At 40.5% G+C, this 70104-nt stretch overlaps 1 protein-coding gene across 2 annotated transcripts; it reads left to right on the forward strand.

Annotated features, from left to right (window-relative positions):
• Nucleotides 1-3879: 3879 nt before the first annotated feature.
• On the forward strand, nt 3880-47022 carry TAB3 (TGF-beta activated kinase 1 (MAP3K7) binding protein 3). Of its 2 annotated transcripts, XM_030944578.1 has the most exons (8): nt 3880-4169; nt 5357-5417; nt 28768-28956; nt 31966-33415; nt 36351-36511; nt 38597-38690; nt 40244-40327; nt 42474-47022. In XM_030944578.1, exons 3-8 carry the CDS (start codon nt 28855-28857, stop codon nt 42620-42622), a joined length of 2040 nt encoding a protein of 679 aa, XP_030800438.1. In that variant the 5' UTR covers nt 3880-4169; nt 5357-5417; nt 28768-28854; the 3' UTR covers nt 42623-47022. The 2 variants fall into 2 exon arrangements, with proteins under 2 accessions (XP_030800438.1, XP_030800430.1); XM_030944570.1 differs by lacking the exon at nt 5357-5417.
• Nucleotides 47023-70104: the final 23082 nt, after the last annotated feature.

Here is a 70104-nt window from a genome sequence, read left to right on the forward strand (position 1 = left end):
GCAGTTATTTAGATCTCCACTTCATAAGGCTGCAAAGATTCCACCTAAAGATAAAGTAATAACATTTTTGACTGCTCTTGGGAATATTTTCCATTTTCTCAGAGGTTTATTTTGACTTCTCAGTTTCACTCTTGCAGTGTTTACTAGTAAGTTCCAAGATATCTTCTCTGAGCTCAACTTCTTGATCCATGAACCCTGTTAAAACAAACATTTTCTGCTGCTACCTCAGTGACACGGCTGACACCAACTTGAAATGAAAAAATAACCAGGGCATCTAGCAGAGTCAAAACAGCTTTAGAACAGCTTTGCAAACAGCTTTAGCAGAAATAAAAGTACAAAGGATTATGTGTAATTCCAAAAAGTTTTGATTAAATTTGGAATCTAGTACATGAATTGTGCTCTAGAAATTGTTTTCAGGGCATAGAATTCACCTTAAGTTGAGGAAAGGCCAAGGATACATCCTTTAAATGTAATGAAACACAGAGAAGTGAGGCACACTTACAAACCAATGGCACAGAACTTTTTAAAGAATAAGCAGGCAGAATTTAAATTATCATAGAAAGGATATCCTTGACTGTGAGCTCCAGTTCCATAGGCTTCCACCTAAATAATCCTGCTTAGACCCTGAGTTCTGCAATTTCTTGAATACAAACTACCACAGGGGTCAGCAGGACCTGGCACTAACCCAAAGTACTACCACAGACCTATATATGACTGTTAGACTTTACCCCAAGGTTATTTCCTTCCATAAGGAAAATAGTGAATAATAGAAAATGAAAACAATGGTACCTCCTTACTCTAGTCGCACATTCCTCTTTTTTTTTTTAAATATATAAATACTTAAATACTTTAGGACCAAAAAATATAACTTTTTTTTTTTTACTAAAACTCTGACAAATGGATGCACTCCATACCCACACAGTGGGACTGTATTCCCCTTTAGGCATCACCAAATAAAATTATTTGGTGCATTTCAGTGACAAAACACCAACCATGGTGTAAGAGGGGGATTCAAGACTCAGTTTACAGTGCTTACATGAAAATTGTGCTTTTGATTTGTAAATGGAGCTAAGTGAGTATAGGAACTATTCAGATAGAAAACCTATGGAAGGGCCACTTTACCAAGACATTTTTCTGACTGCAATTCCTAGGCAAAAACATGCATAAAATTGCTTTCTTCCAAAATAGGAAAATGGGTCTCTTGGACTGTTGCTCATAAAGAGAAAAGGGGAGCAGAAATAACTACATTTTTGTTCTGCTTAAAAATTAATGTAGCATGGAATTTAAATCCAAACCTTAGGCCTTTCAAAAATGGGCAGTACTAACTGCCATAAGCATTAAATTAAAAAAAAAATCACACAGAACCCTGGGGCATTTTCATCTAGAAGTTATTACAGAACTGGATTTAACAATGAATTCCATTTGACTTTGAGTTAACTGTCTGAGCTGCAAGTATTGAGAGCTTGCTTTCAAATTCTTCCTTGCATATATTGCATATTTTAAAATACAGGAAAAAAACGGTGATTTATTTCAGAGTCCTGATACTCTGGTTCCCACACAGCTGTCTAAGAACAGCCCTGATTACTCAGTGCCAGCTCTCCTTGTTTCCAGCTGCTAAATCCCATTAGAAGCAGCTAAAAATGCATTAAGCGCTTTCCTAACATTACTTTTCCGTATAATCAATTTTTGTAGTTGTCATATGGCTAAGAGACAGAAAAGCTGGATCAGCAATAAAATTAACTGCTTTCAGAGATGTGTTCAGCAAAGTTAGAACATACACAACCTTTGATTTCTGGGGTAATCAGGCACCTAATACCCATAAGGATCTTTTTCTTAAATTCTTGAGCACAGCCCTGGCTGTGCTACGATTAATTGTGAAGTTTCAAGACCGATTAATTTCCCAGTCTCACAATCCTGCTCTCAAGCCTACAAGTAGCTAAGGGTAGATGAAAAATTCTGAGTGTCTGCAATTTCTGTTGGAACACTCCTGCTTTGAAAGTGGGATAAAAGTCAGGCCATTGCTGGATTACAGTCCTCTGTCAGTCCATTACAGAGAATTGCAGAGGAAAAGCATCATTTCCAAACAAAAACAAAGCACTGGTTGCTTCTGGAGTGAAAAGGAGCCATGGAGCCCACTTGTAGGAAGCTACAGGACTCACTGGAGCTGTAGTACAAGGACTTTACAGAGGGGCAGTGACAAAGAGACTCAGATCAGATTGGAAAAATCTGGAACCAACAATGACAGGATGAATTAAGACAGTAGCTGGAAAACACACAAAAATGCTGGAGAAGCCAGGGCCAGCATGTGTAAGTCAGGCCACAGAGACTGTCATGTGCACAACACCAACAGCTGTAACAAGGGCTGTTTCTTACATTTTAAGTGAGACTACATATAGCTATGGGAGCTATTCATTGGCATCAACAGCACACTCTTATACTTGGAAATTATGGATTTTTGCTGAGGAATATGCACTTCAGAATCTTGGTAATAGTTCCAATCAGATGATAAGAATCAAACTCTTTTAGATAAAAGTATTGTTGCACTGAGATCCTGTTTACTTCCAGTTTTGCTTCTCCAGAAATGTTAGTCAGGCTTGGCGTGTTTCCGATGAGGGGATCAGAATACAGGAATTCCTTAATTAACTTCACACAACCTCTGACACAGGAGCCGAGGCCTCTGCACACAGATGACGTGGAGAGTCAGTAATGGCAATACAAGACACACGTCCCCCCTGCACTTCCAATCCTGTACCAGAGAGAGACAGGAGGTGGTTACAGGGCTCTGCATCCGCGCCCATTGGTATCAGTGCAATGGCATTTCTGCGGCTCTGAAACTGTAAAAAAGACAAAAAAGTAAAAAAGACCAAAAAAAAATCTACGCAAGACAGATGCTGTTTAAACAAAGAAAAATACCTAAACACACAAACCCTGAAGAACACAAATAGCAGTCTTTATGATTTGTGAATATATGCTTTAAACCAGTTTATGCTGGCGAACAAACCGAATGTAATCTCAAGGCTCAGTGTGGATGAAAAATCAGTGTACACCCACTAAACCATCTGCAAGGCTCTGCCTCAACAGGAAGATTTCAGCCTCCGGAGATGTCAATTCAAAGTTCACACTGGATCAATCCATATTAATCATAACAGCCTCGAGTCCATCCTGCAAGCAGAAGGACCAAAAATATTACTTGGACTGGCACAGGATCATGAGACATTTGGTAAGAGCACAGCCCAACAGCGTTTTTCTGCTCACAGCTATCCTGTGCCATGTAAGAACACGCACTGGAACAGATCGTCCATGGAGAGCATGGAGTCTCCCTCACTGGAGCCATTCCAGCACGGTCTGGACACAGCCCCGAGCCTGTGCTCTGGGACGGCCCTGCCTGAGCCGAGAGGCTGGGCCCGACGACCCACTGTGCTCCAACCTGACCCATTCTGTGACCCTGCGAACTGTGTAACCACTGTGGGCACGCACCTTATCGCTGCTGCCAATACTCAGAAAACAACACCTCAGCTCCTGTCACTGCCCAACCACGCTCAGGCTTCTCTAGAGGGGGAAGCCGGGGGCGAGGGTCTCCAATCACCTCTAGCACGCAGCACTGTGTCCTGCCTCGGAGAGGGGGAAGTTTCGCTTAAAGATGCTGCGAAACGCCCGGGCGCCGGGCTGAGGGACTGACAGGCGGGAGCCCGAGCGCGGAGCCCCCTCACCCGCCCTGGCCCCGCCCCTCAGTCCTGAGCCCGCCCCCGGCCCCGCCCTTGCCCCGCCTCCCCCGCTCGTTGCCGCGCGCCTTCGCGCCGCCGCTCCCCCCCCCTCCCGCCGCCTCGGCTGCCTCCAAGTCTCGCGAGAGCCGTGCGGTCCGGCGCGCGCGGGCCGCGCCATGTCGGACGCCGTTGGGCGCAGCCGGGGCCCCGCCCCGCCCGGCGGCCCCAGCGCCCCGCACTGAGCCCGGAAGCGCTTCCCGGCCGCGCTCTGCCCCGGGACCCGCTCCCCGCTCCAGCCGCCGCTTTCCGCACCCGCCCGCCCGCCGGGGCACGCGCTTCTCCCTCTCCCCTTCCTCAGGAGGAGCGGGGGGGCCCCCGCAGCGCGGCCCGGGGCAGAGCCGGGGGGCGGGAATGCAGCCGCCGGAGCCGCAGCCGCAGCCGGAGCCGAGCCCCCAGCGCAGCACGGTGAGGGGGGGCGGTGGTGAGGGAGGGCTGTGCGGGGTGAATTGGGGGGCGGGCAGGGCCGCCCCGCTGCCGGCGGTCGCTGAGGGAGACTCGGGTGACTCCCCCATCCCGGCGGGCTGTGGGTGTCCCCCCTGCCCGTGCGGGAGCGGGCTGCAGCCGTGCCGGGGGAACAGACGGGCTGCCCCGGGAGGCAGGGGCTCTCCTGCCCTGCGTGGGCCCGGGTGTGGTGACGGGAGGCGGCTCGTGTTGATCCTGGCTCCTGTTTTGCTGCCGCACTCCCACGCACCGAGCAGGGAAAACTTTGGTCTTTGTTTTTGGAGCCCTTTGCGGAGCGAGGCGGGCGGAGTGCCCGGGGATCCCGGGCAGGTGTCCCCTGAGCAGGGGCTGTGCTGCCTGCTGGGCCACTGATGCTGCTCTTGCTGCGTAAAAATAAATTAATTAATAAAAAGCAAATGGATTCACAGGTAAACGCTGCCAGTGCCCCTTGGACGTGACTGCAGCGCGATGCTGCTGCTGCTGCTGTGCCTTGGCTCTAGAAATAGAAGGCCCCCAAAGGTAGCAAGGCCTTCCTTGGCTGTGCTCTGTCCAGAGTCTTGGCTTCAGGTCGGGTTTGAGATCTTATCGGCTGCTTGTATTGGCTCCGAGGAAAATTAACTCGAGTTTCCTTTTAGTCGGTTTTTTAAATGTAAGTGGATATGGTGGATGGATGCAGCTCTTAATTATATTGTTCAGTGTTAGTGTAGGACTGTGCAGTCGCTGTGCTCTTCCCCTTGTTCAAACATGACTTGTAACATGATATTGGCCCTTGTTTCCCTGGCTTTGGCAAGGAGAAAACAAGGAGAGGAAAGACAATTGCTTAGGTGGTTTGGGAGTATCTGTGCTTCTGGTTTTGGTAGGGATTCCCTGTGTTCAAAAAAAATGGAATGGCTTAGATATGCCACACTTGGAAAGTAATGGAAAAACTTAAAGTAAGACCCTGTGTTCAGGTAAACATGCATAAAACTGTTATGGGAGGTCTCAGTGCTAACAGGTTTGAAGACACTATTCTTCAATTCTAAATAAATCTTGAGAGTGGTCAGGTCAACTTATCCAGCTGATGTGTCAATATGTGTTTGTTATTTTTAGTGCTGGTGTTTGCTGTGACAAAATTGAATAGCATTTCTTTTTGGGTTTATGTTCTCTGGCAGGTCCACCTGACAACTAAGATTTCCAGAAGACTTAGTATAACAGAACTCTTAAAACTTAGAGGTAAAGCTTGCATGGTCAAAGGCCAGTCACTGTTCTGGTAACTTTAATTTTGTTTTCTAGCTCTGCAAGAAAAGCAATTCTTTCTTCTACCCTTCCTTAAGTATATTTCCAGTTAACATATTTCATGTAAAAAGAAGAAATGTTAAATTCATTTCCTCTTTGTAGAGAGAGAGGAACAGGATTCTTAAAAATAAAGTATTTCACAACATTTGTTAAAGCTTGCACTTTGTCCTGCCTTATGAATGGTGTCTGTTGACAGCAGCAATCTGAAGAGTGCCTTAACAACCTGTATTAATGTATATAATAGACTGTCTCTGTCTGTCCATAAAATTACCAACATACCAAATTTTGCACACATTAGTAAAGAGTAATAAAATCAGCATTTAAGCCTGCTTTTAGTCTTGAATCTTTTGGTTTAAACACAGGTAGTCAGATGAATATGATGTATTCTTATTATGAAATTATATTCTTATTATGAAATTATACTTTTATTATGTATTTTTTTCGTCTTGTGTCATAACCTTTACGTATAATGATGTCAGGTAAATGTGAGTTGGGTGTTATGAGATCTGTATCCATTCTTGTTTCCTGAATCTCACTGAGGCTCCTTTTTCTTTCTGTGACTTTTCATCTTGAGGAAGACTAGAGAAGTTGAATAGGTATTGTGAAAAGACATCTGACTTTTAGGCAGCTTTGGTGATGTCTGTGCTGGTGTCTGTCTATTGAGTTGCAGAGTGAAAGGAAATCCTAATGGAAAATGACTCCTTTGAAGTCATCCAGGAGAGTACATTGATGTGATTCTTTGGGTTATCTGGCAAATTCTCCTCTGTCCCCTCTCAAGAATTATGTAGGGCTTAAATGAAGGTTTTGGTTTTTTGTGCTGGTCTGTAGAGGCTTTCTCCTGATTTCAAACCTGTGATGATTCATTTTGTTTGTATTTGTAAACAGCATAGGAATCCTCAAAGTGTGACCTGCAGAAGTATTGTTGATTAGGGTAAGAGTTACATGGGTATGTACTGCAGTTCATAATAAATAGGAAGCCTAAGATATTTTATTGAATTCTTTTTCAAAGTGCTTTGTCCTCAACTGGGATGATTTTCAAATCCCTACTTTCACAGCTTCAGTGTTTCAGCAAAATCACCAACACAAGCAAAAGCCTTTGATTTACTTTTTTGACACCAAAGGTGTTTTAGTGATGATTGAGTCGTTGAGTAAATAATCAAATCTAGTAAATTTTGGGTAACATCAAGTCTGAGTGTGTGCTTAGTCATCCAACTCAACTGTGCTATGACACATTCTGCTCTGGGAGATCTCTGATGCTGCTGTTCCTCTGCTGTGAGCTGAGGTAGGTGCAGTGCCTGTGTGCTCACACAAAAACACAAGGAAAGTGTAACTGAAGGTGTTTGCAGTGGGAGTTATTTTTGTTATGTGGTATGGTTAAAAGGCAGGTGAAAAACAGTGTGAAACTGAGAGGCTTCGTACAGAGCCTGAAACATTACCATGACCACCTTTTGGGCTACTCTGGACTGCAAGATATGTGGTAGATATCTGTGACTTGTGGTTTTGCAGTATCTTTTCCTGTCCCTGTCTTTAACAGAAAAATAAAGCTGAACTGAAAAATGTTGGTGCTACCTAGTGCAGTAAACTGATATTAGGGATTTACTTTCAAATCTCTGGCAAAGTTTCCTCTTATTGTCGCTTTTTTTTTCCAGGTTGGAGCTCTTGGTTTTTTCTATAGTACAAATTTTTTCTAGGCTTATTTCGGTACAGTCATAGTAGACTAAAATACTGTCCAAAAGGCAATATTGACTGTCTTGTTTTTGTGAGAGATTGAGAACTGCTTTGCAGAAGTTGCATGTGTGGTGATGTCATGGTGCCAGTTCTCACGTGTGAAACTCTCTCTGCAAATGGCAAGATGAGTTTTGAAATACTTGTTTAGACTCATGCAAATGTTGAAGGTGTTGGTTGAAAACACTGCTAGAATAGGTTCTTGTAGTCTGCCAAACCTTCAAGTGTCAGAGTTGTCCTTTGAAAGGCTTTCAGACTGGCAGTGTGCTTGTAATACTTGAACAAAATGCTCTCTCCAGCTCCAGGCAAGTGGTGATAGTGTAGGTGGTTCTGTGGTACTGGATATCCATGCTGGGTGTCTCCAGTTCTGTGTGGGGAGGTGGTTGGTCAGCAGCTTCTGTGCTGCATCAGTCAGTGTTTAAGTGGCACTGTGGTTTGGTATCCAGGAGACTCACATGCACAACTTTCAGAAAAAAACATCACTGGGGTGTTTTCATTGACTTGAGAAGCTGAAATGCATGTCACAAAATTCAGTATGTAATATGGTGAGACAATGCCACAGTATTGCTGATATAGTTCAAGTTGTGCAGTGAGTTCTTATTGTTTGGCATTTTTCTTGTTCTTTTCTTCTTTTCGAAGATCAGTAATACATTGTGATCTATCTGATCTTCTTTCGAAGGTCAGATAGATCACAATGTCTGTTTCAGCTTAATGTCGCTGTGGAAATAACATTTCAATATTCTTATACCCCATTGATTACTATGTTGAATGTTTCTCTCTTTTCAAGTATTGTTTTAAAATAGCCAGCGTAGCACTAGAGAGTAAAAATGAAAAATGCTTATCTCTGTTGAAGTTATATACAGTTTCGTGTTTTTAAGAAACATTAGTTCTTCAGTTTCTGGTGGGCTTTATTAAGGGTCTGAATTCAAAGTAGTGGTATTTTAAAAGCATTGAATTACCAGGTTTTGTCCTAATCTGGCTCTTTTGTAAGGAAAATTACTGCTCTTTTCAGAGAGCTGTTTAAAGCAGGGGGCTTTGTAAGCAAATAGCAAAGGGAGAGAAAGGAGGGAGGTCGTTCTGCTGTGGTAGTGCTGAGCAGCCTCACTGTCACAGCTCAAGTACAGATGTTTTCTACCTGCATGTGGGCTTGCTGGTGGATCATTAAGAGTGTTTTCTGGAAAACACCCTTCAGCAGATTCTGTTCAATCAGTCTTGTTCCACACTCAAAATGAAATACTTTCTTTCAAATGAAATTGCATGTCTGCTAAAGTGTACATTAATTTGAAAAGTGGATCAATTTATGTGAAATCATGGTTGATCTAGGGACAAATGGAGAGATTTTAGAAAAAGAAATCCTGTTACTATCAGTATTTGTCTTGGATGTTGTGGCAGGAAAAAAACTTGAACAATTTAATAAACTGCATTCAGTATTGGCTGTTTCTTACCAGATTTGGTAAAAAGAACCACAGCAGTGCTAGTATTTTAATCTTGCAGCTTTATGCTTAAGCATTTTTCTATTCCTTGGTTATATTCTGAGGTGATTTGCCCCCAGGTCATCTGTTTGAACAATTCTTCCTGGTTTACAGTGCCACAGCTGCATGAGAAATTGGCTGGCAAAAGGCTTTGCTTGTTCTAGGTATGTTATTTGTCACATTAGGATAAATCCTCAGGTGTAATTCTGTGTCTTCAGTCGGGAGGTTGTATACTTTGGCTTGACTCAAGATGTGGGCATTTTTTCCTAGCACTTGGAAGAGTTACAGATTTGTTCTGTTCTTCCTTGTTGGGCATTGGATCAATGATAGTTGATGAATAGGAGATGATTGGGTTTTGTTGCCTTTTTTTTTACCTAGATGTTGTGCAAGTTATGAAAGAAATCTAGAACTTGGCTTTCATGTGGATGTTCTTAAGATCAGCTTGCAGAAATAGTAAGCCAGGTACTAGGCTGTTGCAGAGCATTGCATTAAAGTGTATCTGCTTTTTTTCTTGGAATTCTTATGTTTATCTTGAAGGAATAGTAATTCTCGCTGTAATCCTGCTAATGCTGGATCGGAAATTACATGTCTAGATAAGACAGTGTTAATTTGATACAGTTTCTCTGTTGCTTCATATTTGCTCAAAAACGAATAGGTTAAATTTCTACTAGAAGGAATTCCATCAAATATGATCTTCTCACTGCTGATTTGAATGTGTTAAAAACTTTTGAGTTATTTGCTGGATACTCTGCTGAAAAGTCACCTTATGTTCTTTCCTGATAAAAATCAAGTTTTAGCTGCTGGGTGATCTGGACATTTGCAAATGGGACTTCAGTAATTACTGAGTAAGTGTTGTAGCTGAATTCAGAGCGCTTACACAAAATTATATTTTAAAACTTTTATCAGTGCTTTTGTACATTACCATGTATTTTTTTTTTTCATGTCATTAGTCAGTTTCAAATGGACAGCACAGGGGAACAGGTATTTTAGTCTTTTATCTATGCTTTGTTTCCTGCTGTTTGGGCAGCATCATGAAAGTGTGGTTGTAAAAATTCTCATGCTGTTCCAACTTCATAAGCATCAATGTTTAATACAGGTGTTTCACAACAAATCTCATTGTTGGGCTGAATGCTTCATGCATTGTGAGTAAGAACTTTTTGAATAATTGCTCAGGAATATGTTTGCAGTTTTGTACTTTCTCCTGCTCTTACACTGAAGCTGTTACTTTTCAATGTGTATTGGTTTCAGTAGCAAGCAGTGACAGTGAGAATTATCCCTGTTTCCATCTAGCTTCCTTCTGTGTTGGTTTGAGTTCATTGGCACTTTCTGGAACAAACATTTTTTAATTATCATTTTCTTGGAATATCCAGTTTAAAGGAAGGGAGGTCAGACAGGGAAGAGAGAGTTTGTACCACATCTATTGCAGCTGAATTAAGTTCATAAATGGCAGAATGTAGGTTCTCTTAAATGAAATCTGCTTCTTGGCTTTTGAAACCTCTAGATGCTGTGAATGCTTCTTTTGCTTTAAAGAAAGTTCCAAGTCAAGTAAATGTTCTACCTGCCAATCCCTGTCAAGATTTGGGAGATGAGGTAAATGAGGCTGAAGGTAGCCTTAGGCCTAAGAGAGACCTGAGTAAGATCAGCTATTTTGGTCTGTCTTTAGAAATCATGATCTACTGTATTAAAAAAAAAAAAGGAGAGAGAGAGTCAAAAATCACTGAAGTGTTGAAATAAAGTTCCTTGATCTAGGAGTAAGAGGTCTGTAAGAGGGAAGTGGCTTCTGTAGAGGACAACTTGAAGTTTTCCGAAGAGAAGAAAGAATCCTCTCAGGAGCTCTGTCCAGCAGGTCTTGATGGTTTTAGTTCCATCAGGTGAGTAACACCTTTCTGTAGCAATGTGGACACTAAGACATCTTCAGTGATCTCTGTTGTTGTTACTCATGGAGGCACTAGAACCAACAACACAGACGTTTCTGGTACTATGATAAACAGTACTTCTATTTCTGTAGGAACACTCAGTCACTTGAAAGCTGCTTTGCCTTAACTGAGACATTTTTTCTGTAAAAGTTGTAGCATAAATTTATGACACTTCTCCTAAGAGCATATGTTACCCAAGATGTGATCAAGGCATGGAGGCTTGTGCTGCTTGGTTCTTATCTGTACCATTCAGTTCTTGGGTTTTGGTTTCACAAATCCCAGTGCAGTTTGTTCTCATGTCTGTCTGTTATGGGGAGGTTGAAACACAGCCATGGTGGACTGCTGTCTCCAGTCTGATGGAGGATTCCTGTCCTGGAAACACAGAGGCGATGGAAGAAGAGGTCCTGCTTCTCTTACCTTTTAAGAAATCTATATTTTCTGAAAGAGGGGTTCTGCTCACTCTCCTGGTGGTTGGATGAGGTGGAGAAAACTTCTTGTTGCCGTTCCTGGGCTCAGTGAAGCCATGGTCCCTGTGGTTGTCAGTTCATGGACTTGATGGCTCAGAGAACTTGCAGAAGGGGGATTGGTGTTGGGGAGCTGACAGGAAAGGATCAAAAGAAGTCTGACTCCCTTCTGTGAATTGAATTTTAGAAAGATCCCCCAAACCAAGCAGTCCATAAGTGCTTCCCCCCCCACCACTGAATCCTGTTAAAATCTATAGCATAGATCATTGTTTTGTCCTGCTTCCTGTAAAGAAGTTTAAAGAATGAGATTCTAAAGTCTCTAAATGTCTCGTTTTTTGAAAGTTTTGAAAGGTAAGGCTTTTGTGAGCTCTAGAAGAAGAGGGAAAGAAAGAAATAAGTTTAAGTATTAGAATTTCCATGATTCAGGTGAGAGGAAAGTAGTTATGACATTGACATTTTGATATGCTTCTTCTTTTGTTTTGATTATGTGCTAGAACACAGATTCCAGAAAGAACAGATGTGTCTTATGTGAGGAGTTGTGTCCTTGTGACAGTAGCAAATTTCTGCTTTGGGATTACTCTGAATAACTTCTTATGAGCATAATCTTTGGATTACTCTATCCACTTGACAATTCATGGAATATTTGAGTTTAAGCTTTGCCAGTAGCCTTACTTAGTCAGCCTTGGGGTAAGGACTATAGGTATTTTGAATTAGTTCCTAAGTTTTACTTTCTGAACTTTTTTGCCACTGTTGGTTGTAGTGCCATGAGTAAAAATGGTTGACTGCCACAGGCTTATGTAAGCTGCACTAATTTTTTAAGTTAAACTATTTATGGCACAAGGTTGTTAGTCTGTTCAGAAGATGAACACTCTACATACTTAAGGGGAATGCATTTAGGCTTGCTTAGGGCTTTCTTTTGTCTGCTTTTCTGAGTTTGGCTTTGTTTTGTTTTTTTCACTGTAGTTGGTTTTATGGGGATTGAGGGTGGTGTTTGTTTTGTTTTCCCAGCAAGTGTATGATGTACTTAGACTTGTAGGGCAAGTTATTTCTGTGTATAGTAGAATTCGTGAATTATGTAAGCATGTTACATAATCATAAATAATCTTAATTTTCATTAAACTATAATAAAAGTCAAGCAAGGAGAAAAACTTGATGCTTGGGGTTATTTGTTCAGTACTACTAATGATCCCATATTCTGTACTACGAGCATCTTAGTTGTTTGGTTTCCTGATAGCCTGTACAGTGTGGCAGGATGCCACTAGAAGACTATCCAGTAGACAAATACTGTACCAAAAAAACTGTTTGGTTTTTTTTTATATTCAGAAAGTATTTTGGTGATTATTTGACTAATGCTTTCTTAAAAAGCAGTTTTAATGGCTGTATTGCATTTGTAGTAAGCAGTATTTAATTTGGGTTCCTTTAATGGCTAATGATTTTACTAGCTGTGAAAAAAAGACTGCTTAAACATGAAATGAGTTTGCTAAGGTGCAAACCTCAAGGTTCAATTAGAATAGGTTTTTATTATACATATATTCAAGTACATCCAATTTGTTTTAGTTTTATTAAATACTCAAAGATGAGTAACTTCTGAGTATATTACTGTGATTGTCTTTCTGCAGAATAACTATTCAGGAGGGATCTGTGAGGATTGCAAACTTGTCTGTAGATGTGTGTTTTAATTCTTATGTGATACTGGATCAAACTCATATCAGTTCTATGTATCTCAAAATTCTAGCATTTTTCAATCACAGTATTCGTATTTTGTATAGTTTGCCCTGGCTTTTGGATTATTTTCTCTGTTCTGTGCTTTGTATTTGCTAATCCCTGAGATTCATAACTAATCTGGTTTGATGGCTGCTTTGTTTTTCCTGTGGTCAAGGCTAAGAACTTTTCCCAGTTCTTCCAAATAAAAAAGAAAATGAAGATTCAGGAAGGCAGGTTTTCAGGAAGTTGAGAACAACCAGCACTTCTCCAAGGTTTAGGTTTCTGGCTTGCTTGAATATAGATCATCTGGATTTCAAGGGGACGCTGGTTTTTCTATCATTTAACATGGAAGATAAGAATTCTACAAATCTTACATGTTTTCAGTGTCTAAATCACTGGATAAAGTGTGACCAACCAGAACTGTTGGTTGCATAGTTCCTTGCAACTATGAGGTTCCTGTGAGTAACAGGAAAACTGCTAAATGGAATCTAAGAGTTATGCCTTGGACTGTGACTTGGACTGCTTTCTTAATGAGCAAGTCTAATTTCCAATAAGTTTTTGTGCCTTACCTGAAGGAAGAGTCTGCTCTGAGGTCTTTGTGGTCAGATCTCATCCTGACACTTTGGTCTAACACTTCTTTCTCTCTCACCCTGGCTGCCTGCTTCTGTCTCAGTTTTGTGTCTGTCTATGACACAAGATATTGAGGGGTTTTCAGGGGAGTCAGGGAGCTGATCCAGTTTGGGTGAGTATTTAGTGTTTGTAAATCAAAGTTTAGCTTTAGTGATGTCCATGTCACCATTTGGTCTCTAAATTTCTGGTGGTGTGTTGAGAGGAGCAAGCATTGAAAGGAAAGGAGAAGCAAATTCTTTCTTCAGATTTATTGTGTTTTTACTGGTTTAAAGTGATTATGAAACAGCCAGAGACTTCCTTTGTGACAATTTCTCTTGAGGAAGCACCCAGTATGTGCTATTGGAGAGCATTTTATGGTGATAAATATTTCCCTAGACAAAGATTCCTGCCCCTACCACCCCAGTTTATTTCCTGAAGTTAAAGGGTTTCTGTGCCTAATACTCACTTGTTTAAATTTTTTAATGTTTTTTCAGTGTTCAACAGCAATATCAAAACCACCTCTTTTTTGCTGGGGTTGTTGTTTTCTTGGTGTTTTGAGTTGTGACTCTGTATGCTGGACAAAAAAATTGATGAATTTGGATGTTCAGTATTGCTTTTCCCTTGTAACTGCATATTTCTGTGGCTCTGCATAGAAGGGAATTAGATTGCAGCCCCCATGTTCCCCAAGTTAGAGTTTGTAAGAAGCTTGGTATTTGAGTGTGGTATGTTTGTAATTTTTGGTGTGATTTTTTTCCTTCTGTTAATTATTTCGCACTTTTGATGTTTTAGTTGTTTGTTTTTTGTGTTTTTTTTTTTTCCTGGAAGTAACATTCAATAACATCTTAGTAGTTCTAATATTCCAGAATTCACAGCTAAGTTATCTTTCTATTGACTTCCAGTCCAGTCTAGGATATGTTTGTTACATAGTCTTCGTTAGAGATAAGTTTGTCTTATGCTATTAATTTAAAAACTGCTTTTAAAATGCAAAATACATTTGGCAATTCTGTTTTATTTAGGTAAAAGCAGTTGCATGAAAAAATTTGTAAAGTAGGAACACGTACTTTTGGTTTCTAGTAATGAGATTTCCTTCAAATATTTGGTTCTTATTTGCAAGTAATAATTTGAATTTTAGAAGTTGTTTTTTGTAATAAATAATGCAGATTGAGAATTTTTAATAGAATTTCATCATGCTTATATGATTTTTTTCATGATGTCATTGAAAGTGTCTATAAAATGAATAATAGGTAGAAAGTCAATACTATAGTGTTTGAACCTGTGGCTTAATCATGAGCGTGTTTGGTGTTTTTTATGTGTTTGTATTTATTCTGGACTTGAATTGAGCATGTATAACTACAGAAGGAATGTATTTACTCTTACAGGTACTTGGAAATATGTTATTATAAAGGCAGTTTCTCATTAAGCTTTTTTGTCTGTGGACTGTGTGCAGTTCATTAACGTCTCAAATACATAGAAAGTTGCTCTTATCAAACTGAGTGGTTGGGTGTGGAAATCTGACAAATAATCAAAGTAACAGAGATTGTGTACTTGAGGAAGTATATACAGAGCTGAATGTGCATTGTCTTCTGCAAATGTTTAAATTTGTGTGAAATTTACTTCTAATCCATTTGAAAATTAGGCAAAATAATAAGATACTTGAATTAAGAGTGACTCCATAGGCTAAACTGTGCAGAAAGTAATGGGGAATTAGTGGGTGTTGAGTATCCAAAGTTTTGTGTATTCCCTGACTGGAGACCAATAGCCCTTCTTGGAAGGTGGCTAAAACAGAGAATCAGTAAAGTTGAATGAGATAGTGTTATAATGTAAATCTGGTAACTGGAGGTTCTTTTGATTGTGGTTCTCAAGTAAATATTGTTTTTTAAAAAAAGATTTCATCATTTTTCAACCAATAAAACCCCCAGACTTTAAATAGTACTGAGTTTGGTTCACTATAATGGAAAACTGGTGGTATGCAATGTTGTGAAAATGAGCACCAATTATTATTGTATTGTCTGGGATTTTTTAAAGTATGAATTACCTTTGTTTTTTTAAAGCTAATGCTGAATCAAAGAACATGCTTCTCTAAGGTACCTAATTACTTAATTTGCATATTTCTCCAGCAGTTAGAAGGAACAGAAAATCTGCATATGATTTATAGTCAGACTTAACAGGTCTGTTGTGGTATTGCTCAGCTCATCTGACCATTCACATACTGAACATGTAGCATTGCTTTCCATCCTGTGGGGGAGGAATGACTCAGAACAAAATCAAATAAGGCTTGTGCTTAAACAGCACTAAAAATGTCAAAGGTTTTCATCTCCTTACTTCTCCTCCCTCTCCTCTCAAAGCAGAGAGAACCCAAAGCTTACACTTGAGTCTGGGTTGTGTAAATGCTTAGATCCGAGTTTGTTTGCAGTAATGTTGTGAGAATTCTGAAGCAGTCCTTGGGCTGTTTGGTGAAGCAGAGGGTGTGACTACTTGTGCTGGGATTTTGGAATCAAGGCATCAGATTACAATGTTATTTTAATATAAAGTGGTTAGGGTTTTTGGTTTTTTTTTATTTAGAAATGTACAAATCTCACTTTGTGCTCCTTTGTCCAGGGCTGGCATTTTGTGTCACTTACTGGCTCAGGGGAATGCTCTGGTGGCAATTGTGCTTGGCTGGCTGGGGGGGACAGCAAGTTTTTTTAAACTTTAGGTTTTTCTACTGTCTAACCTCCTGTTGTATATAAGACTGCATTGTATTTGTGGGAAGATATGACCTTGATTTTTTTCTTATTTTTGCCCTCTGTTTTCTGTACATTATGCCCCTCTAAGACTGAAGGGAGTTAAACGAGAAGAGTGGTTTGAAAAGGTTGAAATTCTTAGTTACTAATTGAAGAGGTGGGCATGCTCCACATTGTTGCTTTCTACAAACCATATGGACACTCCCACTTCTTAACAGTAAAGAAGCTGGGAGATTGGTTAATACCACATCCCTTCCTTTGCGGCAGTATCCATGCAAAGGAAACCACTGTGACATACCAGGTGAAAGAAAGGTTTTTGTGTTCTTGTAGTGCGTCTGAGACACTCAAATTGTTGGGTGGATGTCAGTTCCAATCTTCTGTTCTGATGGAGGTGAAGAGCCCTGAGCACAGCACAAATACCAGATCAAGTTCAGTGTAGTGAAGAGAATGTTTCAACAGTCCTTTAGCTATTGCTTTGCTGAGTTACCCTCAAAACTCCATAAATCCTGAAAGAAGAGCAAGGGCTATTAAAACAACAAAGGACATGGATTTTGGCGGCTGTACCTACCTTGAGCTGCTGGACAGCATCTTTTTGGTTTTGAGTGAAATAATCCAAACCTCTTCAAAAGAATGAGTTAGTAACTATTTTAGGTTGAAGCTGCCTTTGAGCCCTAGTAGTTTTTTCTTCTTCTTCTAAAGCAGGATTATGAGGATAGCTTCCTAAAAGGGAAATGAAATCAGTGCAGTTTATCCTACCAACCGTAATGGCTACAGTAAGGCAGATCAGTGTGGAAATGATTTGGCTTTAGAGAGATGCTGATTGCTTAAAGTGTTTAACTTGCATGTGTAACTTATATTAGGAAGGATATTTGTCATGTAGAATAAAAATAAGGTATTGTAAAAATACCTTGAAATGATACCCTTGAAATTGTGAATAGGGACTTTTGGGTGAAATGCTTTGAAGAGTCAAGTATTATTCCTGAAAGTTCCAGAACATGGGCCTCATTCATTTTGTCTCATATTCAGATTTATACCTTTTTTCTTCAGTATCTCTACCTGTGACATTTACTTGTAACTTCACCATCAGCCAGCTGTGCAGTGTCAGCTGTGGAAAGACTGCCTAGTAGTCAAGGACCTCTTTCCCTCTACTTTGTATCCTACAAGGCTGATTCTATAAAGCCAAAGGGTTGTTCAACATGTTCTTGCTATAGGTTGCAGTCACAGGCTCTGTGAAAGAGCATCCAGCTCCATCATCACAAAATTGGTCTTTTGTGCTTAGCTGTATGTAAAAAGTTACGCATGCTCCAGCCAGGAATTGTGTTAATCTCATCACTTGAATTTGAAATTTTCTGGCCTGGTGTCAGACCAACAAAAATAAACAAATGTTATGACAGATGACCTGAATAATGCCAACCTGCCTTTGCAGGCAGTGTCATTGAGTTGAGTAATAACTAAGGTGTCCAGACTGCAAACACAGCTTTGGTTAACCTACCAAAGTCATGGCTTGGCCTTGGAGAGAGAGCTAATGTGTGGGTTTTAGGAGGAGTTTGTGCTTCTGTGTAACTATAGCTGACCTATGAGTGATTATAATTCATTCATCTTCCAATTTAACTTTAGAAAAATAAGGAAATTAGGATAAATGTTGGGAAAAAGTCTGTTTAATATTGTACCCAGAGTGCACAGAAGAGCATGAAAGTTATTTGATAGTATGAAGACTGCTGCATTATTAGAATAGAATATTCTAGCCATAAGTATTGATTGTTTTTTCAAATATACGGGCTTTGGATACTACACTGGGTTGGCAACAGAAGAATTTACCAAGTAGCTATTAGATTTTTAATTTGACAGAAGCAATAAATACAAGAAAAATAAATAATAAATATATATTAACAAACATATATACATACACACACATGTATAAATACAGTGAAAAGGTGTCACTGCCCATGGCAGTGGGTTTGGATTTAGGTAATCTTTAAAATCCCTTCTGACCCAACCTATTCTGTGACTCTACCAGAAATTAATTTTGTTCATAAAAAGGTTTAATATAGGTAGCTGCAATTTTTCAGCTATCTGTAGTTTCTCAAGTGTTAAACCCACCAGGTTTGGAGCTCTCTGTAGGAAGAGGATACTCTAAAGCTTCCATTAAGTAAAGATACTGGATACTCTTCAAGGTCTGAAGCCCTACAAGAATTTTGGCAGGAATGCATTTTAGGATGAAAAACTGTTTTCATATTCTAGTCTTTCCATTTTCTCTTTTGGCTTATCCCATTTCTGGCCAAGATGATAGAACAAGTGAATCTGAAATAATATCGAGGCTTCCTTATAGACATTTGCTATTCAAGCAATTCCATAGGCAGGACAGCTACAGCTTTATCTGAGTGTTGATTAAACACTACCTTACATACCAGTGCTTCTTGTTGCAACAGATGTAACATATGGAAAGCTTATGGAAAGAGGGGAAACAGCTTTCCTGTTACCAGACTTCTCTTTTTTATTTTTTGTGTCCCATTAGTATTTTTTAATAGATAATGCTGAAGTTAATGTAGAAAGAAAGCGTTCCAAAATGTCTGCATCATGTAATATCTAAGGCATATCTCCCCAGAAAGTCCATCTCGGGCTGAGATGAGATAAAATAATTTTAATACAAGATGATTGTGGTCTGATGTTGCAGAACCTGTCTGTTGTAGAAACAACAATCTAATTTTAAGGCATTCTTCCCTCTCTGCCCCCAAAAGCAAAAAGGAGAAAAAAAAATACATAGAAAGCATAATCTAGGGTGTATATGACATCTGTATATATACATATAGAGCTCATACACATACATGTCTGTATGTATTTATGTTGTTGGCTGATTATTTTTTATTTTACAGCCCAAGGATATTTGGCACAGCAGTTCCTGACTGTGGCACATGGTTGAGCACCTCTACAAGTACAGGTGTGATCATGGACAACCTCAATGTGTCAGTATGTTATATTGCAGTAAACATAAGTAACATTAATATAATGTGGTGTGTAACCGCTTTATGTGACTGTCTTGCAACACTCCCATGAGCAGGTGTTTGTGCAAAGACTTGTCAGAAGATACCACAGAATCAGCAAGGTCCATGTAAGATTTCCTTATGCTAACAAGTTCTGGAATGATAGAAAAGACAGGCATGCTGTGCAACTGGTTAATCGTATTTTATAGCAGTTATTCATGTCAAAGAAATTTACAGTCAGGCCACCAAAGTTTAATTCTAAACTTTAGAAATGGAAGTTGATGTTTTCTGCTGTAATGAGTATGGTTTGTATTTTTCTGTCCCTCTGATTTGACTCCTGTCCATTGTTTTTTTTTCTCTGTCAACTTTCTCCCTTTTTGTTCCTGTTTGTATGTGCTTGTCTGCTTCCCTCCTCAGTTTCATGTGTGAAGAGTCATGTAGCCTTAGACTATCAGCGTGTTGCTTTTACTCTGAAAATGGAGCCTCTTTCAGGTTTATTGATAACAATTTGTTTGTTTAGAGCAGTTATTTTTAATAGGGAGAAGCCCAAGTCAAAGTGAAAAAGTAAAGAAAAGTGAGGGGCACATTTAGGCTAATTTTATGACTAGCCATTGAAACGTGTAACAGCTGATTTATCAGTGTAGATAACACCAAAATTTTACAAGCTCAGTGTGAGTAATACAGACTGTGTGGGTTGTTTCTTTGCGTATTTTTTAAATTATTTCTCTCTTGAGACTTTGTGCAGCTTCTGGCTTTAGTGAATTCTTACTGATCTTACTGAAGTCCTGCAAAAGTACTTGCAGTGATTAATTTTGTAGAAGTGCCTTGTGGAGAGACTTGTGTTTTGACTTGTAAAGATACCTTAGGAACAAAGCCTGTTCCGAATGTTTTACAGGTGAATTCAGTATGTAGCAATGAATTTGTCATGTAGGAGTAGGAGTTAATGCTGAGAATCACCTTGTGTAGGAGCTACTAAACATCTCAGCCTGGAACAATATTGAATTCCTGTTGTGCTCTGCAGACTGATGCTCTGCAGATAACTCAGTGTCCATAGCAATATTTGGAGATGTTGCTTCTTTGAGAAATGTTAATCTCAAACTTCTGAGAAGGAAGTTCACTTTCCCAAACAGACTCTGTGTGAAACAGTAGTCCAGTACTTTTGCACTTTGTTAGCTCAGTTCTCTCCTGTATAAACCTCAGCTTCTAGTAGTTGTTAAATTTGGAAATATGAATAGCAGACTGTACTTAAAACTGAAGAAAAAGTTGAAGTTTGTGATCCATGGATTTACTGTAGACCTTGTCCAACACTTTATAGTATATACTCAGTTTCACATTTTCTTGTATCCTTTCTGGCTCATTTTGATTCCCAGAACAGGATACCACTACCAAAAACTTTTTGCATCATCATAAAACTGCTTTTATCAGGGCCAACGCAGAAGGTGATGAATTAGGAAATCTGACAATGTACAGTTCCCTGCAGGATTTTTCCCTGCCACAGCTTCATTTCACAAATGTTCAGTGAGAAATCATAGATCATATGTGCTCCTAAGAAAGGCAGTTCATTGTTCTCACAGCTTTGGGTTCAGTCATGATACTTGTGCTAACCTCAGGATTGTCTGTGAGCTGTACAGACTCACTTGCATTTGCAACTTGTAGTTGTGCCTCATGTTCTGCAGAGCCCTTCTGGAAGCTGGTGTTTGTGGCATAGTAGCATCATTCCTGAGCTATCCCCCTGCCTTGGAAACTTTATTTTTTGTAACTTTGCTCTGTAATGAGAGCTGCTTCTACTTGCTCACTGGAGTGAGAGAGAACCATCAGTTCCTTCAGAGTGTTTACTACTGTGATGCAGCTTCTCAGTGTATGAGAGGCTTAGAGGAGCGATTAGGGGAGACTTCTTGCCAAGGTCTGCCATGGCAGGATGAGGGGCAATGGTTTTAAACAGGAATACAGTAGGTTTAGATTAGACATAAGGAAGAAATTTCTGATGAGGGTGGTGAGATCCTGGAACAGTCTGCTCAGACAGGTGATGCTCCGTTGTTAGCAGTGTTCTGGGTCATGCTGGACAGGCCTTTGAGTAACCTGGTCTAGTGCCCCCTCAGCAGGGCTTTGGAACTGGGGTGACCTTTGAGGGTCTCATCCCAACCAGGCTGTGCTGTGACTTACTTAGTAGAGGAATTATTGGCCAAGAACCTCTTACCTGCTTGCTAAAAGGAGTATCATTGTTCCAGTTAAGTAGTCTTCTCGTTATAATTCAGTTTTTACTATTTCCCAGTGTAATGTAGTTATTAAAAGTTATTAAAATTTATTAAAAGTAAATTCTACTTTGTGGAGGTTTGAATTGTATATGGGATAGGGATGAGTTTCACCTCTTTTGCTTCCAAAGCAATTAAATAAATAATGTCTCTATATAAATGTTTAGTTGGAAAATCCAAGTTTTGGATCCCTCACTGCAAGGACTTTGAGGTGCTGGAGCATGTCCAGAGAAGGGCAGTGGAGATGATGGAGGGTCTGGAACACAATTTTCCTCAGGAGCACCTATGGGAGCCAGGTTTAGCCTGGAGAGAAGGAGGCCTCAGGGGTGACCTTATTGCTTGTTTCACCTGCCTCTAAGGAGGCTGTAACCAGGTTGGGGTCTGTCTCTTCTCAAGTAGAGGTAGAACAAAGGGAACTGGCCTCAAGTTGTGCCAGGGGAGGTTCAGGTTGGATATCAGGAAAAATTTCTTCTCTGAAAGAGTGGTTAAACACGGGAACAGGCTGCCCAGGGAAGAGTGGAGTCACTATCCCTGGAAGTGTTCAGAAAATGAGTAGATGTGGCACTAGGTGATGTGGTTTAGTGGGCATGGTGGTATTCAGTCAGAGGTTACACTTGATGATCTTGAAAAGTCTTTTCCAACCTTAATAATTCTGTGATATTGTAGATGGAAGAGAGAAAACAGTAACTGTTTCTGTTTCCACCCCCTGCATCTCTGCTGACACGCTGGTTAAATGTTTCCAAAGGCCAGGATACTGCCCATATACTAAACACCAGTTCATTTCAGTGTTGTTGGCCCATAAGGGTGGCACAGTTTAATTAAAGGGGGAAAACCAAAGCAAATACTAAGGCACACAAAGCAACACAAAACACATGCTTAGGAGGGAACAGTAATTGATAATGATTTTTTGAATTTTTGTAACAACCTGTGTAATTAACATGCTTGTGCACAGGTTACAGATTAAACCTTTTTATGCTTCAGTCATGTTTCTAGGCAGTGTCACTGTTTGGCCAGAAATGGGTTCCCTCTGTCCAGGTTTCTGTTACCTCAGAGTTACATATTGTTTTTGTATGATACAGACACACTACACTGTATCACAATATTACTCATTTATAGAATCGGTGGGAAGATTTTCAAACATTGATAAAACTGGTCGCTGCTTAAGTTTAAGCTACTTAGAAAAAACCCCTAACAAGTGAAGGAGTGATTTGTTGCTCTACACTCCTTTTTTGTCCGAGATGATAGTATTCTGATCATGCTGACTTTAATGATTAACGTTCCATCTCAGTACTCAGCTGTTCTATGCCATCACATGACACATCTGGGTAACTGTTGTATGGATAAATGGGCAGGGATATGGAATTGTCAGGAGAGCTTGTATAACTTTACCATAAGAGATCAATTGGTCAACAGTGATAGCATGTCAGCTTTATTTTTAGTTTCATTCTGCTGTATACCTCTTTTTTGTGCTTTTTTGTGCTTCACATTGCCTTCCTACCATCCAGGGGTTTTATGGTCTTTTGCACAAGTGAATGACTGTTCATCAGAAGACGGCTTGCCAAACCATGAAGCTGTGGTTTTACTGACACAGCCAGTCATTCAGAACAGTGTCAGCAGCATGCTGAGCTCAACTTGAAACATTGACTGCTTGTATTTTGGTTTGTTGAACTTTGTAAGTCTGTGTGAACTGACAAAATGTCTTTAAGTTCTGTTGTGTCCTTCCTACTGTGTGAAGCAATACAGTCCCAAAGATGTGGGATGTATAACCTTGTAAATAAAGAAAACTTCTCTTAACAAATAGGCATTCTAATTTCTGAGGTGGAAAAGTTGTGCCTAGCTATATATAATCCTAAAAATTATTTTAGCTGGACAGTTGCAGGGAAAAAAATCTTTGGGGTTTCTCTTATGTTTATACAGTGAGTGTGTGACTGAAGGTGGTTGTGAGGAAAAATTGTTCTTGGCACTGTTAAAACACTTTAGTTCCTTTTATTTCTGAGATTTTAAGGTCTTCTAGCTAGCAAGTTTTGTTGAAGGTGTCTCATTACCATAAAATTATTTGCCTGCATTTGCTGCAAGAGCAGTCCAGTGTTTTAGCTGGATTGCTGTAAGTGTTGTGATATTTGTGGGATGAGTTAATTGTTTTTGCTTATTTGGATGGTTAAATAAATGCAAACTTAGTGTACCTTAGTGTACAAATCTGTTTTCTTCCTTTTCAGTATTGGAAATAATAGGTTGTGATGATTTTTAACAATTACAGCCAATGTAATTTTCTACTGCAGGCAGGCACCTTTGAATTTAAGGTAACAGTGGTTCTAGAGGCTGCTCAGGGATTAGAGGTGGGATTACATGATTGCATCTGCAGCCAGGTCAGATGCTGGGCATGTTTACAAGGCTATAATTGATGGCTGTTAAATAACAGGTATGTGTGGGATGGGATGGTAAAAACCACATTTTTGCATAGTTAATCCTTTGTGTGAAGCAACTCAGTTTGAATTTTTATCTTTTATTTTAAGTGTCATGGTTCTATACAAGCTGATTTACAAAAATGTTGCTCTTCAACAGCTTTTCTGCTTGCAGTCACTGTAGGAAGTACCACAATAATTATACACCTTAACATCTACTTGAGTACTGAAATGCAGAAGTGGAATTGGGATGTGATGATGCAGTAATGGCTGAAATCATATTTATTTGTTAAAACTACAGTAGTAGCTAAAACCCCAAAGATACTGATACTCAGTCTAATAAAGTGCTTTCTAAATATGTTGTCTGACCTAATTAGTCTCTTGTCTTCTCATGTGTTACTGCTGGCAAGCAGTGTATGGACAGTATCCTGGCCTTTGGAAACATTTAACCAGTGTCAGCAGAGATGTAGGGGCTGGAATCATATCACTCACCAGTGATAAAGAGCTGCTGCCTGTAATCAGTTGGTCTGCCACAGTGCTGCCATAGTGTTAGTATTGCTTGGATGGTGAGCAAGTGATGATGGGGAGTTGGAAGTGTGGTTTCAGTCCTGACCTGGTATCTGGTGGTAGCTTCGGGGCTCAGCTGACCGGCAGCTTTCTTGCAGTGCCACAGCACGGTCTGTGCTAACTCCAGTATTGACAGCACTTGGTAAAATCCCCATCCTGATTTACTGCTGTTCATACAAGAGCAGCTTTTGCTTTTGTTACAAATCTGCTTCAGGTGAAGGTGTCCTCTTGTCGTGGCTTTAACAGATCAGATGGCTGACGTGTGCTGAAAAGAGAGAGGTGGTGTGGTGTTCTTGGTCCTGTGTCCTTTTCCCCTTTTTACCTTTTCATTTACCTTTACACAATGGTGTGATGCTCAGTGGGTATGCATTGTGCAGAGAAAGCTTGTTAAACTAATAAAAAGTGTTTGGTTTGGGTTTTAAACTGTTTTAACAGGTCGAGTTAGTACAGTTGAGGGTGAGAAGAAAGGTGGACAAAGCTGTTCAGTTTTGTGTGAGTTGTAACTATCAGGGAGGCTGTGAGGGTGGTGAAGGGTCTGGAGGAGCAGCTCAGGGCACTGGGCTTGCTTAGCCTGGAAGAGTTTGAGGGAAGACCTCACTGCAGTTAAAACTTCCTCCTGAGGGGAAGAGGAGGGGCAGGCACTGATCTCTGCTCTGTGGTGACAGTGACAGGACCCGAGGGAATGGCCTGAAGCTGGGTCAGGGAGGTTTAGGTTGGGTATCAGGAAAAGGTTCTTCCCCCAGAGGTGATTGGCCACTGGAACGGGGAAGTGGTCGCAGCACCAAGCCTGACAGAATTCAAGAAGTGTTTGGACAGTGCTCTCAGGCACAGTATGATTCTTGGGGCTGTCCTATGCAGGGCAAGGAGCTGGACTTTGATATTCCTTGTGGGTAGCTTCTGACCCCAGTATATTCATGATTCTGTAAGCTGATTTTTTATTTTTGAAAAAAATTGGTTTTTTTCTTCTTACACTTCAATGCCTAACTATTGTGATAAAACTCTTAACAATTAAATTTAAATTATTAAGGCCTAAGAAACTGTCTTCCAGGTAGCCTGTTTTCTGGAAATTCACTCAGTAATTACTTAATTGTTCCATACATAGTAATTGTATGAGTGCACATCAGTACATAAGTTATACATTTTCAGGTATTATTGATTGACATAATTAGTATTTATTGACATAATTTAGTTTCAATTGGATCTTATTCCTGGTGATTTAAGTGTCTTTATTTAAATTGATTTAGTGCTTCAGAAATGACAATAGCAGAATAGATTTCCTTCTCTACATATTTGAACAGATCTTGGGGAGGATCAAGACTGTAGTAGTTCTGCTTTTTTATTTACTCTTTCAGAAAAGAGGCATCGGTTGACTGATGGAACTGCTGTTTTTTAAATCATAATATACACAAATGGCTTAAGGGAAAGATTAAATGTACATATCATTTGGGCATGTAAAAGGTGTGAAAAGGCAAATTATTCTATTTCTTTAGAACTTGAGTCATGGTTTGCTTAATCCCTGAGATTCACTGAGTGGATCCTGAGATCAGCTCTGCTTGTTAATACAGCAGGACCAATTCTGTGACAAGATGCTGTGGTTTTGCTATTAGAACTGCCATGTATCTAGCACTGTTAATTTATTCCATCTTCATGAGATACTTTTCATCTGGAGTTTGGGTACTCTCAACTCCTTCCTGAAAGCTACAGATGAAACATCTTGCTTTCATTTTGACTTTATATTCGTTTTTGATGCATTGAACTTTCAGTAATTACGAGGCTGGTCATGTAAGGCACCTCAGTGTGTCCCTTAGCCTGTGAATGCTGTGGAAGAAAGTCTTTGAAGGATTGCTTTCCTAGCGTGTTGTGGCTCAGCAGGAGTTCTTGTCTAAGCATCTCAGCTGTGTAGCCTTTGCTGTAAGCCCTTGGCTCTCTGAATAACTTGGTTCTCTGCCTGCTGTGTGCTGTGGAGCAACATGGGAAGTGGGTATTGTATTCCAGCCAGTTCGTGCCTGCTTAGAGTGGAAAATGTGCAGCCAGTTGTAGTCAAGTCAAGTAGAATAAGCTGAACAAAATGCTGGACAATAGGTAGGACAAAAGGCTGGGCTTATACATAATGACAATTGTAAATTTTGTAGTATTGGCTAGAGAAAAGAAAAAAAACAGTCTTCACAGTAGCTTAGCAATGTAATCCAAGGACTTCAGAATTATTGTGTGTTTGTTCATGTTCCCCAATAGTTATTTTGAGTCTCTTGTAGGCTTTTTAAGGCTATCTGTGTAAGTGTAAAGGCTGGAAGCTTCAACTCCTCAAAATAAAAATGGAACTTTGTTACCCGTTGTGTCTGGAAGTTTGATAAAATTCGTAGTTGGCCAGTAACTGCCAGTTACTTTGTGTTTTACCTCTACTCACCATGCGTATTTGGGAAATGTTAGAAAACAAAAAGTTAACTTCTGTTATTTTAAAACTGTAGTAGAAAAACATTGAATATATTGGTGATGGATCTTCAGTCCACATGTTACATTTACAGTCACCCATGTTATGTTTAAACTTTTATTTTAAGAGAGAAATGATGCAAAGGCTCTTGCCCGTGCAAATGAAATTTTTATAATTATTAACTTCTGTTTCAGATGCCATCATTTGTTATTCCACAGAAGTTTTAACTGCAATTTATTCTGTTGGGGTACTCCTTCATTACTGCATTTCAGCCTTGGCCTCCTGGGATAAGGAGAGTTGTCTAGAAACACATAGAGCTTGATTGCTGTCAAGTTTTCTTTGAGTATTCTTGTGATGCTCTGCCTTTCAGAGTATGTTTGTTTGTCATTTACAAAAAAAAATCAGGTTTATAAAAGATCCCCTATTGTGAGTGTAGACAGGAATTTTCTGCTGGAAGCTGCATTTCATTTTACAAAGAGCATTCCTGCAGTGAACAGAAATGAGTTGCGGTGTACAACATAAGTTGATTGTGATATTTCCTAAGTCACAGGAAGATAATTCCCGTATCTCACTGTTCTTTAGACTTGTCTCATTTATCTTGAAAAAGTGTGTGACGTGGCAGATGTGATAGTGGGTGCTGGAATAATGAGGGGCCAGAGATGGACCCTTTCTGTGAGCACAGGTGGTGTTCAGTGAATGCTGATGGCAGCTGGAGCTGTCCACATGGAGAGCCACACATCATGGACTGGACTTGACTCCTGCTCTTCTTACCCCTAAAACTTTAACAAAGTTTTGGTTGTTTTTTTACCCTAAACCTGGCACTTTACTTTTCTTTGAAGATACATACTCTGTTTTCTTGCCTATGAAAATAAAGAAACTTTCAGAGGAAACTGTTGGAATTTTAGTGCCTAGAGGTATGTGTGCATTTGCTGGTCTGTTGTGCTGCTGGAGACTGCTGGAAGTTGAACTAACAAGTGAAAAGCTGCCTGAATAACCTGTGCCATGGTTGCAGTGAGGTCAAGATAAGTATGATTTAAACTTGGGACTTTGGGTAGCTAATATATTATTAAACACCAGCTCTGCTGGTATCTGATTTTCATTTTCTTTTTGAACACAGCAGTGCATTCTCTGCAGCTAAGAATTCCACTGAGCAGTAATGTTGGAAAGGTTTTTGAAGCTTAGCAGTGATAGATGTGTAACAGAGGCTGTGTCATGCAGCGCCTCACACAAAGTTTTTGTCAATCTTTGCTTAGACATCAGCTGCCTTTTGGTTACTGCTGTGATCATGAGCCACAAGTGCAAAAAGTGTTGACTCAGACTGTATTTGCCTTCCAGTAGTCCTTGGGTATTGAAGTTCAGGTAGAAAGAATATTTTTGCTGCTGAATACAAGAATTTTGAAATGGAAGGAGGTTTAGGGGATTTTGTTTGGTTTGGTTTCTGTCACTCGTTATGTTAGTATGAATGTAACAGGTACTTCACAAAAATCTTAGGTAGATTCTCTAATCCTGCAAAGGGCTCTTTAAATTCTGTTTAATTCTTGTTCAGTTTTCCAAAAATTACCTCTGACTTCTTGGATCTGTAGTGATGTAAAGACAAAAGACTTTGAACCCTGTTAATAGAGTAGCTGCTTTGTTTTCCAGTCTATTATTTCTATCATATTGTCAATAAGACATCTGTAATTGCTAATAACTTCATTCTTTTCTGCAGACTGTTCAGAATTTCACTGGGAGTAAATATATAACAGTTCCATTTTATGCAAGTCACAATAATTAAAGTTACACGTGGTGCCGCGGTGGGACTGAGTAAAGACCTGAACTAGCACATTCTGGTGCAGTGCCATATAGACATACCTGTGGTATGTTAAGTGTTTTAATATTACTATTTGAGATTATTCATTTATTATTTATGATTATTCCCACTCTTATGTTTAAGCTGTTGTCTCTCTTGGTAGTTAAAAAGCATTACGGTAGTTTTTCTACACAAGCAGTTTGGGAAGGACAAAGAGTTGTGATGGCTTAAAAGATGGTGTTTTCTTTCTTACAGAAAATGCCAGAAGCCTCAGAAGACCACAATCACTGGAAGGCCTGTTGACTTCCGTTCTCTGGTGATCTGGAACATCCTCCATCTGGCATGGCGCAGGGCAGCCAGCAGCTCGACGTGCAGGTACTCCACGATCTCCGGCAGCGCTTCCCTGAGATACCTGAAGGAGTGGTGTCTCAGTGCATGCTTCAGGTATGGTGAACAGTTTGTGTGCTTTATTGTGGCACAAACTATGAGTTCAGTATGAAAACCCTTTTTAGTAGTACATGTGGAGCATAGGTTTTCATTCCCCTGGTTTTATTTTAAAAGGTTGGAAGACTCCACTACTTGCATTTCTGTCTCATCTTTTAGGTACAAAAATTCTGCCATTCTTCACTAGGTTTGTGGAGGTTATTTTGCACTGATGTTTTTTCATTGTCTGTGTGACCCGTGACTGTCTGCATATGGATAACAAAGAAAGTGGCTAATGGGATGTTAATTGATGATGGCTACATAAATAACATGCATATACTGGAGTAGGTTTCAGTAAACAGTCATTCATCCTTCCAGGATAATGAGCTGGACTTAGCTAGCAATCTGACAGTTTTCCCCCTTCATGGTATCTTTTTCTCATGGCTCTCCAGAGGTTTAGTTATACTTCTCTCTTTCTAGGTCAGGTGATGGTTCTTCTCTCTGCACTCCTTTTCCTTTCCATTTCATCCTTCCACCTTCATCTCAAATCAGAAATTGGAAGTGATTATAAGTTACACATGTAATCTGTAGTGGTCATCTGGGAATACCTTCATTTAAGGGGAGGAATCAGGAATGGAACAGAAACATGCAAGGTCTGGTTTGGCCTTGTGTGGCCATGGCTGAGGTTGGAAAGCTGTACTTGTGTCCTGCCTGTCCCTGGCAGATGAGTAGGTTTACTCAGAATAGGGGTTGTAATTTTTGCATTTTGTCTTCTAAACCATACAAATAAAAATTAATTGCTTTCAGACAAATGCAAAGCAGGGGAAATCTTTCAATTTAAAGCTTTACTTCTCCTGACAGGCACATCTTCTGTACTATTAAGTACACAAGCCTTTTGATGAACTGTGTTTGTCATAGGCATTTTTAAACTGATAAAATTAAAGAACCCATAATGCTGCAGAAGCATATGGTGCTCTGTCTCTATTATATGGCATTCTGGATAGCTAGTTAACTTTGCACAGCAAATACTTGTTATGTTTTAAAGTATAGATTTTGTTTCCAAACCCACTTTATATTTTAAAGATGTGTGATCTGATTTCCAATAACCATTTGCAATAAATGCTCTAGATTTAAATCAGTTTGGAGTTTTAGACTTGTCAAAAATTGAGAGTCCTTTAAAATGACAAATACATTCCATAGCCTGATAAAATCAGATCAGAGCCTGTCCTGTGTATGTTCTCTTTACCTGCACCCTGACCAAGTGACCTAAGGAAACTGAAGGCTCTGTTCATGAAGTTCTGTTTAGATGGCAGGTGGCTGATGGTAGTGGTTCTCTTTTTTGAGACTGCTGCCTTGGCATTGTGGTGCTGGTTGTTACTACAAGGTCTGGTTCCCACATATTCTGGTCTTAAATTTTTAGTGCTGTGTCTGGATATTCCCAGTGATCAATGATGTCTAGAAGGAGAGCTCAGCATGAAGGGAGGTTGTCAGGACGAAGTGTCTATAGAGTGAGAGCTGTTCCTGTTTAAGTGCTGCACCTTCTGTTGTGTTTAGTAGTAACTCTTCATATGAGAAGATGTAGAGTATGCAAGCTCATCTGATAGTGAAATCATATGAAATTTTGGGAAAATCATCTTCACTCTGGTATTAAGACTGACTGGGTATAGTCCATGAGAAAAGAAATGTTATATGACTTCTCAGCCAGTGGTTATTGAAAATTGTATTGCAAGGCAATATGTGTATATATGTAATATATGCATACAAATTTATACAGTGATAGTGATTAAAATAGAAGTGCAGTCATTATTAATGTCCATTCCTTAGAATGGTAATTTTAGCCCACTGAGGAAGGCAGGGGTGTATGTGCATATATAAATATGTACACACTTGCTGTGGAAGGAGGTGCTCTCTGTCACAGAAGGTACCAGTTTTGGGTCATGTTTAGCAAAGTTAGGGTACCAGTCTTGGGTCGCGTTTAACAAAGTTAGGGTGCTAAGGGCCAAAGTTTTTGAACTTAAAGTCAAATTTGTTTTCTTTAACTACTATTTAAATTAAAATCTGAACCGCAGCTGATGAACGCTGTTACATGATAAAGTGGGGAGAAAAATAAATCCACCATCTGGAACACTTTCTAGTGATTTTACTCATTTGGAAAAGCTATCATTTATGTTGTTCTTTTTACAGACTACATTAAGCTAAAATTAGTGGAGAGGGCAAGAAGGGAAACGGAATTCCCCATTATATTTCTCATTTGATTCATAATTTATTATCTGTGTAGTTTCAACTGCCAGCACCACAGAACAAATCAAACATTTAAAAGGGTTATTTGGTTTCTCACTGATGTATGAATAAACCTTTTTTAGCCTTAAGCTTGAAGTTCTTAAAGGCAGTTTAAATTTGGTTGGGATTGTAATGGTCTTTATGGAATCCCTGGGACTTCTTCAAGCAGTACTTTGACTTCATTGTTAAGGTATTAAATACTGTTCTACCAATAAAAGCTGGTTTAAAATGTTGGGTTTTTAAACTTCTGGGTGAAGAGAAATAGGTAAACAGTAAACTGAAAGTGAAAGCAGTAAACACTCAGATAAACATTGAAATGTTATCTGCATTTTTATTTTGCCTTTTCAGAGTTTGCAATTTTGATCTAGTTTATTTTGATTTGTGTTGTTACTAGAAGTAGTTAATAGTACAGACTTGTTCCTTGAAGAACATGCAGAGAGTTGTAACCATTGCTTTCCCAAAACTGCACTTGGTTTTTTTTTTTGATGTGTCATAGTGTAACTAGTGTTACTGGAGCATTTTGCCAGCTGCAATGTGAGCTATGTTTTACTCTCATAAAGTATCATCTGTATTTCGCAATAGCTATGTATGAAACGTTTCCCCTAACTGTGTCCAGGCAGGGCCTGGTTGTGGCCTCAGCTGAATGTTGAACACAGAGTGCTGACTCTTTCTGTGCTCTGTGACAGTAATAGGTGTCTGTGACAGTAATAGGTGTCTGTGACAGTAATAGGTGTCTGTTCTTGCTCCTAGAACAACAACAACCTCGATGCCTGTTGTCGAGCCCTCGCACAGGAGAGCAGCAAGTATTTGTATATGGAGTACCACAGCCCTGATGACACCAGAATGAATAGAAATAGCCTTTTGCACATTAATCTGGGTATTCATCCTCATACCAGCTATCATGCGGGGGATGGAGCTCAACTTAATGGTGGTCGTACACTGGTACACAGCTCAAGCGATGGACACATTGACCCGCAGCGCACGGCAGGTAAACAGCTCATTTGCTTAGTCCAGGAACCACATTCTGCTCCCGCCGTTGTGGCAGCTTCTCCTAGTTACAATCCATTTTTCGTGAATGACCAGAATAGAAATGCAGCTACTCCTCCTCCACAGCCACCTCCACAGCCATCTTCCATACAACCAGGAATGAACACGTCTGCTATGCAAGGCCCTCCCACGTATATGCACATACCTCGGTACAGTACAAATCCCATTACTGTTACAGTATCACAAAACCTCCCCTCTGGACAGAGTGTACCCAGAGCTCTACAAATTCTTCCACAGATTCCAAGCAATCTTTATGGGACTCCTGGCTCTATTTATATTAGACAAACATCTCAGAGTTCTTCAGGACGACAGACTCCTCAGAATACACAGTGGCATTCATCGCCACAGGGCCCAGTTCCACATTATACTCCTCGTCCTCTACCTGTATATCCACATCAACAGAACTACCAACCTTCTCAGTATTCTCCAAAACAACCCCAGATCCCTCAGTCGGCTTTTCGATCTCCACCCGCATCCCAGTGTCCCTCTCCTTTCGGCTCTCCTCAACACCAAGTTCAACCTCCTCAGTTGAGTCACCAGAGTTCACATGTTTTCATGCCTCCTAGTCCTTCCACTGTCCCACCCCATCCGTATCAGCAAGCATCCCAGACTTTTCAAAAGCAAGGTGGTCACTCTGTATCGTACCTTCCTCCTTTTGCTGGACCTAGTTTATCCAAAGGTTCCATGAATAAAATAGAAATTACAGTTGAGCCACCGCAAAGGCCCGGGACTGCAATGAACAGAAGCCCTTCACCTATAAGTAATCAACCATCTCAACGAAACCAGCACCCGCTGTATGCAGCCACTACTCCTCCTTCAAGCTCTCCGTCCAGAGGTATGTCAGGACAACCCAAACCTCCATTTAGTGTTAATCCAGTATATATTACCTACACTCAACCAGCTGGACCTGCAGGTGCACCAACACAGTCTCCTCGGGTAATGGTATCTCAGCCAAACCCAACCATTTTTAAAATCACAGTAGGTCGAGCACCGACTGAGAATCTTTTAAATTTAGTGGACCAAGAAGAGCGTTCTGCAGCACCAGAACCTATTCAGCCTATTTCTGTAATCCCAGGATCTGGAGGAGAAAAAGGAAGCCATAAGTATCAGAGAAGTTCTAGTTCTGGATCAGACGACTATGCTTACACTCAAGGTAAATGTTTCACCCTGCAAATTGTGGTTGTTGTGAAATGCATTTTCAGTTTGATTTTGCTGCTTAGTGAGAATTTTTGAACCTCTACAAAAAAATAGAAACTGTGTCAAAAATCAGACAGTTTTTTCTGATTTCTTTTTAAGTACTGCCAAATTTCACTCTAATACATAAAGAATTTCTAAGGATCCTAACGTTGCTGTTCTTCTCATGTTAGGCAACTTTCTTAAAACACTGCAGTTAACTATGATAAGTAGTATGTCAGTTTTGTCAATTCTACATTGAAGAACTGGGTCATAAATTTACATGTGGATTTTTATAATGCTTTGTATTTGTTCCATATTCAGTATTTTAGAACACCTGGCTTCTGCGTTTGGTTTAGATTGAAGAATACTAAGTTAAAGAGGAGAGATAAGAATGCAGCTGAAAAACCTTTGTCAATACAAATATTTTTTTAGAGGGAATAAAATAATTATTTTGAAGAACTTAAATCAAAAGTTCACTTCTTCCTCTTAGAGTTTTCAAAGAGGAAGAAGAGTTTGGCAGATAAATTTTAGAATGTATGTTCTGCTGCACAGGGATAAAACATAGTTTTAATATATAAATGAAGAATTTGGTAATTGAGTAAAGAAAAAGAATTTGAAATGTACTGTAAGCTGAAAACTACTTTTCTTGAAGTCATCTGCTGTGTAGATTTGAAGCATTTAAAACTGAGCAAGTGAATCAATCTGCAAGCATTCAAACCATTGATTTGGGTAATGACAGAATAATAACCTGCAGTAGGTATTTTCTGGATTTGTGTTTGGAAAGAAGAGTCTATTCCATTGTTGTTCCTTCTAGCCTTTGTTTTACTTCAGAGAGCTGAAGTGAGAGCTTATAGTGCTGCTCTGCAGGTCTTGATTTCTTTTTTCAACTACTGCCTTTTGAGCTCTTCTAACTCATCAACAAAGCTGTTTTGTACCTCGTAGACCCAATTAGAAATTCTGTAGACCCAATTCCTCAGTAAAAATGAATGCCAGTAGGTCTGTAACTGAGGCCTTGTGCTTTGGTAATGTTGCTATTACAGCTTTAGTAGAGGTTGTCATTTATGTGAGAAAAATGCAAGTAGCTTCACATAGCTGGGAAAAACATGTTCTGAAATGTAAGACCTGGTTTTGCCTTTGTGCCTTCCACTAGATTTGTGTCTCTGAAAAGCAAACCAAATAAAACTAATTAGTATGTGCTTTTTGGGATGTTTGCATTTGTGGCAATACCTACCAGAGCTTTTTTTTTATTGATGCACTCTGAACTCTTGATAGAAATAAATTACAGAAGAATAAATATTTTAAAGTTTCTTTAATTTTCGCTGGAATGTGAGCCATTGTAAAAAGTGTAACCAGAAATTCATTCTAGTTTCTGTACTTTGCTTCTTTGTAATATGAGTCATATTTGATGAGTTGTACTAGAGTACAATGTGAAGCTCTGAAATGTAGTCACACCATGTTAAGTTGAAGGAATCACACAGAGACGGGGTTTGGTAACAATAGTGGAAAATCATTCAGTCTGAGATCTGTACTTCTTAATTCTGCTTGCATGACTTATGTTACTTGAAAAAGTAGAGAACAGTTCTGTTCAATAATTCTGGTGCCTGTAGTGTAAAAACACCTGGTGTTATTCTTGGCTAGGCTCTTTGGTGTTTATTCATTGGCCATGAATTGGTGAATCCATACAAAATCCAAATTACAGTGCTACTTTTTTGTGTGGAATGCTGATATCTGCTTCTAACAGGTTGGGATGTTCTTCTTTTGCAGTAAGTTGTCATGTTGTTACTTATTTTTCTAATTCTTTTTAGCTCATATATTAATATTCTTGAATATTATGTGCTTTTCCTTTGCCTTTGTTGGATGGGATGAGGAAAAGGGCAAGTTCTGGCTGTGACTTTTCATTAAGTATCATTTTGCAGGTTCTACAGGTCCTTGCTTTGAACATTGTTATGTGAGCAGCATGTTTGTCTGAAATACACACATCAAATGTCTTATTTTTCTCTGTCCTAGCAGACTTCAATCAGGTAAAACCAGCCTGATCAGAAAGGATTAAGCATCACACTGACTTGGCCAGCTTTGCACCATGATGAAATACTGAGAAATACTCTTCTTTATGAAACTGAATATTATCTTCTAGCTAGTCAGAATTCTTTTCTTTGATTCTCTGGGAGCCCAACAGCAGTTTGTGACTGAGAGTCGTAAATTTCAATACCTTGATGAAAATGATGGAGTGACTCAACAGCAGAGAGGTTGTAGAAATCAGTCTGTCATAAAATTAGGATCTGAAGCACCTGAGCTGACTCAACTCTTTATTTTCTGGATTGTTGAAGATCCATAGTTTTGCCTCTGAACCCATAGGAACTTAGAGTGTTGAGGATTATAATATTTCCTGAAAAGCTAAAACTACTTAGAAGTTGTACCACAGTTTATAATAGCAATGAAAAAAGCAAATTTGGGATGACATTTGGCTAATGTCTCAGGGCTGGTGTGTCAGCTGCTGTTGAGCTGCAGGCATGAAGTGTGTGTTACCTCCTGATCTTACCTCTGGTATGTTTTTTTTGTCAGTAGAGTATTAGTATAACTAGGTTGCTGTTTCATCCTGAGAAGCTGTCTCCTTGTACAGGTGCTTTTGTATTTTTGAGACGAGAAAGATCAAATGCAAAAAAGAAGCTTTGACCAAAATGGTAATAACAACTTCAAGTTACTGTATAAAATGTGGTTTTACTCTGGAAGAACTTTGTTCTAAATTGTAGTTCATTTGGCATGAAAGCATCTTCACACTGATATTTGGCTGCATGTCTGTGATCGCCTTTTTTTTTTACAGAAGGGTCACTCATGAATCTTATGCATACATTAAGAATTCAGTGTTCAGGTTTTTATGTACTAGTAACTATTTCTTCTGTGTAAAACATTAGCCTTGCTGTTACATCAACGGGCAAGGATGGAGAGATTAGCAAAGGAGCTGAAGCTTGAGAAAGAAGAGCTTGAACGCCTGAAGACTGAAGTCAATGGCATGGAGCATGATCTGATGCAGAGGCGGCTTCGGAGAGTCAGCTGTACAACTGCAATTCCCACAGTAAGCAAGTTGTTAGTATTTTAATTCAACATACACATTTATTTTTTGTGTTTTAATGAAACTAAGGTACTGTTCAGTAATACTTCTGAGTATAAAATCTTCAGTCCTTGGGGATGCTTCAAGTACTTGACTTGTCATTAACTAATTATTGTAGTTGATGAAATGGATATGTGTGCAGTTTTCTTAGTGTTCCCAAGAAAACTTCAGAAGGTTGTATGCATGCACTTTTATACTTGGTTCCTTACCAACCAATAAAAGTATGTCCAAGTCTGTTCAATAAGCCTTAGCCATATAGAGCTTGGTGTCCATGCAGGAAGATTTACCTTTTTTTTTTTTAAAGCTATTTTATTGTTTGAGTAGCTGCTTCTCATAGATAGTATTTCTCCTTTGGTATGTGCAGGATGTGCCAAATAACTTTTCAGTGGCAGTGTTGCCTGAAATAGTTGGAACTCTCCTTTTTTCCTTGTTGATTCTTCTTATCTGTGTGACTACAACCTGCAAGTGACTCTAGCCCGAACGTGTGTATGGCTCTGATAAGGGAATTCATCTGGCTGAAAAATAGCTTCCACTGTGTGTAGTTGTTAAGCAAATCAACTCAGACTTACTGGCTGTATTGACACAAACAATGCACACAGGTGTAGGCTGGAAAGCACAGAAGGGCTATTGGCTGCTTTGCTGTGGCTGTTCTATGTCTCACCTGTTTCAGGGCAGCATTTGGCACAGATGAACCTGGGAGAAGTTCAGAGGTGCTGAGTGTGCCAGCATGAGGTTAGGAAAGCCAGAGACCAACTGGAGGTGAATCTGGGACAGGATTTCAAATACCAAAAGAAAGGCTTCTGTTACTACCTATGTGACAGCAGGAAGAGCAGTGAAAATGTGGGCTCAGCAAGTTGGGGGGCATGGTTATGTAGGACATAGAAAAGGCTTGAGATACTGAATGAGCTTCTTAGTTCAGTCTTTACAGTCTGTCAGGAATCCCAGGTCCCAGAGACCTGGGCAAAGTGTGAAGCAAAGAAGGTACACCCTTAATGGAAGAGAATCAGGTCAGGGAATGCTTAGGCAAAACAGTCATACACGAGGTCATAATCCTGGATGAGATACCTGTGAGTGCTGAGGGAGCTGGCAGGTGTCATGGCAAGGCCACTCCAGGTAATCTCTGGTTCATTAATGGTGTTTGGGAAAGTTCCCAAAGGCTGGAGGAGAGCAAATATCACTGATGTCTGCAAGAAGGGGAGGACCCAGGGAACTAAGGTTGGTCAGCCTCACTTTGATCCTTGGCAAAGTGATTGAGCAGCCAATGCTGCTGACCCGTTCCAGGCACATGAAGGACAAGAAAGTGGTCAGCAGCAGTCACATAGATTCACCAAGGGGAAGCCAAGCTTGGCCAAAGTCCTAGATGATCTCCAGAGGTTCCTTTGCAACCTTGAATATTCTATGATTTTGTGACTGTGATGCTGGAATGTATCCTAGAATAAAATATGTTAGTGGTTGATGCTGCTGGTATTAAGAAAGCTTTCCATTCCAGTAACTTAGGGTTTCTTAATGATATGCAAATATATGCACTTAAATAACTGATTATGCTGTTAAAAATAATTGCAGTCCTTCATCATTGAATGATTTAAATATACTGAGCTAAAAGTTTAGTTTGGCTTCTTGGAGCTCCTTGGGTTGATGCAAATGAACAAACTTTTGACCTCATTCAGTTATAAGCAAGTAATGGTTAATGTGGGCTGCAGTTTGTATTCTGTTTTTGATTATCTTGATGCAGACTCAGGTAGCAAGTCATCCATTTATACAGAGTTAAGTAATGTGTGTGGTTTTATAAACTTGAGCTCAGCTATGTCATCTTACTAATGAATTTTAATATTAAGTAACTTGTCTGTTTTCCTCCTCACATACCAATAGGAGAATGTTTTTTGAGGGCAAGTGAGTTAGGAATAGTAGGCCAGACACTTGGACTTCTTTCAGTGCCTTATCTATACTCAGTTTTTAGTAAAGCTGTTAACAAAGATCTAGCAATGTTATTTCTATTTCAATAAGATGCTGACTTTCCCACAATTACTATTTTGGGATGTTTCTTTCTAGCCTGAGGAAATGACCAGATTGAGAAGCCTCAACAGACAACTCCAGATAAACGTTGACTGTACACTGAAAGAAGTTGATCTCCTTCAATCTAGAGGTATTGAATTGATACTTTTTTAGAAACGTCATTTGGATATGGTCACAAACATGAGTCTGCTGGAGGTTAGGAAAGCTCTGCAGGGGGTCTGGACAGGTTGGACCAGTGGGGTGAGGTCAATTTTATGGGGTTCAAAAAGTGTCATAACAACCCCAGGCAGAGCTGTAGGATAGGGGAAGAATGGCTGGAAAGGTGCCTGGAGGAAAAGGAGCTGGGAGTGCTGGTCAGCAGCAGCTGAACATGATCCAGGTGTGCCCAGGGGGGCCAGGAAGGCCAATGGCACCTGGCCTGGATCAGCAATAGTGTGGCAGCAGGACCAGGGCAGGGATTGTCCCCCTGTGCTCAGCACTGGTGAGGCCACACCTCAAATCCTGTGTCCAGTGTTGGGCTTCTCACTACAGGAAAGGCATTGAGGGGCTGGAGTGAGTGCAGAGAAGGGCAGCAGAGCTGGGGAAGGGTTTGGAGCACTCATCTGATGAGGAGCAGCTGAGGCAGCTGTGAGTGTTTAGCCTGGAGAAAAGGAGGCTCAGAGGGACCTCATTGCTCTTTACAATAATGTGAAAGGAGGCTGTGGTGAGGTGGAGTCTCTTCTCCCAGGTAACAAGTGACAGATGAGAGGAAACAGCCTCAAGTTGCACCAGAGCAGGTTTAGATTGGATATTAGGGAAAATGTCTCCAGGGCAAGAGTTGCTAATCATTGGAAGAGGCTGCCTAGGGAAGTGGTGGAGTTGCCATCCCTGGAGGTGTTTAAAAAACCTTTAGATGCAGCTCCTGGGGACATGGGTTGGTGATTGACTTGGCAATGCTGGGGTAGCAGTTGGACTAAATGATCTTTGAGGTCTTCTTCAACCTAAATGATCCCGTGGTTCTATTATGGCATATGCTTAAATGTGAATATTTGGAGTTTTTAGAGTTCAATTTATATTAGCAGTGACAACTTATCTCTAAAAGGTGAGTGTTTTTTCAGTTGCAACCTAATAAACTTGGCTTGCTAATACTTCTGTTGGCCAAGTTAAATTCCATTAGTAAGAAAGTGGTGACATAAAATGACTTTGCCAAGAGCATATTAAAAAAAATTACTCCTTTGTGAAGATCCTTCACTTAAAATTTTGACTTCTTGCTTACAAAGGCTGTGGCCAAGTAATGCAGAACTGAACAATGAGTTGCAAGCAAGAGGCTCACAAACAGAAATTTACTAGGGTTTTTAAAAGTCTTTTTTGTAACAGAAACTTGTCTTAAATAGAATCAAACAGATTAGGATATGCACAGTCCTTTTTTATCAAGGAAGTATCCTATAGGAAGATGTACAGTTCACATGTTTTCCCAGCAATGCAAAATGTTGATCTGGAGTTGATTTTTCAATATGGGATTGCACTGCTAAATATTACTGTGATTGACAGAAAACTAAAATTATGTGACAAAACTTGTGAAAAAGCTAAGATATAATGTCATAATAAGAAAATTTATAAAATAAGAAGCCTTTGGATGCTCATGTCACTGGCATAGACATTTAAATAACCTTCACCTTACACTTTCTTTTTCTTTTCTAACAGGAAACTTTGATCCGAAAGCCACATGTAACTTCTATGACAACATAGAGCCTGGTCCTGTTGTGCCACCAAAGCCATATAAAAAAGGTAGGTCAACAAACAGGCGTTATCACTGAATCTGCATTGAGTGAGGTTTTTCTTTTTAAACAATCCCTGTGGTGACAGGAAGCAGCTCTAGTTATTTAACTTTTCTGTCTATAATTCACACCAGAACAGTGCAGTAATCCTGGTTACAACTTGTTTTCCTCAGACAGACTGTTGTGAATAAATGTTCTGTTAATACCTCCTTGATTATAAATAGTTATTCCCTATTAGAAAAAAGAGCTGAAATACCAGTGTCGGATCCTATGCTCTGATACAGAAAAAACAGCTATCTTTTCCCTGAAAATGTTTTGTGTGATAAGATTTATAGCATTGTGTCTGCTCTTGCTGTAACTAGCATGCACTGCACTTGTTAGTGGAAAGGAAGCAGCTCTTCTGAATCAGTAATCCTACGGTCTCCCTGACACTCCAAAGTTTGTAAATGAGTTCTGGCTGCTGATAACACCCCACGAAGGTTTCTGTAGGTGAATTTTGAATTCATATTAGGAAATTTTCCCCCTCTTTTGAAGCAAGTGTTTTACTCCTCAATGTAAGAAAATTAATTCTGAGTGGAAATTTAAAAGAAGGAGAAGGCTTAGAACTGCTGCTTTTGGCTGAAAGAAAAGATAATACTGGGAGGAGTTCACTGCATTAGGTGGTAGTGTCCAGGAAACCAGTAGCACCAGGTGAGCCATGGTGTGCCTGGCTGGAGTCACCTTAAATTGCAGTGATCATGTGGTTGATTAAGGAGTTGTTAACTTTGTGGTGCTTGAAGACATTCTCTTAATTACACTACCATATTTAATGTATTATTTCAAAGCAAAATAATGTGCAAAACTCACGTGAAATGAGTTATTTAATTGGGCAGTTAGGAGGATAGTGCCTTGTAAGGATTTGTACAACAAGCTTCCAGATTTTGTCTGCGCTTATCAGAGATCAGTTGTAGAGCTACTGTACTGTATTCAGAGCTTGGATTGTTACATGAAGGCATCAATTTTTTTTTTTTTTTTGTTGTTAAATAATAAATATTGTTTAATATTGAGCTGTTGAAAGTGTGGGCAGCCAGACGGGTGTGGGCAGACAAGGGTGTGCTCTGTGCTGCCATCTGGCCAGTCAGTGGAACGCAGTGAGTGCCCACACTGCCTGCCTTACCAGGAATTTGTTGAGGTCAAGCACTGCTGATGTGACTCTGCAGCTTCTGGCCTGGAGGCTGCATCTAAGCAAAGAGATAACTTTTATTTCCTTTGTTAGTCTCTGAAGACTTCAGTACTGTCTGCACTAAGGCTGTAATCAGGGTCTGCTGCATTTCTTAGCAGGTGTGGCAGCAACTGCAAATTGATTTGTGTGCACTTACAAATTGCAGGCCTTTGTTAGACATGAGTTCACTGATGTTTAGCAGCTGGGTATCCTAGCCATACCTTCTTGGTATGTGTTAATGTTAATAAATATTAACATTTTCCAACATGTTTCCACATCCTGGGAGTATTCCTTACTTATAGTAGATAACCTGAGGTGTTGAGGTGGAAAAGTGAGTGATTCTGTGAGTTAAGGCCTATTGTGTGATTTGCATACGTACTGATTTCATGAGTGAAAACAGACTTAAATGCTAATTCATGTACATATATCCCTGCTTCAAAGGCATGAGGAAGAATTGTCTTGTTTTGAAATAGGCCTGTCATTTTATTTTTTGATTGTATTCTTTTTCAGCCTGAATTAACACTAGAAATAATATGTCTTTTGTCAGACTGCTTGAAGCAACTAAGTTAGAAGTAGTTTTTCCCTTCAGGTGAAGCAGGTTTATTGTAGTTCAATATTTGGAAATAGACCACTGTGTGTGAACCTTAACAGGATGGTGCTGCAGTGCCAGTAACAAACTTGTATGCTTTAAGCTATTAAACCTTCAGCAGCATCAGTGACCTAACAGGGATGAGTTCTCTTGTTGGTTATAAGGTATTACAGTTTAGTGGCTCTTCACAGAAGTGGAATACTTCAAATATTCAGATTTCACAAACTGAATTAGAAGTGCTTTAGGAAGAGGTTTCCATGTTCATTTTAAGATAGACTGTTTAATTAAGTGGCCTTTCAGTAGTGTGATCTTGACTATTAATCTTTCTCTTCTGAAATAAAATGTTTTCTTTTGGCTTTTCTCTAGAGCATCAAAACAGCTCCAAACAGACTCCACGGACTCAGCCAAGAGATGAAGACTTTGAAGGGGCCCCATGGAATTGTGGTAGCTGCACCTTTCTAAATCACCCAGCACTAAATCGCTGTGAACAGTGTGAAATGCCACGATACACCTGAAATTCAGGAAAGGGCTGCACTGGGTTGAACACAGGCTCTCAAGCCAACAGCTGTAAGAGAAGGAAACATGGGGAACCTTTCAGTCCACCTGCCCGGCCTTTGCCAGTCAACAATCTTCATACTGCAAGGGGTGGGGGTAATGTGCTAGGATGTTTCTGCTTCTGCTGCACTAGAAAATAAATTAATTAAGGGTTAAATTCCTTCCCATTGTAGTGAGCAAAGCAGAAAACGAAGCCTGAAAATGTAAAAGGATTAATTTTCAGAAGAATGTATGCAGGAAAGCAAATAACTACTGGTGTTTATTCCTGTGGTTATAGTTACTGCTTAGTGGCTCTAAAAACAACCAACCCAAAACTACTGGTTTTTTAAAGAAAATTATAGGACTCTTAGTAATGGTGTGAAGTGTTACACTTAACCAGAAAAACTGAAGAGCCAGAGCTGACTTAACCTGGCCACAGCTAGTTGGAAAACAAAGGCTCCCTGTGCTTCTAGATTGTAAGCTACTGAAAAAGAAGACAGGTAAATGCAATGATAAATTTTGCGATGTATAAAAAAAACAAGGAGAAGGGTATTTGTAATTGCTGCTTTTTTTCAGGGTAACTTATGTCTACAAAAAATTGCTGTTTGAAATAGTGACCTGAGGTGACTAAGTGAGGAACCGTGTGAGTGTTTCAGGGAGTGTAATCAGAGGTAATTTTTTACAATCCCGTTTGCTTGTACAGTGCCCACCTGGCTGTGTCAACACTGGTAATAAACCGAGAATGAATTCTACCACGTTGCAGATGAAAATCCTGCTGCATGCTTTCATTGGGCCGTCGTGTTTCCAAGCTCAAAGGATGCTTTTCTACACAACCTTCTGAGCCTGTGCTGTGCAGCAGCACAGTGAGATATGCCAAACACAGGCTATTCCAAATTCCATTTGGAAGTCTTGGGCTCAGCCATGGTTGTGTTTGAGAAGAGTTTGTACCCAGTTGCTTAGGCCTTTTCAGCTTCCAATTTGTGAAGAATTCATGGTGTTTACAGCACAGAAGGTACTTTGTGCCCCAGATCAAAGTTAGCTGAAAAACGATTAATCAGCTCTTCAGTAAAGGTTTATTTGCACATTATTAATAAACCAGCCTGTACAAAATAGCAGATGCCAGATCCTGAAGAATTACACACTGAATTCTTTCTATTTTGGTCAGGAAATATTTGTCATAGGTTAAAGAACACAAGACTTGCAATTGAAAATCCTACTGGTACTTATCTGCCTATGATACACTGTATTCCAAAGGTGATGTTCAATCTGTGTGGATGCTTCAGGCTGCTGGAATAAAGCACTCGATACTTTGAGATCAACCTTGGGTTTGGGCAGCTGAATGATTCTGTGACACAACTGTGTGCCTGAGTAGGGTGTTCTGTGTACTGGTCAGAGGCTGGTACAGTGCATTTGAGTTTTTATGGTATAACTTCATCACAATTCAGAGATGCAGCCAAGCACTTCAGCTGAATTATGGTAATTGACTTGGTAAAGCAAAATTTGCTATTAACTTTACCATGAAAGTTTGAAACTACTTCATTTTAAGCTGTTCTTAGCTCATGGCAGCCACATCCATATTGTCAATTACCACAGTTCACTCGATGTGTGATAACATGCTAAGCTGTGGTAGAACAATCATATGTCTGAATCCTTATTTAAAATAAAGCAGCATTTGCAAGGGGTGGGTGGAGAAAAACTCATCTTGACTGCATTGCTCAATCTGGTGTCTTCTTTCCCCACAGTTTATAAAGACAACAGTAAGAACCAAACTGTTGGTCTTAGATGAGGAACCGATGTTTTATCTGGCATTTTTCAATATGTTCTTGCACTAAATCTTCAGGATAAATTAAAATAAGCTAAGAGATCTCCAGCAATCAGTGTGCACCACTAATGAGCAAAACTAAGTCAAAGGCATCAGAGATAGTTTTCCTTCCTTCCCAGTGATTTACACTGCTGTGAGGGGAGCTCATCACACGTGGAAGGGGGTAAGGAAGTTACTCTCAGTTACTGTCAGCTGAAATTAAAAGCCAGGTATTAATTTTGTGCATGTCAGTGGACAGTTTGACAAAACTGAGAATTAGAAAACAGATGAGCAGAAGCATTGCTGTTATCAGCTGTATAACGAATGACTCCAAACAATACCAGTAACTTCATGGCTTTTCTATCCTGATGCCTTTGCCACTGTATTATTTCAATTTTCTGTTCCTTTGTACTTCTGGTGAAGTTCTAGAAGCATTTGTTTTTGCTGGAATTACAAAAAAGGTAGCAACTGAAGTGACAGTCAGCAAATGAGAGTAGGGGTGTCATGCAAAAACACAGTTGTGCCATTTTCAGACAGAATAGATGCTACTTTCAAAAGAGGAGGTGCAAATATGCATTCAGTCCAAATATGCCCTGAACTGCAATAACCTTACATGGAGACCTTCAAATCTTAGTCCCAGCTTCACCAGAGGAAGAGAAGGAGGGCTGCCACCACAGCAAGATACTCATTGGAAGAGTGAGTGAGCGCCATTAAATTGAAAAATGAATCCTTTGTACCAATGACTTTACTTGGTTTTTTCAATTACTCTCATTTGTTGCTTGTACAAACAAAGAAAACCACCACACCCTTCTGTTGTATTCTTTTATTGTAAATGCCCATACTCAAACTTTAATAGTAAAGACTTGACATGGTGCTTGAATATTTCTAGTTTGTTAGAATGTAATTGTATTTTGAATATTGGAAGATCCATTTTCCTTCTGAAAGCAGGTGATGCCATTCAAACCCCAACTGAATTGTAGATTATACCAAAAAGATTGGTTTATGGAATATTTATTGAATGCACATAAAACCCTAATGTCAGCTGGCAACAAAATGCACTGTATTGTATAAAACTTGTGTGTGTATGAGTGAGAGAGAGAATGTTGGGATGCTGATGCTGTTGATTTAATGCACTACTTGTATTTTCTTTTTTCCTTAATGACTGAGCTTTCCCTCAACCATGCTACTAGATTGGTAGAGTTTGTAACTGACTTGGACATTCAGTTATTCAAAATGATCTCACTGTTCATTGAAATTTTATAAAGCTTATTTTATATTTACTGTGCTATTAAGATGAATTCCCTTTAATTATAGGATACTACTGTAGTTCTTTGTGGAAAATTATTCAGAACATAGTAAACCAAAAGAAATCCTGAACTTTGGATCTACTTTTAATTTGGTGTAATTATTAGTCATGTTTGGGTGAAGAGGAAGGGGGTGGGAAAGGAAAAGGAAAGGAAGTACTTTGTAAAATGTAGTCTTAGATCAGATTGAATTGTGTATCTGTGTGTCTGTTGTATGTGTGTGTTTCCCTTGAAAAATGGGAGGTGTGGTGAACAGGTGTAATAATTCTTAAAAGAGCTGGTCTCAATACTTTCTGATTATGATATGCTACTGAATCACGTTTGTTTTTATTTTTAAACCCAGCTTTTCTCTCAATTACTTTTATCTCTCCCAGCTATACATCTCTCACTTCAATTTCTAAATACTTTTTCAATTTCTAAATACTTCTACATTTAATATTGATTGTAAAATCCCTTGAAACTGAAATAGAAATACTTGAGTTGAAATGGGGACAAAATAAAAACAATAAAGAATGTTTTAAAAAAGAATGTGAGAATATTAAATATGTTAAAAACAAGCTTGTCATCAGGATGATCGTTCTTTTAAAATCCAGTGGTGTACCCTAGAATGTGAACGTGACTATCCTGATGAGAAGTGGATGGTTGGACATAAAGAATTCAACAGCCAATTTGGTACCACAGAATTGATGTACTCTGTACTGCAGTGACTCCAAATCCCACAAGGAAGGAAGACATGCACAGATATCACATCTCACAGTCAGTACTGTCTCTGTGTGCAGCTGCATTTGTTTTCATTTCAAAAAGTCAATCTTACATGAACCCAGACATGACTGAGTTTTGCCACATTTCTTCAGTTGGGGCTTTCATTGCTGTATATGTCCATAAATGCAAATATTTTTATTGGAATAATCAGAAATCAATGGAGTTAATGCAATATTATAATCCTGGATTTCCAGTATCTTTGAAACCAATTTTAAAAAACTGTGTTCTTGAAACTTATTTATTTATGGTGGCACCAGTGTATCTAATCCATACTTCCTGCTGTGTGAAACCCTGTTAAATTTTTTCATTAAAAAAAAGAAGACACGATCTTGTTTAATCCTGTATATATGGTGTCTACATTCTAGATTTGTGTATGCTGTGAATGAACATATTACTAAGAGATGAAATTGTATAAAAGCATTCAGAGGCTATGCATGCATGGTACCTCCAGAAAGTGCATACTCCAAGTTGCAGATTCCTGCAAAAATAAATTAATAAAACTAAGCAAACATCACATCCTGCATTTGTTCTCGTGTGTAGTAGGAAACATTTTTAAAGTACAGCCCTCTTTGGCCTTCATAGCCTGATTGTTTCTGGTCTCCCACTTGGACCTGTAGCTGTAGCAAGTTTGTTTCAGGGCTTTTGGGGTTTTGTTTTGGTGATCATAAGGTATAACAAGGTATTTGCTGAATATTGAACTGGGGTCTAAGTCCTGTTCCCATGCATGTGAATGAGCAGGAATCCCATTTAGATGATGGATATTGTGTGCAGCTTCTGGTGTATGTTCAGAGTGTGAGGTTGGCCTCAGCACTTCTCCCTTGCCTTGGTTGTTACCAGAGCAGCTTTGCAGCCCCTCGGGGCTGGGGCCTGGGTGATAGCTGCAGTGCCCAGTGCCTGCAGCACAGGAGTCCCTCTGCTGCCTTAACCCTTGGAAAGGCGCTGCTCTGGGAGAGGGGGGAGAGGTGGAAGTGCACAAATGTGAGTGCAGGCACTCCTAGGGCCGTGTTCTCCGCGGCATCAGCTGCCCACAGCTCAGGAGCTCTGGAGCTGTGCCCCTGCTGCGTTCTGGTCACACGCTCTGAAGGTCCTTCAGCGCCTTCCCACTCACAATCCTGCTGAATTTCAGTCAGGAAACACAGGTAAGAATTTCATTCTGACTCCTTTTGCTAAGTTGGCTTTATCAGAGTTTCAGGAGACATTTGTATTTTAATTAAGCGTTTGATCTTTTTTTCACTTTAGAAATCATTACAGTTGAAACAGATTAATAAAAAAAAAAAGTTGAGGTGCCTGTAAAGTGTATTGTGCTAATGGAGACCGCGCAGAGCCGAAAGACACCAGTCTAACAAGTGGTCACCATTTTTGGTTGTTTCCCTGAAGTTCTGAGGAGGCAGATCTGCCTGAATTGCATAAAACCGGTTGATTAATTCCTCAGGATAACTTGGTTTTGGCAGCAGTGAACTGTGTCTTAAACCTGTGGCTCTTTGAGAGATGGTTTGTCCTGTGGTCTGGTAAATATTCCTGGAATGTAGCACTGCTGCTTCTAGTGAGGACAGTCCATGTTGTGACGGGCAGGTGCTGTGCATTCCCTATTGCACCATCTCTGGTTGTAAATGCACTTTTTGAAGGAGTGCATTTACACCCTGGTTTTGTCTGAATGGCTGGACTCAAAGTGTTACATACTCAGTGGGCTGCCTAAATTTTTATGGAAACCTCTTGAAGTTGTTAAAGAAGGGGCTTTGTTAATTTTTAGCTGGAGGGTCTGTGATTATGACATGTTCTAGTTTGACAGTAAAGTGAGGTCAGACCTGTAAAAGCCTTTTTCAGGGGCACCAGTCTGCTTCAGAAAATACTCTGTTTCTCTAGAAAACAGAAATATATGGAGTTAAACAAAACAAAAAAAAAAAAAAACAAACAAACAAAAAAAAAACCCTGCAGGTAATTTTCCAGATAGGCAAAGCTTAGAAAACTTAGAACCTTGCACGTATTTGCTGCTTTTGCAAGCTTCACTTTGAAAATACAGATTCATTGTCCCTTCTTCCTTCATGAAGTTAACAAAATCTCTCTTGCCTGGTTTACTTAAAAATGAAGTCAATATGGTCCCATTACTGCTTTAGAAACTAAGCCACAGAGCCTGGGAATTAAAGATGTGCAATGCAGGTGCTGCTTTGGTTTTGACTAAAGGCTTCTTATTTTTTTGGAAGAATTTTAGGAAAAGAAGTTTAGGGAAAAATATGGAATACTTCAGGATAAAAAGCTGCTAGGTGAGGAAAGTTTTCATGGGTTTGAATGTGATATTTTGATTCCTAGCTGGTGTTGGTTGCAGTGATGGAACAGTCACAGCTCAAATATTCATCCCAAGCTCTCATTGGCTCTCTGCTGGATTGTTCTAAGGTATCCCAAACCACTCTTGCACATTTCAGGCTTGGGGGATTATGTTTTATTTCACCTGAAATTATTACTCTCTATTTTTGAGCCATTCAGTTAATCCAATGATTTTGCAAGACAGAAGTTGCTTTTGGCAGTACCTGTGTGCTGGGGAGTGCCTGGTGTGACTGCCCCCAGTCAGATCCACGTGGAGGAGCCTCCTGAGCCCCAGGGATGGGGAGAGTGACAAACACACTTTGCAGGTGGGTGATGGGAGTAAGCAGGGTCTGAGAAAACTTTGTAGAGAAGAACTTGTACTTTATGAGACCTGGTGAATCCTTCCCTCTAATTAAGTTTCTGTTTGTGCCTTGCTTCGCTTCATGGTGAGATCTGTGGTGCTGGAGAGCCTTTCATCACCACAGATCCTGAAGCCTCGTGACTTGGTTGCCATTCCAGGTAACTGTTTTTACATTTCCCCCAACCTCCATTTGTCTCAAAACTGATTGTTCATAAACCAAACAAACATCCTTTTATCTTTTTTATGCCAGGACATCCTCACTGGCTGTGTTTGTGTGCTCCTACCTGGGCAGGATCCACTGTGAGGACCATCCATGGCAGCACAGCAATAGCAGGGAGTTACACTAAATATGGTATTGTATTTGCAGGGTGCCCCATGGCAGGAAGGAATGATGAATCTGACTCCATGTTCTCAGAAGGCTAATTTATTATTTTATTATACTATCTTATATTAAAGAATGCTATAGTAAACAATACTAAAGAATACAGAAAGGATACTTATAGAAGGCTGAAAAGATAATAATGAAAACTCATTACTCTTTCCAGAGCCCCAACACAGCTTGACCCTGATTGGCCAATGAGTCAAAACAATTCACAGCAGAATCCAATGAAATAACCACCTATTGGTAAACAATCTCCACATGCCAGAGGAGAAAAACACAGGAGAAGCAAATCAGATAATTATTGTTTTCCTTTTCCTCTGAGGCTTCTCAGCTTCCCAGGAGAAAAATCCTGAGTGAAGGGATTTTTCCAGAAAATATGAATGCCACGATATGGCTATGCTATTTCAGTATTCTGGGTGAGACTCAAATCATCTGTGCACCAAGGAGGGAAATGCAGATGTTTTCATGAGCTATAAAAACCACCAAGTGTGTGGAATTCCCACGTGATGGTGCTTGGCTTTAAAAATGAAAGTGAGTTTATTGCAGCAATGAATGCAGAGTGTGTAAATGTTTCCCAGTCGTTTTCAAAGCTGTTCCTTAAAACTGGAAGTGAAAGATAAACCACCTTGCTCTTTTGTCCAGCTCACAAATTCTACTGGCATCAAATTTGTTCTAGAAAGGAAACTGTTTTGAAAGAAATTCTCTGCCCTGACAAATGAGAGGCCTCTTCTATATCCAGAGGAATAACCTACTGTCTCCCAGATAGTAATTTTGTCTTGTCTGGGTTTTTCTAGCTTCTGCAGAACTTCAGATTGTTGTAAGCTCCTGTTCTTTTTCAGCTATCACAATTTTCCACCTGCCTTTGCCAGTTGCAGGCAAAGGCCCCTCCAGGCTCCTGTGGGTCACTGCCCTGTGACAGACACACACACACACGTGTGTGACCTAGGTGTGTGTGATATACCTGTCATGCCACTTTCTTATGGGAAGAGGTCAACACCTGTGCTGTGCTATTAGGATTCAGAAATCCCAGCACCCTCAAACATGGGCTCCTCTCATGGTCCTGGTCAATTCTCAGAGCATCTGCTTCTCTGTCTCTGATTTTGGGACAGCCAATCTGAACTACTCCTTTTGAAAACTGTGAAGATTTAAGAGTTTAGTGACAGAATTTGTGAAGAACTACAGCCAGTTGCTATTTTTTTGACAATATTCAGTATTCAGGTGTGAGAAGAGTAAGGTGATAGTGAGGAACATCTAGAGAAAAGTGTGTTGGTACCTTGGTGTAATTATTTACATTAAATACTGTGTTCAGGACAGTGGGATTAACTTCTGCTGTAGTGGTTATCTTTCCAGGTGGGTTTTATGAAAGCAGAGTAGAGGGAGACAATCAGTTCCCTGGACCTGCTGGCCACTCCTCTTTGATGCAGCCCAGGACACCATTTGTTTTCAGGGCTACAAGTGCCCATGGCTGGCTCAGGGCCAGCCTCTGGTCCAGCAGCTCTCCCAGGTCCTTTTCTGCAGCACAGCTCTCAGTGAGCTCTTCCCCTAGCCTGTGCTGCTGCCTGGGATTGCCCAGGCCAGGTGCAGCACCAGCCCTTGGTCCTGTTAAACTGCATGAGAATCCCATGGTCCCACTTCTCAAGCTTGTCCAGGTCCCTCGGGATGCTCTCCTGTCCTTCAGGTTTGTCACCTGCATCCTCAGCTTGGTGTCATCTGCAAGCATGCTGGGGGGGGCACTTGATCACCAAGTTTGCCATTATTGTCACTGTGCCCTTGTTGCCCTCTTCTCAAAAGCCATGAAAAAGAGTCAGATAAAATATAAATGATACTTTCAATATTATTTTGTAATAAATAAATAGCAATTAAACAGCCTAATTATCTCTCTGATTTCCTCTTTCCTACTCAAGGGGGTGCACAGCACAATGCAACTCATTAGCTCAGGGATGATTCTCAGGAATGCACCAGCATAAACATTCCACCAAGTAGTATATTCAGTTTGCCACCATTTCAAATATCAGGAATGAGAAGTCTGCTGCAGATGAAGCCCCTTCATGTGCTGTGGGGAGAGATATAATCTGGATTAAGGCCCTAAATGTCATACCTTCACTAAAAACCCTATTGCTTTTTTTCTTTTTCCTTATTTTTTGATTCATTTTTTTAAGATAAGGCTGCCAGATGTGCTGCACTAGTTCTGAAAGGTGCACTAGTAGATTACGTCTATAGGATTTGGGCTTGCTCATCAGCTCTGACAGGAGAAGATGCTGGTAAAATCTAAAACTCCTTCAAGACAAACTTCTTGCTCTTCAGGCCACATTTATTCCCACACTGCAGTAGTTTAGGATTTCTGACAGGTTAATCCCAAAACCCTTTTCTAAAATTTCAGATATTCCCTACAAAGAACAGTATTACTTGAGCACTGAAACAGTGCCCTGTTCCTCCCAGGAGGAGAAATAGGAGGAGTAGGAGGCAAAATCTCCAGCTCTGTGGCCATGGGAGCAGTTAAAACCTGCTCTGCATCCATCAGCTTTATCATCCCTGACAGATTTTGAAAGCAAAACCAATATGAATTAGTCTCAATTTACATTGGTTCCATGCATGGGCCTCTCCAAGGTAATTTGTTATTTTGTTTCTCTCTTTCCAATATATGGAGTTTTGCATTGTTCCACTGCTGTTGAATTACTGAATTTAAACAAAGGAAAAAGTTCCTCACAAAGGCAGTATCCATGACATGAACCACAAGATGGATACTCGTATCTCTTTTGGTTTTCTTTACATCTGATAAAAAGATATTGATAGTTATACCTAATCTTTACCTTCCCTGCTAGCAGGGTGTTTGGGAGGGTAGATGTGTGTGTACACAAACATAAAATAGCTTGGAGCTATTGTACAGCTTTAAACATAAAATAGCTTGGAGCTGGTCCCAAAGGGGCTGATCACTTGCACACACTGAATTGACCACCTCAGAGCTGAGCAGGTTAAAGCACATTGTTTTGGGCATTGTCCAAAGCCTGTGAAACACTGACAGCCCTGGGGCATCCACCACCTCTAAACAAAGCCTGGTGCAGGTTTTGACCACCCTTTCAGTAAAGAAACGCCTCCTAACACCCAGTCTAAATCTCTCCTGGTGCAGTTTTGAACCACTTCCACTGACATGTCAGTATCCACAGTGAGCTGCAGGACCTAAAGACTATCAGTAAAAGATGTCTTGAATTGCAAGGGTCCAGAGATTTACCTGGACAAATTTAAAGGAATTGAAGCCCTAGAGATGAACTCATACAATCTGCTCTGCAGCATCCCCTGGTTCCTGAAGGTGTCTAAAACCAATCAGCACTTCTACTTGTGCCCAAACACTTGATCCTACATCCAAATAAACCTGAATGGCCTGGAAAAAATGGTAAAGGGTGGTGTGAGTGCCTAGAGAAACCTGATCTTTGCAATGCTTGTGTAAGAGCCTGAAAGCCAGGGAAAGGAGGATACAGCAACGGCGCTTCTTAACTTCTTGTTCAGTTCTAACCGCAGAGAAACCAACTTTTTGCCTTCTGGGAATTGACTTCTGGTGCTTATGATGTGTATATTGTTTATGTTCTCAGCATCTGAGACTGCTGTTGGCATTAATCTGTGAGCCATGCCAGGCCACTGCTAAGGCAGTCTCCAATTTCTGCTTGCAACACCAAGGCTGCCACTCAGCAAAGCTTTCCCTTCCAAGCCCTGGCAAAACCACACAATACACAGGTAAATTTCTGGAATATGACAAAGTGCACCTTGATCATGTCATGGAATAAATTTAGATTCAGAGACAGGCATTGTATCTGTAGGTATGGGGCTCTCAGGGTGATGTCTTGTCTTTCTAGGGGGTCAGTGGTCAGTTTGTACTGAGTTTCATGAAGATCCACACACACAGCCCTGTGCAGAGCAAACCTGCTGATATCATCAGTCCTTTGCTAGAGGCAGTTAAATTACCAAGCACAAACCTGCTGAGCACCCTTCTCTGGAGGTCAGCCCTGCTGCTGTGTCACTTGTTAAAGCTGAGATAAGCCATAAGCCAAAGGAATGCCTGGAAAGCTTTTCTTTCCCTCTCTCCCAAGCAGACTCATCAAACAGTTCCATTAATCCTGAGCTGGGATAATGAAGTACTTTCCTGACAAAACAAGGGAAGGAAGCTATTTTTGAGCAGTTCAGCAGCTGACCTTCAAGAGGACAGCCCTGGAGCCAGCACATTCCCACAATATCCTCTGCCAGCAGCAGAGCATTGCTGCTGCCCCCCTGAAGGGGTGAGCCACAGGAACAAACACTGCCCTGGCCCAGTGTCACTCACCAGGAGCTGAGCCCAAACCTGTCACACCCCGGTGTGACCCCAGCCACGGCATTGGCCACCCTGCCACAAAAACACCAGCACTGCTCTCCTGATCAGTCCTAGGCACCAAAATTAATTCTGTACAGTCTTCATCTCAGTACAAGCCACTGGGCAGCTGCTGGAGGAAATCATTGGGAACAAGTCATAGTTCATGGTTAAAAAGACCTACATCAACTTCTATTAGAAAAACCTGCTTTAACAGTGCCAATATAATGTGAATTAACTACTTTATAGAATTACACAATCATAGAATATCCTGAGTTGGAAGGCACCCACAAGGGTCATCCAAGTCCAGTTCCTTATGATTTACATATGTTAACTGGTTAAAGAAAAGGTTCAGTATACATAATACAAACCTTGAAAATAGAGGAAATCAGCCTTTTCTACATCAAAACTAGAAACAAACAAATTACCATTATTAATGTACTGAGGTAGAAGAAACCATGACCCCCTCTGCGCACAGATAAAATATGCCTAGCTGGTCATTACCATTTTTCATTAAATTAAAATAGGTAAATGGAAAGTCTTAATAAATACAGAAGAGCAAGGGAAAAGATGTTTGCCTTCAGTCCATTCAAATTGAATTATACCCCACAATGGATATGCATCAACTCAGCCAAAACCAGCTGTGAAATTGCTGGGACTGAGCCTGTAGAGCCGTTCCAATTGAGCTATTACTTTGTTAGTGCATGAGTTTGTGCTCACAAGGAATCATGTCTTCAGTGTCAAGCCTGCAATGGCATTTTTCACACTGAAAGAGCCTCCAGCACAAAATTGATTTTATTAAAATTCTTGCGGTAAGGTACAAGGAGAAGGCTTCAAAACCAAGCTACAAAGGAAAATAAAAATTCTGCCTCCCTCCACAACTTCTGCAAGAATCCAGTTTGTCAGAGGTGTGCTCTCTGTATTGCTGCCCCAAATTAGAGCCTTGGGGTAGGTTTTAATAGTATTTTGTCTCATGTTATCTGAAGATATCTGAATTTAGGGTATTCATGTAATTCTGCCTGAGACAATGCAGAACACAAGCAAAACATTTACTGAGAGCTGCCTAGTGCTGATTTGGATGTGTGACAGCTCCTAAGATGCTTTACAGGAATATTTATGAGAATGCAAGGAGCAGAGTGGCCAGCAGTCAGTGTTCCATGTGCATTCCTGGAATACCTGAACTGCAGCACTTACAGAGATTACAACACAGAGTAAAAGGGTATTAGCCTGGAACACACAGGTCTATTTATTTATAGAAGCCAATTGTATTTAGCAGGAAAATATGGAATAAATCAGTTCTAATATTAATGCAAGTTCTGATTTTCAGCACTAAAGAACCTTTTCAATAATGGAAATTCAGGGAAGAGTATTAATGGAAAAAGTCTCTCTGGTTCATGTGCTCAGTTCTCTTTTCAGTAAGAAAAAGAGTTTTTGTCCACATCTTCTACACATTTCAGTGCTTCCTTTTCATTCTATTTGTTACTTGTTTTGACAGCTTGCACTGTGTACATTAAGAAAAGCAGCAAAATTTGGTGCCAAAACACAGAGGTTACTTTACCTTGTAAACACAATGACAAGACATTTAGAGCAAGGCTGAATGTCATCAATGTAAACAGCAAATACCTACAAGTCCATTTATTCCCCCTTCCATCCTGACAGGAATAATTACTGTTTAAAGCTCTCTACCTGAAGACCTATAATCTTCAGAAAAGGAATCAACAGAAATAATCACATCTTTCAAAACTGAGAGGAAATGAAACTGTACAACCTAAATTTTCCCCACTTTGTCTGGCAAAACCTGTCAATAATACAAGATGAAGCAGTTGTCTGATTAAAAGAGCAAAAGAAGCATTTTTTTCACAAAGAGAAAAAACCTTCAGAGCAGATTCTATGTAAATTACAGACATTAGACACTGCAAGAATATAAAAGATGCTGGGGTTGAGTTTGAGGTTCACTGTAACTCTCTTTTACTGTGGCTCACAGAATTATTAAAGCAGACTCTCATCAAAAAGCCCTTGTCAAATAATCCCTCTCTGCAGGGAAAGTTTGAAATTATTTTTTTCAAAGAAAGCCTGAATACCTTTTCTATTAACTGGGGCACCAAAACCTGAAATAAAAACAACTGAATAAATTATAGACACCATGCTATTTTTAACACCCCCATCATCTTTTACCTGCAAAAAAGAAGAACCAAATTGGCAGGGGTTTGGGGGCATTGGGGTTTTATTTCTTTTCTTTTTTCTGATCTTCACAACTCCCCAGAGTAACACAGAATGAATTTAACCAGTTTGGTTTTGCTTTACTCACAGGATCCAGGTACAACCAAGCAGAGTTGGGGTCTGACCCACTGTGGTGCTGCTCAGCCCTTCACTGCACATTCTCCTTAATCTCATCCACAGAGTCAGCTTTCCCAGGAAATTTATTATGAACTGTCATGGTGTTCATTTATCACTCCTTAAACAATTCCTGGTTTTTATCCCAACACAATCATTTGGTCTCTGTTGAGAGAAAAGGGTTATCTGGAGCAGTTTGTCATGATCTTGGTAGGCTATTAGAGGAAAAACTGAAATGAAGTTGTAAAGCATAACGAGATAGAAGGCTTAACTTGGAGATTTCCTTGTTCTTTGTGTCCTACTGTATGTTTAATATTCAAAGAAAATGTCTTCCTCATGAAGCAATAGAAGAAAAAAGAAAAAGGCGAAGAAAAAGTACTCATAAAGCAGAGAGGGCGCAGAAATGAGATACTGAAAAAGGGAGAGAGTTATTTGTTTTTTTCCAAGCACTTAAGTTTAAACTGTAATTAAACAGAAGGCTGGCTGGCAAGCTAATAAAGAGAAGTTGTAAAATAAACATTGCACAACGGGCATTTTGGCTACTGCTGCTACAACAGGGCTGCACATTGTCCTTGGGCAGGAGGATCCATGTGGGAAACCCAGGAGGGAGCAGGCCAAGCCCTGAAAACCTCACAGAAATGCAGAGCTTGGCAGATTTCCTAAGGGGAGGGGGAAATTTTTACCCATGGGGACAGTATTTGTTTTCTTTACAGAGCCTCTGGTTAGTCCAGAGTCTATTTATACAAAGTCCAACATGTAAATGCCATGGGTTGTGCATAAAATTGTAATAAAGAGGGTCACAAACCTGCTGTGGTGCAATGCTGGGTAATGATTAACTGAAAAGCCAAAGTAAATTAATAAATTATTTGTTAGGCTAGAAAAATAATCATCTTTTCAAACAGAAAGGATGATGTATGAACCCTCACAGACAGCAACAGAAACCTCAGGCTTGTTGTCTGACAGCCAGGACTGTTCTCCCTTGCATACTATGAGGAACTAATGGTTTTCCAAAAATAAATGTGCACTGTGATCTTGAGTGACAAATATGTAGCTTTTGAGGGTGATAAAAGTCCTCAGCTTTTCAGGGCTCTTCTCTTTGATTCAGTAATGACCTGCTTGTGCCTTTCAAAGGATAAATATAGAATAAAAATCAATACTGAGATACAGAAATTTTTGGTAGCCTTCCCACTATTGATTAAACTCTTTCCAGAATTTAAGGGAATGAAACATTTATTACTTTTTCAAACTTCTTTTTCTTTTTTTCCCTGAGAAATTCTTACTCCAGTTTTGCCATCCTGTCCTTACATTTACTGGTTTCACTTTGCTTCAGGCCCTCTGTATTTCAAAGAGCCAGTGATGTGAGATACACACTGAGATTTCCCCTGCTTCTATTTGATCTGTCTATTTTCACCAGGTCTCCTGAAAGGACTGGAGAGGTGCTGCACTGGATCTGCATATTCATTGTTCTCATTCATCAAGGAACTCAGAGCTCCTGTCCCTCCTGGGGAGAAGGACTGGGCATGCAAATTGTTCAAAGCTGATTTCTTATTCTGGAAACACACACCTACTTCTTTCTCACTGAAGCTGATGATAATGTTAAAATGCAGTTAAAATCCTTTTTTCAATGAAGACATTTCCCTGGATCAGAGCTATTACATCCAGCACTTTGTCCTGGGTATTATTTTTTTTTTTCATTTGCCTGTCCTTAAAGAAAAAATGCGCTGTCAGGGAAAACTAAAATCCTTTTGTGTCCTTCAGCTAAAACGATGGGGAAAGCACAAGATGAAATACAACAAAAGTAATGACTAGACATCGTTTGATAAACATCTTACAGATATTTATCTTAAATTATGATTAAATTATAAATAAACTATTCATTTATAGGTTTTTTATGAGGTTCTTAAGCTATCAAATGGCATCAGTAGTTTTGTTTAGTTGCAAAATCAAATTTCAGATAGAGATGCAATAGCAGATAGCAACAAACAGATCCCTTTGCTTTAAACTCCAGCTTCATTCCATAGAAATATGCATCAGTGTTTCAGTGCTGGAGGAAAGGAGTTTATAAATTGTCAGGAAATCCTTGATGTATCTTGTAGAATTTAAAGTCATGGAATTAGAGTGGTTTAGGTTGGAAGGGGCCTTAAAGATCATTCATTTCCAGCTCCCCTGCCCTGGGCAGAGATGCCCCTCACTACCCCGGGTTGCTCAGGGCCCCATCCAGCCTGGCCTTGGGCCCTTCCAGGGATGGGGCACCCCAGCTTCTCTGGGCAGCTGTGCCAGGGCCTCACCACCCTCACAGTGAACAATTTCTTCCTAACTCCTGCTCTAAACCTGCCTTTTTTCATTTTAAAACCACTGCACTTTGTCCTGTTGCTCTGTCCCCTATAAAAAGTTCTCCCCCTCCTTTTGATAAGCCCACTTAAGATACTGGAATACCACTCTGAAATCTCCCTGATCCTTTTCTTCTCCAGGCTGAAAAGCTAACAACTTTCTTCCTCTTAAAATCAAAGTAAAACTCTCCCTGAGTTGCATTTACTAAGAACACAACAAGAAAATTTTTTCCCTGAGCAAGTTAATACAAGAACAGAACTCCTGTGCAGTAAATGCAGAATTTGTAGCATTGTTTGAGGCTCGTGCTTGGGCAGGAGCAGGGTGAATCCTGTGTGCATCACTGCTATGGAAGGTCCAGGTCAGGCAGAAAGGGTGACTGGGGTGAGAGATTTACAGCTTCTTCTTCACTTCAGGCACCAGACCATCATCATCCTCCCACCAGCAGCCCTCCCCTGAAGCAAAGGTGCAGTGGGGTGCACACAGAACCTCACCAGGGACAGCCCCAGCCTGCTGAAGCCTGCAGGGTGCCTGGTGGTGCCAGGCGGTGGGAAGTGCCCCCAGGGTCAGCCCTGTCAGCAGCTCCCCAGCCCCAGCAGCCAGGAGTGACCCCAGGGCTGCACAAAAGCCACACAGCAGTTCTTGTGCCCGTGGCCACTGCACAGGATTTTCTGGGAACTGAGCTACTGACGCCTGCAGTGGATTAATCTCATCACTTCTACTTCCACCCTCTGCGCTTCATCTGTTATTTCATGTGCTGGGTTACAGCTGGGGTGAAACCCAAACTACAGCTCCTACCCCCACTGCGTTATCCCTGATGATTCCCAATGGTGGGACATTTCCAGCAGCTGCCCAGGGCACCCCTGGCCCCCAAAGCAGGGTGTCAGATGAGGGAAAGGGCCAAACCCTTTGGCAGGGCAGCGTTTCTGTGTCTGCACAAATGGATTCAGCTGTGACAGCTCCCAGCCTAGGGGTTTATCTCTGCCAATGGCCCCACTGGGGGGCTGTAAGCACCGAGGCCATCAGGGAGACCCCAAAATACCCTGTGACTCATAGGATTACATCATTCCACTGTGAAATTCCCTGTCCTGGGGGAGATCCTGAACCTTCCTGCCTGCATTTGACCATCTATAATCTGGGCACTTTGGGGACTTGGAGCAGCCACCACTGGGCAGATCCAGAGGAGGACCAGACCTTCCACAAGAGCACCCCTGCTTTTGACAAGGTTTTTGTGTGGGGTCCATTTCTCCCACTGGTTTACTTTCGAACCAGAACATTTAGTTATGGGACGGAGAAAAAAGGAGTTCTTGGGCACTGCCAAACTGCTCTTACTAGTGAGGAAAATAAGGAGAGAACATCCTGTCTTGATCCCAATTCATACTGTTCATAACTGCTGGGGCAAACATTTCATTGGATCTACTCATGGCCCAGTCACAACCTCGGCATGGGCCCACATCCCCAAAACTTATTCCCACTTATCCCTCATTCCCCCCAAAATTAGTCCCACCTATCCCTCATTCCCACTTTCTCTAATGAAGCTTCAGTGTTTGAAAAATGAGAAAAGAAGTTATTCAGGTGTAAATTTGGTTACTCATGAGCAAAGAAGACCTGAGCAAACCCCAGAGACATTTTGGGACCCAATCAACAGCCTACTATAAAATATTTATCCCAAAGGAGTTATACAAACATCACTTGGGTGATTTTTAAATGACTATTCAGGGCTTGGAATAGAAATATTCTCAGCAAAAGTTTTTTCTAACCAGCAATAAAAATCTGGGGTTTTAACTGCATTTGGGGTATTTTAGACAAGCTTTGCTCATTAGCCCCATCAGGAGCAGCAGGAAGAGAATGAGGGTTATTTTGAAACCAAAATGATCATGCAAGGAAAAGCACACTGGCTCAAAAGTTGATCTGGAGCTGATGGCCCATCACAGCTAGTAGGTAATAGATCTGTGACAGAAAATAAATAATACAAGTCCCACCATGCAGTCTGGAAAGCACAATAATTGCCAGGAGTCTGTGCATTCATCCACCTACTCACATTTTGATTTTAGAATAATTTGCGAACTTCTTGCATTCTAATAAGGAACTGCTGTATTCACTTTCCTGTGCCCCCACCAGAATAAAAACATCAAACTACAATTTTCCAATGCTTCATCATGTAACAGATCAAATCCTAAAAAGCAGAAAATACCATTTAATTTTAAAAGGGAGTCAAAAATAAAAATCACCTGTTTGACATATTACAACTGTATGAAGCACTATAACTGTAAGATTTTCTTTCAACACTTCACAAAGGGAGGCAATGGAAAAATAATAAACTTCAAGTAGAATAATCCTGACATACTCACACTACATCACAGAGAAAAAGGAAAGTTATGTAAAGAGAAGATAATCCCTTGATACCCAACAGACCTTCTATCCAAGTGTTGTCTTCCAAAGTCCAATTAGAGGACATTAACATGCTGCCAAGTCCAACAACACAAACACCATGTGATCTGAAAAATAGAATTGTATTTATCTTCTCCTTGAAGCTTGAAAAGAGGTGAAAAGGAGAAATTATAAAATACATACATATACACATAACTCTACCTGCAACTGATACCTTTAATCCAGAACTCTAAGCACTGAGAAACTAGTATTAAAATAATTAAAGTTAACAAGGGTAATCCCCTTAAGGGGAAAAGTGATCCCTAGGGAAGAAGAAGGTAGAACAGCAAAACTTCAGTGGCTGAGAAACCAGTTTAGTCCCCTGGAAGAAGGGAATAAACCCTTTATCCTGCCTGTGTTCCTTGGGATGTGCACCTGCCTCATTTGGTAAATGCTCCATTCCTGGGGCAGTGGTGAGCCCTCCTGACTTTCCTCACCAGTTGAAGGCTGGCAGTAACAGAGGAGCTGGTGGCAGTGAAGAACATCCACCCCCATCCCTCTGGGATGAGCCATTTATTAATTGAGAGCTTTACCTTCAACCACAGCTGCATCACTGAAACCTGCTTGGGACACAGCAGTAAATAATTAAGTGCCACAGGCTGTGACTCATTTATTGATCATCCAGGAGTGCCACCAGGGCTTTTCCTAATGCATAAAACAAAGGGCAGCAGGGTCTCCTATCGCCAAAGGAATGAGCAGTAATCAGGAGAAAAGCACATATCAGGTGGAGGGGTATGGAAGGGAACAGGGAAGTTCATCTTTAATATAAGACTGGACAGTAATATCCAGATAACACTGGATCCTGGCCATGGGAGGGAACAAATACACACAGACTGACAATTCTTCTGTTTTGTGACCTTTTGCAGACTTATCCTTAATGATGGCATTTTGTCTCTGACTGGAGCTAACCCTGCAAAATCTGGTCTTCAGCTATTGGACTGCCCCAAAGAAATTCCTCTTTGCTTGACAACAACTCCTGCTGCAAAAGGCAGAGCCTTTCCATTTCTTATTTCTCAGAAACCATCAGAATTTCTTTATCTGCAAAGACAGGCACAAAAAAAGGGAGTAAAGAGAAAGACTGGGCCACATAAAAAATTGTTTCTATTTGCCTTTCCTCTTGCCAATGGGATAAGAGGAGGAAAGTGTTCCCTTGGATGTGCAGAACACAGCTCCAGCTGTGGCTTTGGGGCGGGGCAAGGGGAGAGCAAGGGCTGTGCAGAGCAGAATGCACAGGGGGTGCAGCCACCATTGTGGGGGCAAGAGTCATTGATGGAAAAAGAGGGAACATAATAAAAGTCCTTCCTTTTGACATCAAAGTTACAGCTGCACTTGTGGAGGAGTCAGGAGCGAGGGGGTTTGAGCACGGGTGATGTAGAAGAGCTTCTCTCACATTTTTTGTGAGGTGCTTCAGACAACAAAAGTTGTCTGAATAACCCAGAGGAAAAACAAATCTGTTGAACATTATGCCACTGGTGCCTTGCTTGGCAAGATATAGAAGGAAACCTCCAAAAATCCAGCTTGACAAGATATAGAGGGGAAACCTCCAAAAATCCAGCTTCTTTTTGCCAGAAGGCTGTAACTGGGAGTCAGTTAAGTGAGAGCAGGGAAAATAAAGCTATGGCTCTGAAAAGCAGGCAGAAGGGGGGAGGAAGTGAAATGGAAGTGCTGAAAGCACCACCTCCACTTTCAAGCCATTAATGATACCCAGCTGTTTTTCACCACTGAGAACATTACTTTCCTCCCTCTGAAAGTTAAGCTAATGCCTTCTATTAAACAGGAAAGAATTTGAAGTGACTAATATCCACACCTGTGCAGAGGTTTTGGCATGATGTTTTCATCCTTCTCCCTACTCTATCAGCAAAGCAGCAGAGAAAGCCATATTGAGTAGCTTTACACAATTAATGCAATTTGTGCACTGGCATTTTTATTAAAATCCTTTTGCCAAGATTTAATTATAAAAGTTGGTGGTTTCCTCTTACGCACTGAAAGAAATTTTAATTAAAACTTTTGTAGTGCTTTCAGTCCACTTCCTTCACACAATTTATTTGATGAATTTGATAAACCTGAGCAATTGCAGTACTCTGGAGTTTTAAATGGGCTTTATTTTTGTCAAAGACCGTGGCAGGTTTCTAAATGTCACCTGGGCAAAGCTGACATGATGTGAATGGCTGAGTGGAAGCTGCCATCCTGGCTGAGGACTTGGTCTGGTCAGGCTACACCCATCTGCTTAGGTCCTTCTGTTTGAGAGTGACAGCCCTGAGCAAAAGAATCCTGGTGTGACTCCAGGTGAGTTTTTCAGTCCTATTGCAAGCCCAGAGCCTTGCTGCGTTTGAAGGTCCAAAATCATTCCTCAAAGATCCTGAAGTCCTCCCAAAGCACCAGCTTGTGGTGCACATGGGGCTTGAGTTTAGGGCCAGCTGCTGGTCCCACTGCTGTCAGTCTGATTTTGTGTAATTTAAACAGGGTGTGCCCATAGCAGAACAGTGAGGGAAGGGAAGGGAAGGGAAGAGAGAAGAGAAGAGAAGAGAAGAGAAGAGAAGAGAAGAGAAGAGAAGAGAAGAGAAGAGAAGAGAAGAGAAGAGAAGAGAAGAGAAGAGAAGAGAAGAGAAGAGAAGAGAAGAGAAGAGAAGAGAAGAGAAGAGAAGAGAAGAGAAGAGGATGGGATCCAGGATGATGCCAGGTTGCTGCCTGACAGATCCAGCCACAAGGTGCTGACACAAAGCCAGAGGTGTTTGCCCACCCACTGATGATGGTGTCAAACATTCCTCCATATTCATCCAAAAGGACCTACACAGGGACAAGCTGTAATCTCGCCACACATCCTCTGCCCAAAAAGATGGCCCAGATTTAATTGGCAGCAAGAATCTGCTTGGGTATGTGATGCACGAGGGTAAGAGAGCAAGACTTAGTGTGCTGCCTGCACATGGCTGCCTTTGTGAATAAACAAAGGACTTCTGTTCACCAAACTGCCAAGTGAGCACCCTTAATTATAAGTGAATGGAGCTTTCTTGAGAAATTAACACAATCAACAAGTGTCTTTTCTTAAATTATAAACAGATGGTACTTTTCAGCAAAGGCAAAATGTGATTAAGAAAGCTCCTCTGTTCAGAAAATACAATTTGTGCTTTAAACTTTTAATCAATCAAAAGCTTCAGATTCAAAGCAGAACTTATAATGACCATGTGGACATATTTTGTTTTGTTTTGTTTATATTGCAGCTTGTAAATTGCACAGCTATTTACTGTTTCAAGTCACTTGTGTCATTAACTGAATGTTAACAAATGATGAAAATGTCAAAGAAGCAACACGAATATTGGCTTGTTGAAAATGAGCATAATAACATAATAAATATCTATGCTAATGACTTCTGTATAGGAAATATGCATTGCTAAATGATAAACCCCACACATGGGGCCAGGAATGTAGTTATCTGACTGATCAAACAGTATTTTCATATTTAAGTCAGGACAACAATTCCTTAACATCTGCTCTGGTAAGAAAATTACAATGGTGACAAATCTATTTTTTGTTCTTTGGAAAATTTCCACCATGTGGGATGCTACTCAAGCTGAATGTAAGGACAAAGGGGAATGAGGAGTTGATTGATCTTACCTGTGCACACACTCAAAATAAAGGGATTCTGTCACTGGGGGCTTTTGTAAACTCTCATTGTTAATTATTTTCTTGCATGATTTGTAAGTTTGTCTACACTGAAGAAAGATTAGTTTTGAATAGACTCTATTTGTTCTTATTTGTTTAAATTAGAAGCATTATGTGACTTGCCCTGAAAAATCAGCTGTTGAAATTGCTCTGATAAAAGCCTGGTTTAGTTCAGGCCCAAGATGCCAAGGGCAGCTCTGCAAGTGCCTTTCTAAGTGCAGAGAAACAGCAGCAGAGCAATTTTGTGGTGCTGATACAGAGGCTTCAGATCAGTGCCCACCCCAAAGCCAGTGAGAGCACAGCAGGGCCATCCTGGGTGGGGAGTGTAGGCACCAGGACAGCAACCCAGCAGAGCATCCTTCTGGCCATGGGCAGCACAGCTCTGCTGGCCAGGGGCCACTGTGGGGGCCTGGCTTCAGCACTGAGCCTGGTAAAGAGAGGGACTGATTCAATTTATACAAATGCAGTGCAGCAAACACTTATTTTTTCACTCCCCAGTGCTGTTTTCCAGAAGTAGTACTCTGTTCTTGACATGATGTAAGCCAGACCTGTCAGAAAATCCTTAAGATACCACCCTGAACCCCAGCAAACAATGTATGGACTTTGGCAGAACTCTTGTTTAGGTCATCCCTCTTTCTATTGGGCTGGAGCTACAGGGACGTCCAGCAAGAGAAGGGATACATGATAGAGGTGTGTGACCATGTTCACAGGGGTCTTAGGATGAGGGAAGAGACAAGGATCTGATTTTATGTTTCAGAAGGCCTGATTTATTATTTTTGATATATATTATATTAAAACTATACTAAAAGGATAGAAGAAAGGATTTCATCAGAAGGCTAGCTAAGAATAGAAAAAGAAGGAATGATTACAAGAGCTTGTGTTTTGGACAGAAAGTCTGAGCCAGCTGATTGTGATTGGCCATTAATCAAAAACAACCAACACAGGCCAATCAAAGATGCACCTGTTGCATTCCACAGCAGCAGATAACCATTGTTTACATTTTATTCCTGAGGCCTTTCATCTTCTCAGGAGGAAAAATCGTAAGGAAAGGATTTTTCATAAAAGATATCTGTGACAAAGGTGGAAAAAGGAGTATATGGTCTGAAAATGTGCCTTGGAAGTAGGATGTTACCTGGCATCTGTGTGTGATTCCCTGTGCCCTAAGACTGCCACACATTATATCAGTACAGCAGCAGGGTGAGGGGACAGATGGAGAAACCTCAGCTCCTTGTTCAGGCTCTGAAACAGAAATGCTTTTATTGAGACCAAGTCCAGACAGAGTGATGGATCAGATAAGCAAACCCAAAATAACAAACCACAACTGCCAGCAGCCTTCTGAACATGTCTGTGTTGTTTACAGTGCCAGAGCAGAGGGAGAGGTCCCTTGGAGGTGTGTCTGCAAAGGTCGTGGCTCCATGTCATTTCAGTCCCATATCTTATGCTCTACAAAACCTCTGACTTCAAAACAGAGAAGCAAGAGATCCATGGATCTCACTTACATCCATTTTCTTCATTAGGGAACATCAGTCACTTCAAAGTCTAGGCAGTGTCCAAAATGAAATATCCATTGAAAGAAAGAAATTACTAATTATACTTCAATGGATATAGGCTACTAGGCCTGTGTGTAACCCCTTGGTGCTGGAGCTTCCTGACCTTTAGGTGGAAATTCATAATATGAACAATCTTAAGGAAATGTCTGTAAACAAGAATTACCACACCACTTATTTTTTTAAATTTTATTATGAAAGACCTCACTGTCTTTCCTCAGAAGTGTTTAGTAGCACATGTTTAGTGCAAACTAATTTGGCAGTGCTGATCTACAGTGTGCAAGTGAGCTGCCTGCATGCTGATGTTATCTTTGTTTCTATTGTAAGGTAGTGCAACTGTGACTCATGTTTCTGCACAAATATTTAAATCATGATTTCAACATTTTCATTTTGACAATAATGTGCCAAATGCTGCTGTGATAGTTTCAACAGATTTTGAAAAGCAAGTGGGAATAACTGATTGGCTTTCTTTAATGAAGTGATAATGAACTCTTCCAACAATTTCAGATATATCAAGGATATTCTGTAAACCAGTGTCATCCTATTGTAATGACCTTTAACCATCTTGTTGCTTGTTATATTGATCTACTATTATGTTACACTGTGTTCTGAACTGCTAAAATTCAGGTATGTTTTTTTCTACCTTTCCTAAGTGCTTACCTCACACACTGAATAATAAAACCCTACCTGCATATTCCAGTATACAGAGTAGCTCATCTGCACATCAGTTGTGACTCAGTATTTCACATCCTCATGAATAAGCAAATAACCTATTTCAAGATTAGCAAATAAAATCTTTCAGCACGATTATGTTTCATTTAATTTAATCATTAATTATATTAACATGAATTGTGCCTAGCATGGCTGAACATTGCTTAACATTTCCAAGTTTGACAAACCCTGCCTTGTGTGCAGTTCTTTGTTGGTGTGATATCACAAGTCAAACAAAAGAGTCTGGTGAGAGCCAAAGTAACGATGGCATGGTCCAAAATGTGTCACTGGGTATGGCAGCTCCTGACTTAAACTGGAAATCCACCAGAGCTGAAATCCAAAGCAAGACAAGGTGCAATTTGTTTTCTTTAAGGTTCATGTATTAGAGTCACAGGATAGAGGCACCATGTTGCACTTGAAGTGGTCTGCACATTTTAGAGGACTAGAGTCCACATAAAAATAGATTGTGTTGGTGATATACACCTATTTCCTGGTGGAGAGACTTAAAAATACATGTCTTGAAGTTTAGCTGAGAACAATATTATAGTTACCATCTTGTATTTTGCTTCACAGTGACAATATGATTCTTGCACTTTCCAGATTCCCCCTTTTCTCCTCTTTCCTTAAAAAACCCCCAAAAATGGAAAATATCTGATGTCTCCAGTATGTCTACTGTGAGATGTCTAAAAGCATTTTATTTTGTTAAAGCACTTTCTTCTTCTGAAGAGTCAGTTCTTCAGAATTGTACAACAGAAAAATCAATTGTCCTTGAGAAATCAAGGGTGACAAGCTGCAATGGTACATTCATTTCCCAAAAATGCTGTCCACAGAAGACTTGGAGTTAGAGTCTAGTTATAAACTGACAGAGTTTGAAGCAGTTTACACAGTTTTTCAAGTAACCTTCCTTCATATTGAAGCAGCACCCGACTTTGTGTTTGTGGAAGAAAGATATTTTAATACTGAAACATCATGCAGGGAAGGATATTAATATTTGTGTTATGTATCCTCTCAACTGACTCCTGGTGTTCCAGAGTGAGAAGTAATAACAAAGGGATTTCTGTGCTCATAAAAGCTAATGAGTTCATGAATCTGTATCAAACAATAAGCTCTGTGACAATTTTTTAGCAGTGGCTCCACCTGCAAGACAACCTATGCAAGGAGGAGAGATAGGACTGAAAGCTTAGCAAAAATAAGTAGCTGAATTGATATAGTCCCCACTCCTGAAGGTGTTTATGAGTAGCAAAGGAACTGTGGGGGCTGTTGAGCACGCTAACTCATCCTCTTGCCAAAACAAACAGAATACAATTGCAACTGACTGTAGTGGTGGGAGGGAAAATGCTTGTTCTAGATAGTGGCAACTGATGGCCAGAGCCATCCTGTCTGTTTTGTAGTTGCACAAGACCTAGGGAATGTGTCAGGAGATCAGGACACTAGAGCTGCTGGAGCCTCAGTTCCCAGCATGCTCCTGAAGAACTGAAAAGGAACAGTGTGGGAGATCCCTCCAGCTGAAGTGGATGTACTTTGAAGGATAGTCAGAGAAGGAACTCCTAGACCAGCAGCAGAAAAAAAACACTACAGAAAAAAAATTAATTACTTCCATATTGATGTCTTCCTATTACAAAACTTAAGGAACCCATACTTTCAGGTTTTGCTACCTGCAGTTTAACTGTGATGTCTTTGGAAACACATTATCCCACGCTTGCCTTCTAGACTCCTTTGAACCACCTGGTGGTGTAATTCCCTATGAAAAAATAGGGTGTTAGATTAAAGCAATCAGAAATCTGAAATAGAGTAATTTTACTTAAGCTCCCACTGCAACTGCTTAAGAGAATGTCTCTCAGGAGTAAACCAAGCAAGATAACCAGCCCACACAGTCAGGCTGACTCTTCCAAAGCAAATACATACACAGGGTAACACAGTGAGACTGCCAGCTGAAGAATGTTGCAATACAGCAGTGGGTGACAGCTGGTTCATACAGACTGAACTGGTTTTATCCAAATAAACCAGCACAGACTTTCCCCTAGCCTTTGTTCTGAGCTGGCTCAAGGCTTCAGCCTGTGCTGGGGTTCAGCTGTGGCTGATCTAACCAGCCCCACAGATAGACCACCTGGAGGGCCCCTCTGTCTGGGCCAACCCTCTGCTCAGAGCAGGGTCAGAGATCAGGGCTGTGTCCCATCAGGTTTTGAATATCTGGGATGGTGATCCCACCTGCTCCCTTGCATGACCATCCTCAGAGTAAAACATTGTTTTCTTTTGTTTGAATGACGTTTCCTGTGCTCACTTCTGTCCTTTGTCTCTAGTTCTGTCACTGGGCACCACTGAGAAGGGTCTGGCTTTCAGTCCTTGTGCCAGGAATTTATATCTGAGCTCTCTCCAAGCTGAATATGCCCAGGCATCTCAACTTCTCACCCATGACAAACGCTCTAACACCTCATCCATCTTTGTGGCCTGGCACAGGTCTCCCTCTGTTATGTCTGTGTTTCTCTCACCCTGGCAATCCCAGAGCAGGATGCAGCACTCCAGGTACCATAGAATCATGGAATGCTTTGGGCTGGAAGGGATCTTAAAGATGATGTAGTTCTGGCTGCTCTGCCATGTCCAGGGACATTTTCCATTAGACCAGGTTGCTCAAAGTCCCATCCAACCTGGCAATGAACATTTCTGGGGGTGGGGCACCCATGGCTTCTGTGGGCAGCAGCTGTGTCTGAGCAGGGCTGAGTGAAGGATCTCCTCCCCTGCCTGCAGCTGGTGCTCTGCCTGACCCAGCCCGAGGTGCTCTTTGCCTTCTTTGTCCAGTTGCTGGAAACAAGGGTTCAACTTGGTTCAACCAGGAGCCCCCAGGACCTGTCCTGCAGAGCTGCTTCCCAGGGTTTGCCCCTCCTGGGGTTGGGACTTGGCACTTCCCCTTGCAGAGCTCCCTCAGGTCCCTGCCAGCCCACTTCTCCAGCTTGTAGAGATCCCTTAGGACAATGCTCCTGTGCCACTTCCCAGCTTTAAAGGGCTGCCACTCATTTGCCCATCTTTATCTCCATGATTGATGAATACTGCTTCCTTAAATTCCAATAATTTGTATATAATATATATATAGCAATTAAAAGAAATACATGTACATGCAGCAATCATACTGGGCCCAGCTACAGCTGATAATGGCACAGCATTCCAAGAGCTGATACAGATCTAGGGCTCTTTAGATGGAAAGATTAGAG

Source organism: Camarhynchus parvulus, chromosome 1, assembly GCF_901933205.1.
Source record: "Camarhynchus parvulus chromosome 1, STF_HiC, whole genome shotgun sequence".
NCBI lineage: Eukaryota > Metazoa > Chordata > Aves > Passeriformes > Thraupidae > Camarhynchus > Camarhynchus parvulus.

What these genes read in the sequence shown, in the direction of transcription:
- TAB3 (XM_030944578.1), top strand. Translation starts at nt 28,855, where the DNA reads ATGGCGCAGGGCAGCCAGCAGCTCGACGTGCAGGTACTCCACGATCTC. An exon ending in TGTCTCAGTGCATGCTTCAG is followed by an intron (nt 28,957 to 31,965) that starts GTATGGTGAACA and finishes TCTTGCTCCTAG; the next exon opens with AACAACAACAACCTCGATGC. An exon ending in GTACAACTGCAATTCCCACA is followed by an intron (nt 36,512 to 38,596) that starts GTAAGCAAGTTG and finishes GTTTCTTTCTAG; the next exon opens with CCTGAGGAAATGACCAGATT.